General features: G+C 42.8%; 5 non-coding genes and 32 pseudogenes across 5 annotated transcripts in view; 1 reads left to right on the top strand and 36 right to left on the bottom strand.

Annotated features, from left to right (window-relative positions):
• Positions 1 to 33302: 33302 nt before the first annotated feature.
• Positions 33303 to 33421, bottom strand: LOC136746019 (uncharacterized; annotated as a pseudogene).
• Positions 33422 to 33634: 213 nt separating this feature from the next.
• Positions 33635 to 33753, bottom strand: LOC136746030 (uncharacterized; annotated as a pseudogene).
• Positions 33754 to 33969: 216 nt separating this feature from the next.
• Positions 33970 to 34088, bottom strand: LOC136746035 (uncharacterized; annotated as a pseudogene).
• Positions 34089 to 34303: 215 nt separating this feature from the next.
• On the bottom strand, positions 34304 to 34422 carry LOC136745998 (uncharacterized; annotated as a pseudogene).
• Positions 34423 to 34638: 216 nt separating this feature from the next.
• Positions 34639 to 34757, bottom strand: LOC136746018 (uncharacterized; annotated as a pseudogene).
• Positions 34758 to 34970: 213 nt separating this feature from the next.
• Positions 34971 to 35089, bottom strand: LOC136746042 (uncharacterized; annotated as a pseudogene).
• Positions 35090 to 35304: 215 nt separating this feature from the next.
• Positions 35305 to 35423, bottom strand: LOC136746090 (uncharacterized; annotated as a pseudogene).
• Positions 35424 to 35638: 215 nt separating this feature from the next.
• LOC136746021 (uncharacterized) lies at positions 35639 to 35757 on the bottom strand (annotated as a pseudogene).
• Positions 35758 to 36303: 546 nt separating this feature from the next.
• Positions 36304 to 36422, bottom strand: LOC136746096 (uncharacterized; annotated as a pseudogene).
• Positions 36423 to 36639: 217 nt separating this feature from the next.
• Positions 36640 to 36758, bottom strand: LOC136746095 (uncharacterized; annotated as a pseudogene).
• A 219-nt stretch (positions 36759 to 36977) lies between these two features.
• LOC136746091 (5S ribosomal RNA) lies at positions 36978 to 37096 on the bottom strand. The gene has a single exon (XR_010816296.1). It is a non-coding gene; the product is annotated as a 5S ribosomal RNA (ribosomal RNA).
• Positions 37097 to 37313: 217 nt separating this feature from the next.
• LOC136746064 (5S ribosomal RNA) lies at positions 37314 to 37432 on the bottom strand. The gene has a single exon (XR_010816290.1). It is a non-coding gene; the product is annotated as a 5S ribosomal RNA (ribosomal RNA).
• Positions 37433 to 37649: 217 nt separating this feature from the next.
• Positions 37650 to 37768, bottom strand: LOC136746007 (uncharacterized; annotated as a pseudogene).
• A 210-nt stretch (positions 37769 to 37978) lies between these two features.
• LOC136745997 (uncharacterized) lies at positions 37979 to 38097 on the bottom strand (annotated as a pseudogene).
• A 216-nt stretch (positions 38098 to 38313) lies between these two features.
• On the bottom strand, positions 38314 to 38432 carry LOC136746087 (uncharacterized; annotated as a pseudogene).
• Positions 38433 to 38653: 221 nt separating this feature from the next.
• Positions 38654 to 38772, bottom strand: LOC136746054 (5S ribosomal RNA). Its single transcript, XR_010816280.1, has one exon. It is a non-coding gene; the product is annotated as a 5S ribosomal RNA (ribosomal RNA).
• Positions 38773 to 38982: 210 nt separating this feature from the next.
• Positions 38983 to 39101, bottom strand: LOC136746053 (5S ribosomal RNA). Its single transcript, XR_010816279.1, has one exon. It is a non-coding gene; the product is annotated as a 5S ribosomal RNA (ribosomal RNA).
• A 212-nt stretch (positions 39102 to 39313) lies between these two features.
• LOC136746074 (uncharacterized) lies at positions 39314 to 39432 on the bottom strand (annotated as a pseudogene).
• Positions 39433 to 39656: 224 nt separating this feature from the next.
• LOC136745996 (uncharacterized) lies at positions 39657 to 39775 on the bottom strand (annotated as a pseudogene).
• Positions 39776 to 39985: 210 nt separating this feature from the next.
• LOC136745985 (uncharacterized) lies at positions 39986 to 40104 on the bottom strand (annotated as a pseudogene).
• A 224-nt stretch (positions 40105 to 40328) lies between these two features.
• On the bottom strand, positions 40329 to 40447 carry LOC136745995 (uncharacterized; annotated as a pseudogene).
• A 209-nt stretch (positions 40448 to 40656) lies between these two features.
• LOC136746082 (uncharacterized) lies at positions 40657 to 40774 on the bottom strand (annotated as a pseudogene).
• A 220-nt stretch (positions 40775 to 40994) lies between these two features.
• On the bottom strand, positions 40995 to 41113 carry LOC136746086 (uncharacterized; annotated as a pseudogene).
• Positions 41114 to 41333: 220 nt separating this feature from the next.
• Positions 41334 to 41452, bottom strand: LOC136746080 (uncharacterized; annotated as a pseudogene).
• A 215-nt stretch (positions 41453 to 41667) lies between these two features.
• On the bottom strand, positions 41668 to 41786 carry LOC136746026 (uncharacterized; annotated as a pseudogene).
• A 217-nt stretch (positions 41787 to 42003) lies between these two features.
• LOC136746010 (uncharacterized) lies at positions 42004 to 42122 on the bottom strand (annotated as a pseudogene).
• Positions 42123 to 42340: 218 nt separating this feature from the next.
• LOC136745991 (uncharacterized) lies at positions 42341 to 42459 on the bottom strand (annotated as a pseudogene).
• A 224-nt stretch (positions 42460 to 42683) lies between these two features.
• LOC136746031 (uncharacterized) lies at positions 42684 to 42802 on the bottom strand (annotated as a pseudogene).
• A 220-nt stretch (positions 42803 to 43022) lies between these two features.
• LOC136745988 (uncharacterized) lies at positions 43023 to 43141 on the bottom strand (annotated as a pseudogene).
• A 209-nt stretch (positions 43142 to 43350) lies between these two features.
• LOC136746006 (uncharacterized) lies at positions 43351 to 43469 on the bottom strand (annotated as a pseudogene).
• A 206-nt stretch (positions 43470 to 43675) lies between these two features.
• On the bottom strand, positions 43676 to 43794 carry LOC136746022 (uncharacterized; annotated as a pseudogene).
• A 219-nt stretch (positions 43795 to 44013) lies between these two features.
• Positions 44014 to 44132, bottom strand: LOC136746072 (uncharacterized; annotated as a pseudogene).
• Positions 44133 to 44356: 224 nt separating this feature from the next.
• On the bottom strand, positions 44357 to 44475 carry LOC136746076 (uncharacterized; annotated as a pseudogene).
• A 221-nt stretch (positions 44476 to 44696) lies between these two features.
• LOC136746085 (uncharacterized) lies at positions 44697 to 44815 on the bottom strand (annotated as a pseudogene).
• A 209-nt stretch (positions 44816 to 45024) lies between these two features.
• On the bottom strand, positions 45025 to 45143 carry LOC136745986 (uncharacterized; annotated as a pseudogene).
• A 215-nt stretch (positions 45144 to 45358) lies between these two features.
• On the bottom strand, positions 45359 to 45477 carry LOC136746041 (uncharacterized; annotated as a pseudogene).
• Positions 45478 to 70643: 25166 nt separating this feature from the next.
• The window catches only part of LOC136746051 (U5 spliceosomal RNA), a 115-nt gene continuing 43 nt past the window's right edge, over positions 70644 to 70715 (top strand). The window contains exon 1 of the small nuclear RNA XR_010816278.1: positions 70644 to 70715. This exon is cut by the window's right edge and continues 43 nt beyond it. This is a non-coding gene — a small nuclear RNA (U5 spliceosomal RNA).

Genomic DNA, 70715 nt, shown 5'->3' with positions numbered 1-70715 from the left:
ACCATAATGGACCCAAGGTTCAAACAGCTGTCCTTCAATGACAACAGAGCTGTTGATGAGGCACCTCAAAGAGTAACAGCAGCAGCAAGATGCAGCCCCAGCAGCCAGCAGGCTACACCACTAGGAGGCCAAGAGGGAGAAGAGGGAGCAGGGGCACTAGAAGTGGAGCCACAAACGTCTGCTGTTTGGAGGTTCTTTGATGAAAGAGCAACAGGAGACACTGCAAGAAGGAATCCCACAGCAGATGCTATACTGGAAGTAAGATCCTATCTTGAAGAGCCCCTTATCCAAAGAGCCACAGACCCGCTGAGCTGGTGGGAGACCGAGGCTTCAGTCTACCCACGACTGGTCAAGGTGATGGCAGGGAGACTCTGCATCGTAGCAACATCAGTCCCTTCAGAAAGAATCTTCTCCAAAACAGGGCAGATAATAACAGAAACCGGATCAGCCCCTGTAAGCTGAGGCACTTAGACTTTCTTAATGCCAGTCTGCACTAAAGACAAGGTCACTGGTAATATATACATCTAGAACTGTTGGATGCTGCCGTTATGCGCATTGTAATTCATTTTTTATTTGTTATATGGTTCCATTTTGAGTGTGGTTTGCTTGGAATGGTTTGTGTTTTGGATAGTTCAATATAAATAAAACGTTCAATACACGTGTAATAGTGTTTGATGTTTTCACATGATTTACGTTTTTTTTTTAATACAAAACATGTAAATTATGGTATTCTGGAAATTATAAGATTAAGTATAATTACATTGAATAAGTGATGTATGTGCACACATACCAATCATAGGTCCAAACATTGCTAAATTTGCCTGAATTATAAAAGCCAGAAGTGGTACTAAATGAAGAGCCATTTGGGAGCCGAAAGAGCCCGCTCTTATTGCTGAATTGAGCCAAATGGTCTGGCTCACTGAAACCAGCCGGAATTCCCATCACTAGGACAGAAGCAGAGAGAGATGGATTCCTCTGGAGGCTACAGTGAGTGCACCTTTGGTTTCGCTGATTTCCATGGAGTGTGGAAACGTAGAGAAGTTTAAGACGCCAAGCTGCGAGTGATTTCCTGCTGTGCCCACCCCTCTCCCCTCCTTGGATTATAAGCGATCGAGGAAAGACATTGAACATTACAGTGTCTGTTTACATACTGGACCTACTAACCTGGGCGCTGTGTTGCTTGGGTATTCCTCCGTGCAGTGGGCAGGGCAGCTGGAAACCGGCAAACAGGGAAACCGGCAAACAGAGAAAGCGAGAAGAGGGTTAACATTAACGTTAACGAGGCTGACCCGGCAGTCCACTGTCCACATTCCGCCCTGCAGTGAGATGGTGCTGTGGGCACAGGTGCCAGAGTTCCCCCACATAGCGGAATACTGTGTCCTGATCGAGGCTTGGGATGAGGAGCGAGAGCGGCAGGTGGCACGGACCATCACGTGGGTATGCCAGGGTAGGGTCCCGTTGCCAGTGTTAAATCTTTTCCCCTACCCTGTAGATGTGCCCCAGCGCTGCCCACTGGCTAGACTCTCCCGTATAGACCAGCAGGACATTATCACTGAGGATGAGGCGACATTCCAGTTCCGATATCCAGACATGGTAGAAGTGGGGGTCCGTCCGGTCCAGACACAGGGGGTGACAGGGCCCGTGGACTGGACAGGGGGAGCCACCGACTTGTCCAGGGAGCAGTGAGGATGGTTAGGCCCTGTTGCAAAAGTGGTGTTGCGTCTAGTAATGTAACCATTCCTTATATCCCAGGACATTAGTTTATAGACACTGTTGCACCGTTTGTAGTAGAACACTTGCATTTACTCATAAGGCAGTTCCCTAATCTCAATCCCTTACACTGGTTTATTTATGGACTTCCTTCCTAATTGATAGGGTATTACTGTTTGTGAAAGAACTATTTCCATACAGTCAAAGTTTCATGACATTAGACTTTAAACTAACTCATATCTCATTCAATTATTTATTCATTTATTCTACATCAAGTTATATCTTCAGTAACGTCCATATTTTCCCACGTTTCATTCAATCACCATCAGAAGCTCTCTGTGCTAAAAGTGGCAGCACATTTGTCTCACACACATCAAACTCGCCTTTTCCTGCTTCCCAAGCCTTATCAACTTACTCAGACCCTCGTCAACTTACTCAAACCCTCTTCAACTTTGGTCAACATTGCTCTGCATTCTAACAGCTATTCTTTCTCCTATTCTTAATTTCTTACAAGAAATGTATTCAGGTTTTTTTATCAATATGTTTTATTTATATTTATACAGATGTCACTCCATTATTCGTTTATTGAAGTCATATATGTACCTAACAAAATATTAGCCAATAGGCCATTGATCTCAATAATGATTCCCATAATCCTAGGACACCTTCTCTTTTACTCTTCCTTTCCATTCTTCCTTTTCTCCTGTAAAGCATTTTATATTACTTGAGCTTACTTATTCTATAGTTGTAATCTTATACTTCGGCGGGATCTTACCCTTTTCCTACATCACTCATCTTAAAACCATGGTCTACTTTGACTTTCATTTCAGGTATTATATGCTAGGCACCAATAACCAAACATTTTCTGAAAGACTGTAACATGTCACCAGACTGTTTACATTCTCCTGCTTTCACAGGCTGTCAGGGCTGCACCAGGCTCTCTTCTAGCCTTTCGTTTCCTTGAATTTGACTTTTGACAGAGCTTGTCCATAACATGATGTTTAACAAACAAATTCTGGTTCTTCTTGTGGAGACACCATGACTATTCATGTATTACTATTATTATCCATCTGTTTATTCAATGTATATTTTGGATTACTTTTCTTATAATAGTCTTTCTTTCTGATTTCTGATGCTTGAGGCACTCTGTATAGAGCCAAAGATCCTCATGAATATGATAAATCTGTTGTTACATTTTTAAATATAATTCTAAAATGATTGCCAAAACATAGACATTTACCTTATATCACCTTCAAACTATACATATTCATAAACACACAAAGCACATACACATTGATATCTAAAGATAATTCAGATATCCAATCTGTGGCATGTTTTATTGACCCTGCAGTGTCTCAAACAGCCCTTATAACTTATTATTTAAGCTTATGATTATTTAGAATAAAATGTCAAATAATCCCACTCGATTATTTCATTATTTCACTATCTCAGTTTTCTTGATCCATTGTGAAAAAGTTCTGTTATTTCCTCCTCATCTGTAGAGGCTACATTAGCCCACTCCCCGGTCTGATATTCTCGTAGTAACTGTATCCAAATGTTGGGCGGACATTTAGCCTTCACGATGATGTGTACATCGTGCGGGTGAAGGAGGTGAATAACCATCTTTTCATCTAGAATATCCCAAAAAGTTGTGTTACCCTGGTTTGGTTTTAATTTTGGGAGGGACGCCCATATCATTTCTTTTTCTCCTGGGGAGAAGGGGACATGGGTTTTAGTCGTATAGACTATTGATTGACCTTCCTCTTTACTCTGTCTAGTTTTGACTTGCATGGGTGCAGCTGGGACCGTTTTCAGAGCGGTCAGATCTGGATACAATGTATTATTATAACCAAAATCAGTGATTGATTTATATTCCGGATTATATGGGGGAGGAGCGCTAGCAAAACCTCCTTTTTCATATTCCCATGCTTTGCGATCTAAATCATCCCAATCGGGCCTGTCGTCCTCGGAGTGATCTGTGTCGCGACGCGCTCCTAACACGGCAGCACATCGCGCACCTACACCTTCACCTTTTCTGACCACTTTTCTTGCCCTTCTAATTTGCCTTGTAGTTCTATTAATTCTATCGTATTTTTCACAACTTCTTCTCTCAATTCACATTACTGTTTATGATGATCTTCCATTTCTGTTATTTTCTTTTCTTGATTCTCACCAACCTGACACAATATCACAATTCCTTTCTCTGTCTTATCTGGTTGTTGTTGCTTCCACCAGTCCCGGTGCTCCTTCGGAGACCAGTCTTTCTCCCAACTTCCTTCCAACATTTTCTTCTCTACATTCTGTTTTTTTATTTCTCAAAAAACCAATAATGCTGGTGTCACTCACTGTGACGATTTATCTGAAATATTACATTATTATATATTATATTATGTATATATATTATAATAAAAACAAACACTCCAGTAAGGTACGGACACCCGTACATGACACTGGCTAAGGTAAGGGAACCCATAAACAACCATAAGCACCCCCGGACCTAGGACAGACTGTAACTTGCTAACTTGCTAACTGTTTTGTTTGCTTCTCATCGTTTTCTGCTAGTTGCATGCCAAACGAGTTCGTTCTGTCCAAAATATAAGCTTTTTTTCTTCTAATAAACTCAATACAAATACAGTGCACTAGCAACTATTTCCCTTTCAAAAGTTGTAGTCCCGTTTCAGTTAAAACAAAATGTGTGCTTCAAAGAAAGAAAATACTATTTTACTACTATACTTATCACAAAGCTTCTCAACACAATCTCAGGTGCAGGTGCACTCTGCGCTATCCTTTGCCCGAGCTTTGTCCAGGAAAACTCACTGTAGCCATCTTAGTTCAACACGGGCTCTCCTTACCTGCGAGTCACACGGGTCCAGTTCACTTTGCAAGTGAACAGTCTCTTCTCAGAAACAATAAGGAAACTTGGAAAGAAACACAATCCCAGGTCGGTGTTAAAAAAAAGTTCTTTGTTTTCATATTAAAAGAAAACATTTGTATTTTCTCTGCACACTTCACAGCTCCAATTAGCACACTCAACTAATCCCTGCCCCCCTCAGAACCGTCACTAAAGAAAGGTACTCACAGTCATTTTAAATATGACATCCTGTAGTGTTTCATTTCAAAATATGATCTTATTATCACTTGAACCAAATAAATCCTTTGACCCACTAATACCAAATTACAGTTAGGGGGGCCACAGGTGTGATTTGAAAATACGATCTTCCATGTCTTTCTGTTGTGTTTTGACCTGGGGATCTGTAATTGTCCAAGTGGCTACTGCACATGTACTTATTTAATATTAAATGTGTTATTTAATTAGGCTTGGTTCTGGTGAGCATGTACAAGACGTCAGCTTTTTAAATAACTGTGTGTATTGGATCATACACATTTTAGAAATACTCTCTCAAACTTCCCGCATTGGTACCTCACCAGGGAGGTAGAAAACAGCAATAGCATTGAAAAAGTGTGATTGTAGTTCTGCTCTTCTGCAATATATTTCTACAAGATCTTTAACATCTTCTTTAACATTGTTTTAAAGGCTGGGACCAATATGGTGGAATATCTCCAACACACGGACATTGAGAGACTCGACCCCTTTGTGCTGCTGCTCAGAGACCAACTCTCAGTTGTCTCTGAGTAGGCTATGGATCAACTTCCTTTCCTAATATGAAGGAGACAATGGATACAAAACCTATAGGCAACTATGAAAAACAGGTGATTATTGTTATTCTTCTCATTATAAACTACTTAATACATCTCTCGCATAAAGTACAACAGGATAGTGGTGATGTCATTCAGGATTGGATTGCCATTGGTCAAAAGCCCTCTGAGAGAAATTGTGTGGCGACACTCCACACTCTTAGAAGAAATTGTTCTGCACAGAACCATAAAGGGTTCCTCGAGTAATCGCTCTGGTGGATCCCTTTATGGTTCTATGTAGAACCCCTTCAAAGGGGTTACATGAAGAACCCCCAAACATAGCGTTCTACACAGAACCATTCGTTTTAAAATGTTATATATAGAACCCATTCAAAAGGGGGACACGTGCTATACCTGAATTTGTTTTCCAAATACAATCTTTAAAAAATGTATGAGTTCATATATACAAACACACATACACAACGTAGAAATCGCACTACTAGTGAAGTAACTTCATTTACATTATATGCCACAACTCCTCAATTTGGAAAGCAAAAACAAGACATCTGATGTAAAAGTGTAAACTAATTACGAACAGCACTTTTGATTTTTATCTTCAATTCAGGGGCTACTTATTCGAACAGTAAACTGTATTCTCTCTTCAGAGTGACTGGAATGTTTTTGCCTACATTCAACTTAAATATGAAAGTTTCCAAAAACGGCATAGTTTTCTTTAAGGCTATTCAATGCCAAACACAAAATTCTCTCTGCTTTCAGTGCTTGTCCTTCAGCACAATTACACAGGTTCATGATGTTCTCATTTCAATACATTGTTTTCTTATTTAAACTATTTGACTTTGAGCTTACATTGAGAATAAAATCACTTTTGCAAGTAAAACCTGGCCAAGAAAGGAAGCAGCACTACAATAAAACAATACACAGAATACAAAGCAGTTCCTTCAAAAGTGAAAGTGATAAAGAGTGATGTCTGTCAGTAAATTACGTTGAGATACATATTGGTTATTTTGAATTAGGAGTCCAACTTCAATATCTTCTATTAACAAGCCAAAATACAGATCAGAATTACGGGTAATTGAAAATAATATGTAGCGCCTAGGTAAGCTTGGATGTGTTCAGAGAAACACTAAAAACGGATTGGCTTTATTTGTGGAATGCAATCCTGAAGAGTATTTGATATTTTGGGTAATAAGCTGACCGAAAATATTAGGAGAGCCATATGCACAAAATAGTATAGTCTCCTAGTGCACGTCACCGCCCTCTATTGCATAATCTACAACACCTTATACATCAAACCCAATTTACTAATATTATTGTTATGCATTCATTTGTCACATCTGCCTTTGCTGGTAAGGATAACAGTACAGGATCATCAATATGTACTGAAACGAAACCTGTCCTAGTAAGGTCGTGTCCTAACTGGATTTGACAGAGGAGCGTGTAGCTGCCACCACCTTTGGTTTACCGGACGGTCCGGTCGAATAACCCTGGAAGCTAAAATTAGTGATGTTAAAGGGAGAGTGAAAAGCCAAGAGGAAGTATATAACCAAGTCTTTTTAATAACCAATTTAATACGCTGGGTACACAATGTGCAATTTAGGCAAATAGAATAACAATCACAGTATCACTAAACAATCCATAAAAAGTAAATATCCATTAAACAGTTAAGTTAATTTCTCCCTCAAATACATACGACCAATTAATATAATAAAAACGCAATTGACCTTCATTAAAGAAATACTAAAATAAACCATACAATAAACACCAATGTAAGTGAAAAGAAACCACAATATAAACATCAGATAAACCATACAATAAACACACCAATATAAGTTACCACAATTACAACAGCAATTTCAACTATAAAATCAAAATACAAACTCTTCAATGTAAAGCCAAAAAAACACAAAAAACGGGTTAATTGTTGTTTTAGATCAATTGATTGGAATATAGCTAATAGGATCAGCACAATCCAATCAATCAATCACTCACTTGGCCCTGTTACACAGACTGATTAATAGCAGTATGTTTAAGTCTAACCATAAATTCATAAATTAAAGCAAAGAAACTGTTACTATGTTTAAACTTGGTTTTATACAAGTCCTTGCCCAATGAAAACATGTAATCAAATACACATAATCCCACAAACAAACACATATAGATTTAAAATAGAGTCAGAGAGCTCCCGTCAACTGAACAGCTCCCCAGCATTTGGCGCACACTGCACACTGCACACTGCACACTGCACACTGCACACTGCACACTGCACACTGCACACTGCACACTGCACATGTAAAAACAAGCAGCCCCCTATTATCTGCACACAAACCAACACAAGCAATGCTAGCCGTAGAAAGAGTCTCTCTTGTGTCTTCTGAGCACTGCTTATATCCCCATCTGCTCCCGGTATGACATCCCGTGATTGGTCGCAATGCTCAGTCCAATTAGGGTTAATAAGAGCCAATTCAATCAGTGACAGAGCCGACTGGCTCATCACAGTACTACTATATTTACAGCATGACATAACAGCGCGGCGCTGGAGCGGGAAAGTGCGCTTCTTTTTGCACATCGTCTACATGCGCGAAAAGCCTGGACACTTGGGCTAAAAAAAAGACAAACATAGAAAGTGTGAAATATGAACGTTAACATTGTAGCGCAAACATTGGGCTTCGAGCCACGTGTAACAGACAGTGCGATTCAGAACAAAGTCAAAAATAGCTTCTGCACAACAATACAACTCTTAGCTAGTAAATTCATGTGGAAAATGGACGCCCCGTCTACAGGGCTGCGGCAAGTCGTGGCCTATTTGTTGGGGAAGGATGTTGAGCTCGGTTTTCCAAACGAGCCGCTGCATATTGACCTATGTCTATTGTCTAAATGTCTATTTATTTATTGATGTATTCATTTATTTATTTCAACATGTATTGATTCATTGATGATTTTCTCTGTGTATTCATTTTTAATTCTGGCATGGATTATCCTGCATACAAAAGCAAAGGCCCGGGACAGTGCGAGCATGACTTATACAGCGCAGTGCAATCATGGTCGCTGCTTGACATCGTCCTGCAAATAAAAAAACATTGGCTGGATGTCAAGTCACACATTGCCGGGCCAGACCTCGAACCCGGATCCTCCGGATCGTCACCCTGCTGCTCTCCAGCTGAGCTACTCCGGCAACGGAGCATCGGCGCGGAAGGGCGCTATTAAGTGTGCGCTGTTTCTGCCGTCACTCATCTCCTGCAATGCCGTGTTTATGTGAGAGCTGTGACGCGCTGTAGCAGCAACTACATGTTTACTACATCTCATCTCCTCTGGGGTTTCAGTGTTTGTGAGACGGTGACACTAAACGCTGAAGTATAATGTCGGCCAATAAGCGCACTGGACACCGCCCACTGGCTGTGATTGACACAGCGGGCTTGTATGACGTCATTCACTGCTACAATGATCGAGCGCAGAAATACACCGTGGTCGTGCAAAAATGCTTTTTCTACTCTTGCGGTTTTTATTTTACACTACAGGAATAAATAACTAAACCAATATTAAATACATAGATACATGTCCCTGCCGATTCCAATGTTGGCGATTCATTGAACATGTAGCACTATTTGCACATGCATGTATTTATTGTCTCACATTAGAGATGAGATGTAGAAAACATGTAGTTGCTGCTACAGCGCGTCACAGCTCTCACATAAACACGGCATTGCACATGCCTGTAGCCAAAGTCCGTTTTTTTGTCTTCATTAAAATGATCCTTTACAGGAGTATTACATGCGAAGCCAAGGCCGGCCCTATCGGAATAGGCAAATGCTAGGGGCGCCCGAAAGAGTGAACATTTGTACGGAGGTTTGTTGCACTCAGTGCTTGTTATTGTGTGGAACCAAGTCACAGCAATTCCTGGTTATTAGCCAATAGGATGTGAGTGTTAATATGGGATGTCCTGTATAGAGCTGCTGTTAGGGAGTCAGTCAGTGAGTTGACTGCGCGCAGATTCCCTGCTCTCTCTGCACTGGGCAACAGCGGCACTTTGTACTGTCAAAAACAACACAAACACAGCTATTGGGTTTTGCTGATTTCTATACATAAGCAGCTAAAATTGGACATTGTCAACCTCGCCTCTAAAATATAAAAGTGCGCACACGACCGGGGGTCACGGTGCCATAGCTTGTGTTCACCTAGAAACTCGTCCGGCAGCGGCGGACGCAGCGGATTTCAGTGCAGACGCGTTTCAGCAGCGACACGTTTCCATCACACCCACCGGCACCGCGTCCAGTTTGCATATATAATGTTGCTTGATATGGGATTTTCCGCTGCTGATGTGTGGTTGTGAAGCAAAGATATGTTTGAGTCCAAATCTGCCTGATTTCATGGAGATTTTGAGCTGTTTTTTGACTTGTCTCCAGTTGTTAACATCTTCCCCAGAACCCGCACCCTGAATTACTCAATCGTCTTCGCCCTCATTTTTCAACACTAATTTTGTGCAGTGCACAGTGGGACAAAGGGAAATGGTACAGACTTGAATCTAATAAGACACAAAATGCTTGAAAGTTTCTATTATGTTTATCTATATGACTACAATAATCTTTAACAAATTAAAATGTAAGTGGTCTGAAACCGTTTTAATACAAATATATACATTTATTTAACCAGTTGATTTTTGTACTTTGTGAAATGAATGTACTAAATATAAGCAACGGGGTAAATGACTAATTCACAGATTTAGTCCATGTCTGGACCTTGACTATACCTTGACCAAGAAATGTGGACCCTGACACAACATAATTGACTACCCCTGCTGTAGAACATTGCTACATTATGCATGTTGCACTAAGGTGTCTGTAATATCGTTTTTTCGTGCAATACTTTTTTAATACTGTATTTATAATTCATTTTATGTCACTTGTTTCTTTAATACTGTTTTTATACTGTTTGTGTGGGGGTTTTGTTTCTAAAATAAAGAAGATCTCAAAGACATAAAGCTATGCAGTCTGTGAGTGTATGAACACAATGACCCTGCGATGCAGGGGGCACCACTTAAAATCTTGCCTAGGGCACCAAATTGGCCCTGTGCGCAGCAACTGACGTTATGCAAACGACATCAAGCTGGATAGTGAGTATGGGGTGAAAAGAGCAGGAGAGACGGGAGAGAAAGCAGGCAGCAGCGTCATTGTCGCAGAATATTGAACATATGTTCAAAAACACTGCCAAACAGGGTAAGGTTGTTATATTTACTACCTAATCTAACAGTTGAGATAGATAACGCTAACTACGTGCTAGCAAACAGTCGTCAACTCCACGCAGAAGGTAGCTAATGTTTTTACTCGTGTGTGTCTGTGTCTGTCAGATTACACAAAAACTACAAGACCGATTTTCACGAAACTCAGTGTGTGTGTGTGTGTGTGCGCATGTGTCTGTGTGTCTGCGTGCGTGCATGCGTGTGTTTGGACTGAAAAAGGTGGTACATGATCTTGGTAAGCAATTTGACAACATTGTAGTAAATATTTTCGGTGCATCAAAAAGCGTCCTCGTTAAGATACCAGCAGACAAGCTAATCCAGCACAAATTAGTGCATAAAAAGTAACCAAAATGAAGTATTTAAACCTCATAATTGAATACAAAATGAGGGGAAAAACTGCAAAAAGGTCCACTTTTTGAAAAAAAGAACCCCCCTTCCACTAGGCTGGCTACGGGCCTGTTGCAGGAGATGAGTGACAGCAGAAACAGCGCACAGTTAATAGCGCTCTTCCGGGTCTTTCCGGAGTTGCCCGAGTAGCTCAGTCGGGAGCGCGTCAGACTGAAGGTATGAAGCCCCAGGTCCGATCCCTGGCTCTGGCAATGAGCTACACTGTTTCCACTTCCACACTTTTACTCTGCACAACAATCTGACGCAGAGCAACCATGATTTTACAGCAAAGTGAAATCATGGTCACTCTGCTTCAGATTGTTCTGCAAAGTAAAAGCTTTCATTTCATGTTGTGTAAAAAAAGTGCAAAAGTCCAAAAGTGTCTTGACAAGTGTTGAAATTAAAGCTAGACCCACGCTAACGCGATTCTTTAAATCCCAGACGATATTTAAAATGGTGGGCTGCTCACATTTAACGACAGGCAGGATTTCACGGAATTTAGGTCTTTTGCATCATGATGCCCCAAAACAACTATTGTTATTTGAGGTATTTGAATCAATACTTATGAAAGTCAAAATCAAAAACTCAAAATAATGTAACTTGTTTTCGTGGATGTGCTCGACTCTCATTGGCTGCTGCCGGTCTCGGACCCGAGTCGCATCTTTAATATGAATTGTGTTGGATCTACTCGCCTGCCTGGCGAGCTGCAGGTTTGAGCAGAGGGCAGCGGCTCATCGGTTAGGCCCCGACCTGCTGCTTTCTGTTCAACCGGACACTCAATGACTCCATTGAATGAACAACCGGCTTAGATTGTACTTTTCAAATTGTGTAAAAAATAGTTGGTTCTTTAATATGTTATTCATACAATTCTATGCTTAACTTAAACCCTCTACAGTTAAAAATAATGAAAATGCTCTGATTAAGGTTCAATTAAGCAATCGAGAGCTCTGTTGGAACAGATACCACAGGCAGTGCCCATCTTGCCCATCTTGCCAAAGACTATCAACATCAATATTATTAGCATTAGTAATGTAACTATTCTCAATTTCCCAGCTGAGCTCACAGACACTTTCACTGACCCCCCCTCCTTCCTGGGGGGTGAATCCCTTCCTAATTGATAGGGTATTTCTGTTAGTGAAAGGACTATTTCCATACAATATCATGCCTTTAGACTTTAAACTATATCTCATTCAATGATTTATTTATTTTACATTAAGTTATACCTTCAGTAACTTCCTTATTTTCCCTCATATTCCATTCAACCACCTTCACAACTCTCATGCTGAAAGTGGCAGCACATGTCTTTCACACATATCAAACTCCCTTTTTCCAGCTTCCCAAGCCTCATCAACTCTTAAACCCCTCGTCAACTTCCTCAAACCTTCCTCAACATCGCTCAGACCCACTAAATTGCTCTGTATCCTAACAGCTGTTCTTTCTCCTTTTCCTAATTTCTTACAAGAAAATTCAAGTTATATTTATTGACATGTATTATTACTATTTATACACACATTTCACTCCATTATTTTAACTAAAATATTTACTTAACAAAATATCTTTTAGAAAATAAGCCTTTTAATTGATTTCAATAATGATTCCCAGGTACCTCAGGAAAACAAAGTTTCAAAAAATGTGTCCAGTCAATGATTTCCCCAATGAAGAGTTTGCGTGGGCACTAAGACTGTCCACCTGCGCGGCTCATATGTCCTTATTGTGTCAACTTCCTCCTATTGAAGTCCAATCTACACCGGTACATGTTCAGAAGAACTGTTCCCGAAACTAGGTTGAACTGATCAATAGTTAATTTCTTACCTACACATTGTATTTAGGGATCTTATATCTGGGAATTTCAAAAACTCTTCATTGTGGAACTCACAGCTACCAAACGACCCTTTAATTTCCTGGAGTATCTGGTTATCTATTGAAGACTCTGTATAGGAAGTTGAAGAAAGTGTTTTGTGATAATTATATAATGTTTTATATTAATACTAGCATTAGAAGTAGTTTGTATACAGACTGAGCAGATTAGATTTAGCAGCACAAGTAAAGGGTCAACAAGGTTGATTTGTTAGAAACTCCTGTCAGAAATGAAAGATCACCCAGTGCCGAAATAGCCTACAGATGTCTGCTGAGAATTTGTTTATGACTTAATCGTTTCTCCAGATAGGCAGGAATTGTTTCTGTTAACGAGCGATTGACACTAGGTAAATGACGACCGTGGGATCGCATCTTCCTAGTGCACATCAAAGACGGACATCTGCTTTGGATCCATCACCTCTTCACGGGAGGACAGATCATAAAACGGACCCGGACCTGTATCTTCTGATTGGATGAACGGCCATAAGATGTTACGTCATTTTCCTATAAAGCTGCACTCATGTTGGTAAACATTAAGTTCTCACTGAAGGAATTATTCCTGATGTGGGGCTTCCGAGCGGCTCGATTAAAGTTCTATTTGCTTTATCTCCACGATTTGTCCACTGATTTCCGAGACGGTTCTACATCTATGTATTCATATCTTCACCATATTTTACTGTTTCCTCAGATTCCCATTTCAGAAATTAGCTCAAATTCAATTTTCAACATTTTATTTTGTATTTCTGGGTTGTAAAATAGTATTTTATTTTTATTTTCTCCTTTAAATGGTTCAATGTTAATTTAGCTCACTTCTTCAATGCTTGTCATTTTATATTTCTATAGTATCCTTCAAATTCGTACCCTTTGACTACTTCACTCATCTTAAATCCAAGGTCTAATTTATTTCAGGTATTTTATGCTGGCCCCAAACATTTTCTGAAAATAAGACTATAATATATCACTATTCTGTTTACATTCTCCTGCCTGGATTTTACATCAGGCTGTCAGGGCTGCACCAGAGTGCTGCTCCTGTGGATGTCAGCCTTTCATTTCCCTTTAATTTGACTTTATAGAATTTGTCCATAATATGATTTTTAACAAACAAATCCTTGTCCTTCTGGGTCTTAGACGACACCATTACTATTTATTTACTTTATTATTACTTTATTTTTATTATTTAGTGTATATTGTGTATTACTTTAACATTATTCTCATAATAGAATATATAATTTATTTATAATTTGTGATGCCTTATGCACTCTATATGCACTCTATATACAGTTAAATGTTTAGATCCAGCCTGGAGCTGAACCTCTGGAGCCACTGGGGAGCTGTTCAGTTGACGGGAGCTCTCTGACTCTATTTTAAATCTATATGTGTTTGTTTGTGGGATTATGTGTATTTGATTACATGTTTTCATTGTTTAAACTTGGTTTTATACAAGTCCTTGCCAATAGTAACAATGTCTTTGCTTTAATTTATGAATTTATGGTTAGACTTAAACATACTGCTATTAATCAGTCTGTGTAACAGGGCCAAGTGAGTGATTGATTGATTGGATTTTGCTGATCCTATTAGCTATATTCCAATCAATTGATCTAAAACAGCAATTAACCCGTTTTTTTTTTTTTTTTTTTGGCTTGTTGTGAATTTTGGCTTTACATTGAAGAGTTTGTATTGTGTTCTTTTTTTAGTTGAAATTGCTGTTGGAAGATCGTATTTTTTTTTCGCCACACTGCTCGGCCGCACCACTCACACTGACTGAATGTTGTGTTGAGGTGTGTGTGCTGCACCAAACGGGAGCACCGGGACAATGTCATCATACGCAGCACATCAACACAACATTCATACTTTTATTCTGTCTTTTTTTTTTTTTTGGCTTGTTGTGAATTTTGGCTTTACATTGAAGAGTTTGTATTGTGTCCTTTTTTAGTTGAAATTGCTGTTGTAATTGTGGTAACTTATATTGGTGTGTTTATTGTATGGTTTATCTGATGTTTATATTGTGGTTTCTTTTCACTTACATTGGTGTTTATTGTATGGTTTATTTTAGTATTTCTTTAATGAAGGTCAATTGCGGTTTTATTATAATAATTGGTCGTATGTATTTGAGGGAGAAATTAACTTAACTGTTTAATGGATATTGACTTTTTATGGATTGTTTAGTGATACTGTGATTGTTATTCTATTTGCCTAAATTGCACATTGTGTACCCAGCGTATTAAATTGGTTATTAAAAAGACTTGGTTATATACTTCCTCTTGGCTTTTCACTCTCCCTTTACATCACTAATTTTAGCTTCCAGGGTTATTCGACCGGACCGTCCGGTAAACCAAAGGTGGTGGCAGCTACACGCTCCTCTGTCAAATCCAGTTAGGACACGACCTTACTAGGACAGGTTTCGTTTCAGTACATATTGATGATCCTGTACTGTTATCCTAACCAACAAAGGCAGATGTGACAAATTAATGCATAACAATAATATTAGTAAATTGGGTTTGATGTATAAGGTGTTGTAGATTATGCAATAGATCTCAACGTAATTTACTGACAGACATCACTCTTTATCACTTTCACTTTTGAAGGAACTGCTTTGTATTCTGTGTATTGTTTTATTGTAGTGCTGCTTCCTTTCTTGGCCAGGTTTTACTTGCAAACGTGATTTTATTCTCAATGTAAGCTCAAAGTCAAATAGTTTAAATAAGAAAACAATGTATTGAAATGAGAACATCATGAACCTGTGTAATTGTGCTGAAGGACAAGCACTGAAAGCAGAGAGAATTTTGTGTTTGGCATTGAATAGCCTTAAAGAAAACTATGCCGTTTTTGGAAACTTTCATATTTAAGTTGAATGTAGGCAAAAACATTCCAGTCACTCTGAAGAGAGAATACAGTTTACTGTTCGAATAAGTAGCCCCTGAATTGAAGATAAAAATCAAAAGTGCTGTTCGTAATTAGTTTACACTTTTACATCAGATGTCTTGTTTTTGCTTTCCAAATTGAGGAGTTGTGGCATATAATGTAAATGAAGTTACTTCACTAGTAGTGCGATTTCTACGTTGTGTATGTGTGTTTGTATATATGAACTCATACATTTTTTAAAGATTGTATTTGGAAAACAAATTCAGGTATAGCACGTGTCCCCCTTTTGAATGGGTTCTATATATAACATTTTAAAACGAATGGTTCTGTGTAGAACGCTATGTTTGGGGGTTCTTCATGTAACCCCTTTGAAGGGGTTCTACATAGAACCATAAAGGGATCCACCAGAGCGATTACTCGAGGAACCCTTTATGGTTCTGTGCAGAACAATTTCTTCTAAGAGTGTGGAGTGTCGCCACACAATTTCTCTCAGAGGGCTTTTGACCAATGGCAATCCAATCCTGAATGACATCACCACTATCCTGTTGTACTTTATGCGAGAGATGTATTAAGTAGTTTATAATGAGAAGAATAACAATAATCACCTGTTTTTCATAGTTGCCTATAGGTTTTGTATCCATTGTCTCCTTCATATTAGGAAAGGAAGTTGATCCATAGCCTACTCAGAGACAACTGAGAGTTGGTCTCTGAGCAGCAGCACAAAGGGGTCGAGTCTCTCAATGTCCGTGTGTTGGAGATATTCCACCATATTGGTCCCAGCCTTTAAAACAATGTTAATGAAAGGTACTCACAGTCATTTTAAATATTACATCCTGTAATGTTTCCTTTCAAAATATAATCTTATTATGACTTGAACTAAATAAATCCTTTGACCCACTAATACCAAATTACAGTTAGGGGGGCCACAGGTGTGATTTGAAAATACGATCTTCCATGTCTTTCTGTTGTGTTTTGACCTGGGGATCTGTAATTGTCCAAGTGGCTACTGCACATGTACTTATTTAATATTAAATGTGTTATTTAATTAGGCTTGGTTCTGGTGAGCATGTACAAGACGTCAGCTTTTTAAATAACTGTGTGTATTGGATCATACACATTTTAGAAATACTCTCTCAAACTTCCCGCATTGGTACCTCACCAGGGAGGTAGAAAAAAGCAATAGCATTGAAAAAGTGTGATTGTAGTTCTGCTCTTCTGCAATATATTTCTACAAGATCAAGAACGGGCTCTGAAAACACAGAGGGTACAGGACGAGGACAGCGAAGCAATGAGCAACACTTGATACAGGATAAGAGCAACGGATACTTAGAATTTATAGGTGTAGGCCCCGTAGTAAAATATTCCCATCCGTTTTCATGGTACAATACTTTGATAATGACCCCCAATAGTCTTTCAAATGCCTGAATATCTGAAAAACATTTTTTTTTTCTGAATTGAAAACCCTAGCTGGCTATGCATTCGTTTGGCACCATCTAACATTTCGGAATCTGTGCATTCTTTACCCTTCCACAGGCGGTACACACTGGCAGCAAAACATAAATTGTTACCTTGGTTTATGTCTATTATTTTACAAAATAAAATACCTTTTAAGCGCCTCCGCGCACCACCACCACCTTGCATATTTCTAATCACAGTGACCGTTATTCGCAAACTCAAATGTGATAGAATTTTGTTGTGACTTTGTAGTAAATTAGCTATGCTCTCTAAGAAATCTGCAGCGTCCAGCTCCCCCACATTTCGACTCCTCGATTAGAAAGGATTATGTAATGACCCCGAGCTCGGTCTCAGCTGTACAAAATCATTAGGACCCACATTGTGTGATATTTCATTTAGCAATCCTTGCACAGCTCCATGCACAATACGGACAGCATTCATATAAGATTGTACCAGATCCAGGTTCACAAACCTGAATTCTTCATAAAACTCCATACCCCGAAACCTATTAATTTCTCGGTCATAGCGACGAATAATCTCCAAAAACCCCCGAGGAGGGTCCCCGCCAACGCCACCCTCAGCCATTTGTTCATCATTTTCATTATTCATCTCTAACATTGCAGCATCACCACCCCCGATCTGATTATCATTGTTATTAGCTACCGATGCTAGTTCCTTAGATACATCCTGATCTATATATTCCTGAATTTCCAAGTTTACCGGATGGCCTCCCGTCTGGAGAGTGTGCAACAGTGTCTGTGACCGTGCTAATTGTGACACATTTGTTCTAAATTTAAGCCTACGCAGCATTCTTTTCGCAGCATTAATTTTATTTCGCATTACCCCCCTAATTACACAAGCAGACTGACAGATTTTGTGCTTCTCCTTTTTCATTGTTTGTCAATTGTTGTTTTCAGAATTGGTTGTTTTTTGTAACAACCCTTCTCGATCTTGCAGAGACTGATTGATTCACAGTGTGAATTACAGATTCATCAAACTCTCATCAGAAACGGGGCAATTCCCTATTTGTTTTAACAAATTTGTCAAAACATGTATTATGCACTGAGCGGTGTTTAACGCCTCCACAAGCTGACTGCATATCTTGCTAAACACCAGGGCCCTACAATCACCAGGGGTCTGTATGTCAACACAGGGTGATTGATCACATTTCATCTCAGTATCCCCACTAGTGGTGGCTTTAACCGTGCTTTTACCCCGTTTACCTCTTTTTACAGTAGCGGAGCTCGGTCGGTTCACTTTCACACATTGCACCCCCACATCGGTGGTGTCGTGTGCCACCCGGTTTGTCTTACTCAGGGCTTTTCTGGGCGCTGTGTTTCCCCTTTGTGTGACTGGTGGCTGTCTCCCCCGCTGTAGAACGGACCTCCCTTTATCAGCACGATCGGATCTCTTCACCTGTTTTCCACTTGACAAGCCTCTCAAGCAGGGCAATGCAGGCTGTGCCGCATTTTTAGCTATAATAAAACAAACATGTCAATTACACTTTATACAGTGACTTTTCACTACATTTCGAACAAATACAAAATATAATATTATTATTATTATTATTATTATTATTAATAACATTGGTAAAAACGGTGAATGTTACACACCTCCATTCAAAGTTTGCTCTGTGACTTGGGGTGGGTGGGGGAGTGCTTAGTTATGTGGGTTAAACAACTGTCAAATCAAAAAACAAACATTGGTCCCATAAATGTACACAATATAATGTTTTAGAAGATGTAATTAATTTATAATATGTAACAACTTGTTCTATGGCATACCATGAAATCTGAATAAAACTGGCCATTAAACACATTGCTTTGGCCCACCTTCAGAACACGTGTCTCCTGCGGTTTGGAAGGCGCTGTTCGGGACGTAGGCGTTGGGGGTTGCGAGTTCCACTCTCCGTGGTCCCCTGCGGGGTGCTCGGCCCGACAGTCTCGGCTCTGTTATTCTGTGCTGTAATATCTCGGTTCTCTCTCACCTTAAATTATACAAACCATGAACTATGCATGATATACTAACACTTTTAAACCCAACTCTATTACTATAAAAAACATTCTTACCATCAATACATGATAACGCATTTACTAGCTCTTCCTCATCAAATGGACCCCAGTCAGATGCCATTATGAAGAGTGTGTCCCTTCATATATTATATTGGATGTGTAAAATTAACTGCTTGGAGCGGCTTATTTATGGGGGGGCAAAATGGTATTTCATAATTTTTCTAAGAATCACACAAAATTGTATTCCACATAACATACCAGGAAACTGCCAAAAATGTTGTTCTTATTACAGAATTCAGTTGGGGCGGTATGTTGGGGTGTCTATTTCACTCCGATAAAGTTGATCTCCAACAGACATCTGTATCTATGCGTGCTATGGTCATGGTCTCACGTTCAAAACAACGTGTACACACTGGGTGAGGTGACCATTTGGAGAGATAAATTGTTATCACATATTTGTTATGGACACGAGCCTAATGGGTACAAATGACTGTACCCACGTGGCACCCATACACGCACCCAACTCCGCCCACACTCCTCCTCCTCTGTAGAGCCACTGCCCCCCATTTACCCACGTGTCCCCACACACGCCCCCAACCCCACCCACACCACGCCTCCTCTGTAGAGCCGCCGGCCACCATTTACAGTATAAAGAGCATGCTGGTAAACACAGAAAACATGTCACCCGTTCGGGACAGAACAGGTCTGCGGTAACTGGTGGAAACCCCCATAGCGCACTATGGCTACACCAGCTAAGAAGACACCCCCTAGCGACCACGCTGCTGATGAAGATGCGGGGGCACCTAACACAAAATTAAGATGGTCGGAAGACAGGGACCCAAAAGAGGTAACACTTTATTTTACTTTAAAAACGTGTTTAGAATATTATTATTAATTTTAAACGTATGCCGGTGTTTACATGCTGTTAGGCCGTATGTGTGTATATATAAATTTCAATGCAAAGTGAATTTAAATGCATGTTTTCTTCTTTGTATGTTTATCAAAAGAATAGTGTCAGCGCTCCTCCTCCGAGCCCCAGGGATGCTCTCCCAATGTCTGATGAAGACGAAGGTGTCAACACTGGTGATGAGTCTGAAGATGATGACAAGGACCATGAACATGGCAGGGAGGATAAAACCTCAGACACTGATGATGGAGTTGGACCATCAATGGAAAGAGAGGTAAATATAGAGGTCCTACAACTGTGTATAGTTGTGTACTTCTTTACTGACCGACACACATTACAGTTTTAAGTGTTATTTTCTTTTCTCTTCATTAGAATAGTGGAGTACCAGACACCAGTGATATGGATTCCTCTGTCAACTCTTTAAGACCCCGAACAAGATTGAACATTGCATGCTTCTGTTCTTGCCTTGCTAGAACCCACAAGAGTTTTGATTCAGACAGGGAAGTTCCGAGATATAATTGTAAAAACTATGATGATCATGTAACACTAGTGATGACACACACCATAAAGGGCATTATTGCGCTAGTGTTACAACATTGTATTGGCCGTGAATTAGTTGATAAGTGTGAGGCCTGTCTGATAGGTGACCCCAGCCAAGCACAGCATCTCTGTCTAACTTTAGATCACGAGCAAGGGAGTGTCTGGAGTAGTGTCGCTCTTATATGTAACAAAATAAGTGTCACCCACTTTCTAAATGTTGTGTTATGTGTTGCACGTGCCCTATGTGGGCTATGCATCACCAGACAGACTGAGAAAGAAGTGAAATCTCTTTTGCATAGCTTAGAAACATGCACTCTACCTTCGAGATGGTTAAGTGACTTGTTGGAAAGTGTAGATGAGTAAGTGATACAATTAATTGAGAAGGTTATAAATAACAAGCCTTATAAGATGTTTTACAAATTTGTTTTGCAATAAGACATTATATATATTTTTTCCAGAGAAAGAAAACTCCTGCTGCCGTGGGTTTATGTATACGTATGTTTGAGGAATCTCTGCTTGAAGATGCCATCCTCACTCTAATAGCTCACAAGTTTGGTGATTTGTATGACACTAGTAATCCTAATGTGACATTGCTGGTTGAGGATATTGTGAAAACAGTGGATGCCCTCCCCAACATGCTCAAGAGAATGCTGTATAAAGATCCACGTCCTGGTGTACCTGCTTTTACAGCTGTTCAAAAAGTTCTCCAGAGTTCTTTTGGAAACACCATCCCTATCATGACCAAGTCCAATATATATGTGTGTATTTAAAACTTGTATTTTTTAATTTACTAAAACAGTATCATAAGACAATATAACCTTAAAAACACAGTTTATGCTATAAAACATTACACCTCCACACAAGCAGGGTGAGGTACACTCGGACCCTCACCATGATGGATGTCACCCTAGCAAAATGGCTACCATCTTACCAAATGACCTATGACCTTACAAATGGTAACAAAATGGCTCCCATCTTACCAGATGACCTATGACCTTACAAATGGCTGACATCCAATATGGCCGATATCATCCAAGATGGCTGACAAGGGAGGGTAAAAGGGTAACCCTGGGGGTGATGGGAAGGAGAGAGAAGTTCCGGTTCAAAGGTGGGGGTAACCGGAAGGTGAGGTGGGCCTTCCGGTCTATGGTACGTAGGGAGGGCGGGACTTCCGGCTGTCAAAATTGTAAGTGATGCTGCCATCATACCGTTTGACATTGTCTCCAAGGTTCTCATCGTGAATAACAAACAAAATTCAAACTACCTTCTGGCCTGACCTTCTAGCTTGACCTAATCTTTCTTAAGTATACAAGAGAGAAAAACAGGTGTGAGAAAAGAATTTCTAACTTTCCTTCCATACATACATACATACATACATACATACATACATACATACATACGGAAAATAAATAATAGAATTTTGAATCACAATAAGATGTTATCAAGTACAGAAAAAGAAAATGTAATAAAATGTGATCTTAAATACATACAAATAAAGAAAATTGGTTTACTATTTCCAGATTCCTTTTTTGAAATACAATGACATGCATTACAAATGAGTATTTACATTATATTTACAGCCGGTGCTCGTGTGTCACTGTGTCCCTCAGGCTGTGGTAGGCGCTGACATATTGGGCAGCCAGGGTGGCTGTGTGTCCCTCCCCCAGGAGGACTGACCGTTTTTCTTTTTTCTAAGTTTTGTCACAGGTTGGGTGGGCATCCATTATGTTGTTACAGAATGTGTCCCTTATTTTGGGCTAAAGCTTTCCGTGGAGGGGAACGTGGATCAGTTTGTACCATTTTTGGGAAGATCTGCCTTGTTGGGGCGGAGCTGTGATCCAGGTGAACAGCAGATCGGGCATAGGTGGGCATGTGGGCAGAGGAGTAGGAAGGCCGGTCAAGCAAATAAGCTTGCTAAGGTACGCAGCAGCAGCAAGCAGCCCCCCCATCCAGCCAGCCAGCCAGTCTGGCTAGCAGTGACTGAGTGGTTGACAGACGGCAAGCAACGGAATGTACGTGCTCTGTGATGTCATAGCAGTCAGCTGAGAGAGGCTCGTGATGTCATCGCTGAGCTGTCTGTCTGTCTGTCTGTCTCTCTCTCTCTCTCTCTCTCTCTCTCTCTCTCTCTCTCTTCCTCTCAATTCAATTCATTTGTATTGTCAAAGCAATTGGACATACATACATACATACATACATACATATATATATATATATATATATATATATATATATATATATATATATATATATATATATATACATACATACAAACATCCATACATGCTAGAAAGTCATTACTATGTTATCTTAAAGGCTAACTAAGCAGAACATATATCATTATAGAACAGAGTTCATAGGTCAACACATGGTTTTAGGGAACAGGCTCGTAGGTCATACCGTTTGACATTGTCTCCAAGGTTCTCATCGTAAATAACAAACAGAAATCAAACTATCTTCTGGGCTGATCTTCTAGTTTGACCGTATCTTTCTTAAGTATACAAGAGAGAAAAACAGGTGTAAGAAAATAATTTCTAATTTTCCTTCTACACATATATACATACATACATACATATGTAGCGTTATGTTGGGTGTATTTGGATAAGAGCATTTGGGCTCTGAGCTGAAGCACGGATCTAAAGAAGACCTCTCCCCCCCCCAAAGTTATCAGATTTCCTTAGCTCATCAGCTTGGAACTGGTTTGCATCAAAGTGACAGTTTTGGGGAGGATGGCACCGAGAAGAGGCCAAATAGTTTGGAATTCTGCTATGAGATGTCTGGAGAAAGGGGCCTGTAGGTGATAAAAACTCTTTGAAGTGGACGAGAGCCGAAATCCCGACATAGAGCTACGAACCCGGGCCAACCGGCATTTCCAAAAGATGGCATGGATTGACATCAGTCATAAATCAAGCCCCCCTCCAATAGGACACTGGGGGCTGAAACCGAAATCCAATCTCAAGAACTCAGGGACCAATCACCTACTGATCTGACAGACTTTAAGGAACAGCGGACAGTCTTTCTCTCTCTCTTTCTCTCACCTGAACCAGAAACTCGCTGCCACAGCTCAACCTGTAGCTCTGTTGCCAGAACCGGAATCAGAAACCAACCAAGTCTTTGCCGGCAACAGAAGAGTTAAACTGGGAGAAGGAGATTGAGCCGTACGAAGAATTCTTTTAAAGGACTTTATTAAATAAATAACTTTACAGACCCACCTGATCAGTGGAGTTTTACAGCTGGACAATTGACTAAGTCGACTGAATACGAAAGTGTCAGTCACTTAAATAGCTATTTGAGTCTTAAGAAACTTGACCCTTGGAATAAACAGGGCCCTGCTTTCCTCAAAGACTTTGTCTTCAAGTAACTACGGTGGAACCCTGCTTACAAAGAAGATTTTGTGCACAACCTTGGAGCATTCAAACCAGTGGAAAATCTGTTTGGAAAAGACTCTACATTCCCGAAACCCCAACTTACAGGTGCATCGACTGAGTGGAAGTTCTTGGACAAAGCCGAACCGGACTGCCTTTGTTCCAAACCACACGGACCTCGTGCCGAGTGCTGTTATCTGAGCCCGAAGGCAGAGAGGCCTCTCTGCGACGAAGTTCACATAAGTTTAACAGTTTGGAGTTTGTGATTCATGACATTTGAGAAATCAATTAGAAATGTTAATCTGTGATTCATAACTCTAGAATGTGTAATATCATTTAGTTTTCTTAAATATAAATGTGTGTTGCATTAAACTGTTTTGTTGATAATTTTAGAAATAAAATCTGTCAACCCCGAGAAATATCTTCTCATTCCTGTTTAACTGTTTAGTCTGAAATTGACACAAGTTAATAGACATTAGATTATTGGTGGCCCTGCCTATCCTTAATCATTGAATAATAATCAGTTAAGGGAAATTGTGGTAACAAATAGGATCTTTCTCGGCACCTAAACGTAAATGAGACTGATATATATATAACGAGAAGTTACCCGACATAAAAACTAACCTGCGTAGTTATTTAATGTCTGACTAATAATACTAACGAGAGACTCACCTTCGTCTTACTAACCGGTATTGTAGTCAATGTGTTTATAACCTTTTTTGTTTAACGATTTGTTAAACGGAATGTACGTGCTCTGTGCTGTCATAGCAGTAAGCTGAGAGAGGCTCGTCATGTCATCGCTGAGCTGGCTGGCTGGCTGGCTGGCTCTCTGTGTGTGTGTGTGTGTGTGTGTGTGTGTATGTGTGTCTCTCTGTCTGTCTGTCTGTCTCTCTCTCTCTCTCTCTCCCTCTCAATTCAATTCATTTGTATTGTCAAAGCAATTGGACATGCATACATACATACATACATATATATGGAAAATAAACAATATGTGTACATCTCTTTCGGCATTAGTGGTGCCCTCACAGATGTGCAAGTTACATGACAGACAGACAGACAGACACACACACACTTTCACAGACAGACAGACAGACAGACACACGCATATTATGGGTCTTTGTTGGGTAGTGAAATGGGTAGCATCAGTCGCAGTGTGGGTAATGTCAGGGAGCCAATCATAGTCCCCGTTATTTGCATATCGTGGCGCAAAGCATTCTGGGAAAAGCAACTAAACACGTTTAGTCATGTATTTGTCCATAGTTTACACATGAGATGAAAGAGACAGTATGACGTATTGAGCACCTGGGATTCCTCATGTGTATGTGAGGGGCAGAGGAACCGGATCCCAAGTGTGCGTCCCTGGTGCTATAGGTTTCAAAGCATGCAGGGGAATAGGCACCCCACCCTGACACCTACAGAAGACTGGATAGGGAGATATAAATAGCAATGGGGAGACTCTTGTACTTGGTGTGGCTCTATCCATATAGTGGGGCCAGCAGCCACTTAGCAGGTGCAGCAATAGAAGCTCAGCCTGGGGAGACTGGATTTAGCATTTCCTCTCCATTTTGATAACTATCCATAATCATTTCTGCAAAATACTTCTATGATACCTATGTATGTTTTTTACTTGTACTATATTATACTATCAAGTATCAGTGTACACATACAATGTGACCTGTTACATTAATACAGAGGCCACGGAAGGCCAGATCACTAATAGCCACTGTCCCCTGATATTACACTTTTTCACAATCACTTTGGCACTCATTTCAGAACCTTGATGTCATTTTTCAAAACTCTAGACACTAAACTCACACCCGATGATCAAAATGCACATTTTTCAAAACTCTAACACTTTTTTACAATTGCTTGGATACAATACACATCAACCTCAGATCATTTGTTCATTGAACTAAAATGACACAACTTACATCAAAGTATTACCATTTCAAAATGCAATTCACACATTACATCTGAGATCACTGTCTATTCATTTCATTACAGAGATCTAACTATCAATTGATACAGCTGCTCAAAATGATAAGTGACTGTTGCATTACTCTTAATGCATAGTTTTATGGAAACTGACAAACAGTATTCCATGTTTCGATCATGAAAGTTTCAGGATAATGAGATCCATTGACACCAATAACCGAGGAGCATGGTTTCTTAGGGTTACCATAGACTTGACTGTGTCTTCTTGTTTGTGAAGGAACAGGACTGTGTTTTCCTGTCTGGGTTCCCGCAGGCTTAAGTGGGTTTGACCTACTATTAGAAAAAAAAAAAAAAAAATGGAGCGCTAATTAATTGTTCAATATCTGATACGCCGGTGATAATATAAAATAACGTGTTTATAGTTTATAGAAGTTTATAGTGTTTATGGTAAATGAAGAAAAGTCATTAAGTTATATACAAGTTCTATAAATGCAAACATTGAAAAGCATGTTTGTTGTTATTCCTATATAGGATTTAGTATTATTTGTGTTTTCTTGTTTTTTGCTATGTTTTCTCCCCTGTCGTTTATTGTTATTTTGCGGGCTTGCACGCCTTGGTTGTTGTGTACAAAACGATACATAGAAAATGGGAAAACGTGTTACTGTGTGGGAACAGCTCTAGTAAGACGGGCGACCCGCCACTTAAAGGTACACATGTAAGGTACATGTATGATAACTATGGAGTGAAGCGGTGCGTTTGACTGGACAATAGGTGACAGAAAATTAAGGTTTCCAGAAGATGGGACTTTTGATTCAGATAGACTTGATCACCTAAAAACGGTTTTGCAAAATAGGAATACAAAGCATTAAGAAATGAGAAACCAAAGCTAGCTATCTTAAAACATTTGTTAGAGAAAAGAAAGAAAAGACAACAGGCATAATTCAATCTGAATGCCCCGAAGACAAATTAAAAATATATATATATATATGTTTTTCAGTATAAATGACAGTCCTCAAGATACTGAAGGAAAATTACTAGATAAGTAATAAATAAGGGTAGTTTGAGACACTGCAGGTCAATATGACATGCCAACCAAAACCATGGTATCTGAATTTACTATGGATATAAATTAATATGTGTCTCTTTGTATGTTTGTACGTTTTCAGTTTGCGCAAGGTAAATGTCCATATTTTGACTTTTTCATGTACTGTATAGTCCAGAATATGACTAAGAGAGTCATAAGTCACAAATAGTTACAGAATGATAGCTAAAAAACGCCAGTTAAATATGTTGTAATAACAGACCTACAAGAAAGTCAGCATTTAACTGTACACAGAATGCTATTGCAAACAGAAATAATAATACAAAATTAAGTTATTTAAATAGGTCTTACGAATACAGAAGTTAAAAGTAACATGTTAGAAATGGAATTAGAGCCAAATTTAGAAATAGGAATCCGAGGCAACCACAAACATTCGGTGAAGGTTTCTTACATATTGATAAATAGATAACCAGATACTCCAGGAAATTAACGATGTGCTCATTTGGAAGCTATGAGTTCCACAATGAAGAGTTTTTAAATCCCTAGTAATAGATCCCTAAATACAATGTGTAGGTAAGAAATTAACTATTGATCAGTTCAATCTGGATTCGGGAACAGTTCTTCTGAACCTGTACTGGTGTAGATTGGACTTCAATAGGAGGAAGTGACACAATAAAGACATGAGCCGCGCAGGAGGACAGTCTTAGTGCCCACGCAGGTTCTTAGTTGGGGAAATCATTGACTGGACACATTTTTTGAAAATGTGCTTTCCTGAAGTACCTGGACATCATTATTGAGATCAATGAAAAGGCTTATTTTCCAAAGATTAAATACATTCATTAACTACAATAATGTAGTGAAATGTATATAAATAGTAATAATACAAATCGATCAAATATAACTTGCATTTTCTTGTAAGAAATTAGGAATAGGAGAAAGAACAGCTGTTGGGATGCAGTGCGATGTTATCCAAAATTGAAAGCGGTTGAGAAAGGAGAGTTTGTTCTGTGTGAGACAAATGTACTGCCACGAGAGACTCTGATGGTGATTGACTGGAATATGAGGGAAAATAATGAAGTTACTACAGGTATAACTAAAGGTGTAACATAACTAATTTAATGAAACATAGTCATGGCAAGTTATAAAACTGTTTGGAAATAGTCCTTTCACAAACAGAAATACCCTATCAATTAGGAAGAGGGGGGCAGGGGGCAAGGGCCGTATGTGCTCCTCTGCTCCCCCTGTTCGCCTGAGCAGACAAGCAGCCTGAGATGAGAGAGAGAGAGAGAGAGAGAGAGAGAGAGAAGTCAGAGACAAGGCAGAGACTGTAAGTACGTGTAAGGGTTCATAACTTATTACAAACAGAGCAAGAGTGTAATGAATGGTAATTTACACTGCTTGTATTAATAATGATAATAATATTGATGTTGATACAGACGAATACATCACATACTAGATGACAACCGCATAAAACTAATAATAATGAAAATAGGAATAATAGGAGTATGGAAATAATTTCAAATTATGGTTTATTGGTAAAAAATGAATTGAGAAACAAAGATTAATAACTGCCATCATTTACCCAACTACTATTAACTATGGTGTTGAAGGAGCTGCTGTAATAGTTATTGTAATGTTCTCAGGTATTTAAGTTAGATAAAAGGACAAAGATAAGCACATTGTTTTGAAACTTTGACAACTCCACACAAAAAGAGTATCTACACTAGGAAGTAAAGCTGATTCAATAAACACAGGAGATATGATGCTGCTGACGACAGCTGAGTGCTGTACTGAAATAATTTGATAAATGAGATAAATTGGAATCAAGATTATTATTATTTTGAATTGTCCCTTTACTAGAAACCTTATAGATTGTGCGAATGTCAACTAATGTGATAGAGATGCCTTTTATAAGGACGATCTCTGATGTTGTGTGAACCACACATTGTGTCTTCAGACTGATTTATTCCACATGGCAGATATGCATATTATGAATCGTGTCCTGAAGGAACCGATGTCTGACCCATATGGAGAAGATGCTGGTGTTCTTGTTGAGACACAGTAGGCCGAGGGCGCGGCTTTAAAGACAGCCTCACAGCAACTTGAACAGACCAATGCTGAGGTCCACTACGCTGAAGTGATGCTTGACTCAGTGGAGAAATAAGTTAAAATACTATAATTAAAGGTTTTCCAGATTATAGGAATCTACAATATATTGTGAAACTGCTCAGATGACGTCCGCAGTAGCACATATTCTTCTATTGATAGTTTAATTTATAATGTACTATTAGTGGAGATGTCACATTATTCAAATGAATAGAATGACAGCCATGAAGTCAGAATCAGTCCATTGCCCTTCACTTAAGATTTGTACAATGTATAATGTTTATAAATCAAAACGCAACAAATATATGTACAATACAGTTTACAAACTGAATTTGTAAAAAAGAATGTTTTGCTGACTTTTGTATTCTCTTTGAAGCAACAAAATGTATGTGTTATGTATGTCGTAACTAGGGTTTGACTTTTATGACCTGGGGCTGGATGAAATTTAATTTGAGATGCACTGTAAAAGCTCCAGGAAATTGCAACTGGCCACTGCACCTTCCATAAGAGAGCTCAAACATTTGCTAATGCATTGGTTGCCTCACAGGCACTCTTTCCCTGGTTTGCCCATGTGGCGCATGGTGTTGGCCACACGGGCAAAGGGGGGATGTGTGCATCAGTCTTTTAAATTGGTTTGCCCCAGGTTTTATAGTAACAGCTTAGCAATATTGTAGAACTTGCCACATTTGTCAAGCTCATAATCCTGCAATATGCAAATAGATTGTGTTCAAAAGCTTAAATGTTGTGGATATGAATATATACTTGTAATAATATATAGGTGTTCTAAATGGGTTGAAGCCTATCCCGTAGGAAGGCTGAAGTAGTAAAAGTAGCAAAAATACAGTTAAGGGATGTTATATGTAGATTTCGCATTCCAGGGAAATTTCCAGTGATAGGAACACTCACTTCACTGGGACAATAGTGCAGGAACTATGCAAAGCCCTGCGAGGTAAACAACATTTTCACTGCCCCATCAGGCTCAGTCAGCTGGAGCAGTGGAGAAACAAAATGGGATATTAAAGAATAAGCTGTCTAATATATGCAAACAAACAGGACTCAAACGTCCAGATCCCCTTCCTATAGTCCTAATGACAATGAAATCGTCAGCAAATTGAGAAAAACAGGTCTTTCTCCGTGTGAGATTATTATGGGATGACTTATGAGACTCTCCATCACTCCTCCATTGTCTGTAAGGGAAATGGACATCCACTTGATGGATGATGCTATGTTGTCTTTTTGTATGGGACTAACACGTGCTTTCGAAGCTGTCCATTCACAGATGAAAGCCGCCCAGACTGAACCATCCCAGCAGGTTTACCACCCCTTCCAGCAAGATGACTGTGTATATCAAAGCACACAAGAGAAAGTCCTCCCAACAGCCCAGGTGGACAGGGCCCTACCAGGTGCTCCTGACCACCCACACAGCTGTGAAGTGCCTAGGAACGACGACATGGATCCACTCCTCACACTGCAAACTTGCCAATCGAGGCGATCAGCACAACCCTGGTGGAGAACAGAGGGATAAAGGAATTGTTCTTCCACATCAGATTTGACATTACTGTATGTATGCAGGCCCTTGTAATTGCTTTTCCAATACTGCCAACTGGTTATTGATGATTGATTTCACATTGTGGTACGAGTATCGAGTGAAATGCGTGCTATCCACCTCAACAACACAGCGATAACATGGAGCCGGCAGGTGATCCAGGTCACAATAGAGGTCAAGCAGTGGGAGGAGGAAGACGTGGTGGTCAAAGGTGTAGCGTAAGGTACACTTATAAAATTCAATTAAAGAAGTGAATTTATAGTATCACCTTATCACGAATCCTGGAATCTTGTAGAACTCTTTTCTGTAATAATTGGATGCAGACACCAATTCCAAAGATATAAATTGTCAAATTTATTCAAAAACAAAGACTAAATGTAGCACTACACTAATTATACAAAAGGGAAAAACTAATTAAAATTCAACTCTAGATCAACAAATCAAAGACAAATCACTTCCGTGACCAAATCAAAGACCATGGGATCGCATATGATAACACACAAATCATTAAACAAAAAAGGTTATAAACACATTGACTACAATACCGGTTAGTAAGACGAAGGTGAGTCTCTCATTAGTATTGTTAGTCAGACATTCAATAACTACGCAGGTTAGTATTTATGTCAGGTAACTTCTCGTTATATATATATCAGTCTCATTAACGTTTAGGTGGAGAGAAAGATCCTATCATTACTTGTTACCACAATTTCCCTTAACTGATTATTATTCAATGATTAAGGATAGGCAGGGCCACCTATAATCTGGTGTCTATTAACTTGTGTCAATTTCAGACTAAACAGTTAAACAGGAATGAGAAGATATTTCTCGGCGTTGTCAGATTTTATTTCTAAAATTATCAACAAAACAGTTGAATGCAACACACATTTATATTTAAGAAAACTAAATGATATTACACATTCTAGAGTTATGAATCACAGATTAACATTTCTAATTGATTTCTCAAATGTCATGAATCATGAACTCCAAACTGTTAAACTTATGTGAACTTCGTCGCAGAGAGGCCTCTCTGGCTTCGGGCTCAGATAACAGCACACGGCACGAGGTCCGTGTGGTTTGGAACAAAGGCAGTCCGGTTCGGCTTTGTCCAAGAACTTCCACTCAGTCGATGCACCTGGAAGTTGGGGTTTCGCGAATGTAGAGTCTTTTCCAAACAGATTTTCCACTGGTTTGAAGGCTCCAAGGTAGTGCACAAAATCTTCTTTGTAAGCAGGGTTCCACCGTAGTTACTTGAAGACAAAGTCTTTGAGGAAAGCAGGGCCCTGTTTATTCCAAGGGTCAAGTTTCTTAAGACTCAAATAGCTATTTAAGTGACTGACACTTTTGTATTCAGTCGACTTAGTCAATTGTCCAGCTGTAAAACTCCACTGATCAGGTGGGTCTGTGAAGTTATTTATTTAATAAAGTCCTTTAAAATAATTCTTCGCTCAATCTCCTTCTCCCAGTTTAACTCTTCTGTTGCCGGCAAAGACTTGGTTGGTTTCTGATTCCGGTTCTGGCAACAGAGCTACAGGTTGAGCTGTGGCAGCGAGATTCTGGTTCAGGTGAGAGAGAGAGAGAGAGAAAGACTGTCCGCTGTTCCTTATAGTCTGTCAGATCAGTAGGTGATTGGTCCCTGAGTTCTTGAGATTCGATTTCGGTTTCAGCCCCAAGTGTCCTATTGGAGGGAGGCTTTATTTATGACTGATGTCAATCCATGCCATCTTTTGGAAATGCCGGTTGGCCTGGGTTCGTAGCTCTATGTCGGGATTTCGGCTCTCATCCACTTCAAAGAGTTTTTATCACCTACAGGCCCCTTTCTCCAGACATCTCATAGCAGAATTCCAAACTATTTGGCCTCTTCTCGGTGCCATCCTCCCCAAAACTGTCACTTTGATGCAAACCAGTTCCAAGCTGATGAGCTAAGGAAATCTGATAACTTTGGGGGGGGAGAGGTCTTCTTTAGATCAGTGCTTCAGCTCAGAGCCCAAATGCTCTTATCAAAATACACCCAACATAACGCTACATATGTATGTATGTATGTATATATGTGTAGAAGGAAAATTAGAAATTATTTTCTTACACCTGTTTTTCTCTCTTGTATACTTAAGAAAGATACGGTCAAGCTAGAAGGTCAGCCCAGAAGATAGTTTGATTTCTGTTTGTTATTTACGATGAGAACCTTGGAGACATTGTCAAACGGTATGACCTACGTGCCTGTTCCCTAAAACCATGTGTTGACCTATGAACTCTGTTCTATAATGATATATGTTCTGCTTAGTTAGCCTTTAAGATAACATTGTAATGACTTTCTAGCATGTATAGATGTATATATGTATGTATATATATATATATATATATATATATATATGTATGTATGTATGTCCAATTGCTTTGACAATACAAATGAATTGAATTGAGAGGAAGAGAGAGAGAGAGAGAGAGAGAGAAAGAGAGAGAGAGAGACAGACAGACAGACAGACAGACAGCTCAGCGATGACATCACGAGCCTCTCTCAGCTGACTGCTATGACATCACAGAGCACGTACATTCCGATGCTTGTCGTCTGTCAACCACTCAGTCACTGCTAGCCAGACTGTCCCTAAGACAAAGTGTACAATACTTCAATTATATCTCCTCCAGACTGAAAGAGAGTATTACGAGCTACGATGAAGTTACCCAAGAGACGTATAAAGCTTGCAGCACCTGGTATTTCCAGGAGGTCACCCATCCAAGTACTGACCAGGACCTGCCCCGTTCAGCTTACGCGATCTGACGAGATCGAGCGCGTTCAGGACGGTGTGGACACAAGCCGAGAGGCCTGGCTGCATGATGTCTCTTAATGGTTGGCGGGTATTGACGGAACTTCCAGCAAAAAAAAAAAAAAAGAAAAACGGAGGGAAAAATATCAGTGCAGCAAAGGATGTTGAAAGTAGCCAGGTACGTGTACAATACTTCAATTATATCTCCTCCAGACAGAAAGAGAGTATTAAGAGCTACGATATAGTTACCCAGGAGACGTAAAAAGCTTGCAGCACCAGGTTTTTCTAGGAGGTCTCACATTCAAGTACTGACCAGGTCCTGCCCCGTTTAGCTTCCGAGATCTGATGAGATCGGGCGCATTCAGGACAATGTGTCCGCATGCCAAGAGGCCTGGCTACATGATGTCTCTTAAAGGCTGGAGGATATTGACGGAACTTCCAGCAAAATAATGAAGAAAAAAGAAAAATGGAGGGAAAAATATCAGTGCAGCAAAGGGTGTTGAAAGTAACCGGGTACGTGTACAATATTTCAATTATATCTCCTCCAGACTGAAAGAGAGTATTAAGAGCTACGATAAAGTTACCCAGCAGACGTAAAAAGCTGGCAGCACCTGGTATTTCCAGGAGATCTCCCATCCAAGTACTGACCAGGTCCTGCCCCGTTTCGTTTCCGAGATCTGACGAGATCGGGCGCGTTCAGGTCTGTGTGTCCGCAAGCCGAGATGCCTGGTTGCATGATGTCTCTTAAAGGCTGGCGGATATTGATGGAACTTCCAGAAAAAAGAAAAAATAAAAAGAAAAATGGCGGGAAAAATATCAGTGCAGCAAAGGGTGTTGAAAGTAGCCGGGTACGTGTACAATTCTTCAATTATATCTCCTCCAGACAGAAATAGAGTATTAAAAGCTACGATGAAGTTACCCAGGAGACGAAAAAGCTTGCAGCACCTGGTATTTCCAGGAGGTCAGCCATCCAAGTACTGACGAGGCCCTGCACCGTTTAGCTTCCGAGATCTGATGAGATCGACCGCGTTCAGGACGGTGTGGCCGCAAGCCAAGCAGCCTGGCTACATGATGTCTCTTAAAGGCTGGAGGGTATTGACGGAACTTCCGGCAAAAAAAAAAAGAAAAAAGAAAAATGGAGGAAAAAATATCAGTGCAGCAAAGGGTGTTGAAAGTAGCCGGGTATGTGTACAATTCTTCAATTATATCTCCTCCAGACTGAAAGAGAGTATTACGAGCTACGATGAAGTTACCCAAGAGACGTATAAAGCTTGCAGCACCTGGTATTTCCAGGAGGTCACCCATCCAAGTACTGACCAGGACCTGCCCCGTTCAGCTTACGCGATCTGACGAGATCGAGCGCGTTCAGGACGGTGTGGACACAAGCCGAGAGGCCTGGTTGCATGATGTCTCTTAATGGTTGGCGGGTATTGACGGAACTTCCAGCAAAAAAAAAAAAAAAGAAAAACGGAGGGAAAAATATCAGTGCAGCAAAGGATGTTGAAAGTAGCCAGGTACGTGTACAATACTTCAATTATATCTCCTCCAGACAGAAAGAGAGTATTAAGAGCTACGATATAGTTACCCAGGAGACGTAAAAAGCTTGCAGAACCAGGTATTTCCAGGAGGTCCCACATTCAAGTAATGACCAGGCCCTGCCCCGTTTAGCTTCCGAGATCTGACGAGATGGGGCGCGTTCAGGACGGTGTGGTTGCAAGCCAAGAGGCCTGGCTGTATGATGTCTCTTAAAGGCTGGAGGGTATTGATGGAACTTCCAGCAAAAAAAAAAAAAAAAAGAAAAACGGAGGGAAAAATATCAGTGCAGCAAAGGGTGTTGAAAGTAGCCGGGTACGTGTACAATTCTTCAATTATATCTCCTCCAGACTGAAAGAGAGTATTAAGAGCTACGATGAAGTTACACAGGATACGTAAAAAGCTTGCATCACCTGGTATTTCCAGGAGGTCACCCATCCAAGTACTAACCAGGCCCTGGCCCGTTTAGTTTCCAAGGTCTGACGAGATCGGGCGCGTTCAGGACGGTGTGGCCGCAAGCCAAGAGGCCTGGCTGCATGATTTCTCTAAATGGCTGGAGGATATTGACAGAACTTCCAGCAAAAAAAAATGAAAAAAGAAAAATGGAGGGAAAAATATCAGTGCAGCAAAGGGTGTTAAAAGTAGCCGGGTACGTGTACAATACTTTAATTATATCTCCTCCAGACAGAAAGAGAGTATTACGAGCTACGATGAAGTTACCCAAGAGACGTATAAAGCTTGTAGCACCTGGTATTTCCAGGAGGTCACCCATCCAAGTACTGACCAGGACCTGCCCCGTTCAGCTTACGCGATCTGACGAGATCGAGCGCGTTCAGGACGGTGTGGACACAAGCCGAGAGGCCTGGTTGCATGATGTCTCTTAATGGTTGGCGGGTATTGACGGAACTTCCAGCAAAAAAAAAAAAAAAGGAAAACGGAGGGAAAAATATCAGTGCAGCAAAGGATGTTGAAAGTAGCCAGGTACGTGTACAATACTTCAATTATATCTCCTCCAGACAGAAAGAGAGTATAAAGAGCTACGATGAAGTTACCCAGGAGACGTAAAAGCTTGTAGCACCAGGTTTTTCTAGGAGGTCTCACATTCAAGTACTGACCAGGTCCTGCCCCGTTTCGTTTCCGAGATCTGATGAGATCGGGCGCGTTCAGGTCTGTGTGTCCGCAAGCCGAGATGCCTGGTTGCATGATGTCTCTTAAAGGCTGGCGGATATTGATGGAACTTCCAGAAAAAATAAAAAATAAAAAGAAAAATGGCGGGAAAAATATCAGTGCAGCAAAGGGTGTTGAAAGTAGCCGGGTACGTGTACAATTCTTCAATTATATCTCCTCCAGACAGAAATAGAGTATTAAAAGCTACGATGAAGTTACCCAGGAGACGAAAAAGCTTGCAGCACCTGGTATTTCCAGGAGGTCACCCATCCAAGTACTGACGAGGCCCTGCACCGTTTAGCTTCCGAGATCTGATGAGATCGACCGCGTTCAGGACGGTGTGGCCGCAAGCCAAGCAGCCTGGCTGCATGATGTCTCTTAAAGGCTGGAGGGTATTGACTGAACTTCCAGCAAAAAAAAAAAAGAAAATAAAAAAATGGAGGGAAAAATATCTGTGCAGTAAAGGGTGTTGAAAGTAGCCGGGTACGTGTACAATTCTTCAATTAAATCTCCTCCAGACAGAAAGAGAGTATTAAAAGCTACGACGAAGTTCCCCAGGTGACGTAAAAAGCTTGCAGCACCTGGTACTTCCAGGAGGTCTCCCATCCAAGTACTGACCAGGTCCTGCCCCGTTTAGTTTCTGAGATCTGACGAGATCGGGCGCGTTCAGGACGGTGTGGCCACAAGCCGAGACGCCTGGCTGCATGATGTCTCTTAAAGGCTGGCGGGTATTGACGGAATTTCCAGCATAAAAAAAAAAAAAAAAATAGAAAAATGGAGGGCAAAATATCAGTGCAGGAAAGGGTGTTGAAAGTAGCCGGGTACGTGTACAATTCTTCAATTATATCTCCTCCAGACAGAAAGAGAGTATTAAGAGCTACGATAAAGTTACCCAGGAGAAGTAAAAAGCTTACAGCACCTGGTATTTCCAGGAGGTCACCCATCCAAGTACTGACCAGGCCCTGCCCCGTTTAGCTTCCGAGATCTGACGAGATCGGGCGCATTCAGGACGGTGTGGCCACAAGCCGAGACGCCTGGCTGCATGATGTCTCTTAAAGGTTGGCGGGTATTGACGGAACTTCCAGCAAAAAAAAAAAAGAAAAAAGAAAAATGGTGGGAAACATATCAGTGCAGCAAAGTGTGTTGAAAGTAGCCGGGTACGTGTACAATTCTTTAATTATATCTCCTCCAGACTGAAAGAGAGTATTAAGAGCTACGATGAAGTTACCCAGGGGACGTAAAAAGCTTGCAGCACCAGGTATTTCCAGGAGGTCACCCATCCAAGTACTGTCTAGGCCCTGCCCCATTTAGCTTCCGAGATCTGATGAGATCAGGCGCGTTCAGGACGGTGTGGCCGCAAGCCAAGAGGCCTGGCTGCATGATGTCTCTTAAAGGCTGGCGGGTATTGACGGAACTTCCAGCAAAAAAAAAAAAAAAAAATAGAAAAAGGGAGGGAAAAATATCAGTGCAGCAAAGGGTGTTGAAAGTAGCCGGGTACATGTACAATTCTTCAATTATATCTCCTCCAGACAGATAGAGAGTATTAAGAGCTACGATAAAGTTACCCAGGAGACGTAAAAGCTTGCAGCACTAGGTATTTCCAGGCGGTCTCACATTCATGTACTAACCAGGTCCTGCCCCGTTTAGCTTCCGAGATCTGACGAGATCGGGCGCGTTCAGTATGGTGTGGCCGCAAGCCGAGATGCCTGGCTGCATGATGTCTCTTAAAGGATGGCGGGTATTGACGGAATTTCCAGCAAAAAAAAAAAAGAAAAATAGAGGGAAAAATATCAGTGCAGCAAAGGGTGTTGAAAGTAGCCGGGTACGTGTACAATTCTTCAATTATATCTCCTCCAGACAGAAAAAGAGAATTAAGAGCTACGATGCAGTTACCCAGGAGACGTAAAAAGCTTGCAGCACCTGGTATTTCCAGGAGGTCACACATCCATGTACTGACCAGGCCCTGCCCCGTTTAGCTTCCGAAATCTGATATGATCGGGCGCATTCAGGACGGTGTGACTACAAGCCAAGAGGCCTGGCTGCATGATGTCTCTTAAAGGCTGGCGGATATTGACGGAACTTCAAGCAAAAAAATAAAATAAAAAGAAAAATGGAGGGAAAAATATCAGTGCAGCAAAGGGTGTTGAAAGTAGCCTAGTACGTGTACAATTCTTCAATTATATCTCCTGGAGACAGAAAGAGAGTATTAAGAGCTACGATGAAGTTACCCAGGAGACGTAAAAGGCTTGCAGCACCTGGTATTTCTAGGAGGTCTCCCATCCAAGTACTGACCAGGCCCTGCCCCGTTTAGATTCCGAGATCTGACGAGATTGGGCGCATTCAGGACGGTGTGGCCGCAAGCCGAGAGACCTGGCTGAATGATGACTCTTAAAGGTTGGCGGGTATTGACGGAATTTCCAGCAAAAAAAAAAAAAAAAAAAAATAGAAAAATGGAGGGAAAAATATCAGTGCAGGAAAGGGTGTTGAAAGTAGCTGGGTACGTGTACAATTCTTCAATTATATCTCCTGCAGACAGAAAGAGAGTATTAAGAGCTACGATGAAGTTACCCAGGAGACGTAAACAGCTTGCAGCACCTGGTATTTCTAGGAGGTCTCCCATCCAAGTACTGACCAGGCCCTGCCCCGTTTAGCTTCCGAGATCTGACGAGATCGGGCGCATTCAGGACGGTGTGGCCACAAGCCGAAAGGCCTGGCTGCATGATGTCTCTTAAAGGCTGGCGGGTATTGACGGAACTTCCAGCAAAAAAAAAAAAGAAAAATAGAGGGAAATATACCAGTGCAGCAAAGGGTGTTGAAAGTAGCCGGGTACGTGTACAATTCTTCAATTATATCTCCTGGAGACAGAAAGAGAGTATTAAGAGCTACGATGAAGTCACCCAGGAGACGTAAAAAGCTTGCAGCACCTGGTATTTCTAGGAGGTCTCCCATCCAAGTACTGACCAGGCCCTGCCCCGTTTAGCTTCCGAGATCTGACGAGATCGGGCGCATTCAGGACGGTGTGGCCACAAGCCGAAAGACCTGGCTGCATGATGTCTCTTAAAGGTTGGCGGGTATTGACGGAACTTCCAGCAAAAAAAAAAAAAAAGAAAAATGGATGGAAAAATATCAGTGCAGCAAAGGGTGTTGACAGTAGCTGGGTACGTGTACAATTCTTCAATTAAATCTCCTGCAGACAGAAAGAGAGAATTAAGAGCTACGATAAAGTTACCCAGGACACGTAAAAGCTTACAGCACCTGGTATTTCTAGGAGGTCTACCATCCAAGTACTGACCAGGCCCTGCCCCGTTTAGCTTCCGAGATCTGACGAGATCGGGCGCATTCAGGACGGTGTGGCCACAAGCCGAAAGGCCTGGCTGCATGATGTCTCTTAAAGGTTGGCGGGTATTGACGGAACTTCAAGCAAAAAAGAAAAAGAAAAAAAGAAAAAAGAAAAATGGATGGAAAAATATCAGTGCAGCAAAGGGTGTTGACAGTAGCTGGATACGTGTACAATACTTCAATTATATCTCCTCCAGACAGAGAGAGAGTATTAAGAGCTACGATAAAGTTACCCAGGAGACGTAAAAGCTTGCAGCACTAGGTATTTCCAGGAGGTCTCACATTCATGTACTGACCAGGTCCTGCCCCGTTTAGCTTCCGAGATCTGACGAGATCGGGCGCGTTCAGGATGGTGTGGCCGCAAGCCGAGATGCCTGGCTGCATGATGTCTCTTAAAGGCTGGCGGGTATTGACGGAACTTCCAGCAAAAAAAAAAAAGAAAAATAGAGGGAAATATACCAGTGCAGCAAAGGGTGTTGAAAGTAGCCGGGTACGTGTACAATTCTTCAATTATATCTCCTGGAGACAGAAAGAGAGTATTAAGAGCTACGATGAAGTTTCCCAGGAGACGTAAAAAGCTTGCAGCACCTGGTATTTCTAGGAGGTCTCCCATCCAAGTACTGACCAGACCCTGCCCCGTTCAGCTTCCGAGATCTTACGCGATCGGGCGCATTCAGGACGGTGTGGCCACAAGCCGAAAGGCCTGGCTGCATGATGTCTCTTAAAGGTTGGCGGGTATTGACGGAACTTCCAGCAAAAAATAAAAATAAAAAAAGAAAAAAGAAAAATGGATGGAAAAATATCAGTGCAGCAAAGGGTGTTGACAGTAGCTGGATACGTGTACAATACTTCAATTATATCTCCTCCAGACAGAGAGAGAGTATTAAGAGCTACGATAAAGTTACCCAGGAGACGTAAAAGCTTGCAGCACTAGGTATTTCCAGGAGGTCTCACATTCATGTACTGACCAGGTCCTGCCCCGTTTAGCTTCCGAGATCTGACGAGATCGGGCGCGTTCAGGATGGTGTGGCCGCAAGCCGAGATGCCTGGCTACATGATGTCTCTTAAAGGCTGGCGGGTATTGACGGAACTGCCAGCAAAAAAAAAAAGAAAAATACAGGGAAATATACCAGTGCAGCAAAGGGTGTTGAAAGTAGCCGGGTACGTGTACAATTCTTCAATTATATCTCCTGGAGACAGAAAGAGAGTATTAAGAGCTACGATGAAGTTACCCAGGAGACGTAAAAAGCTTGCAGCACTGGTATTTCTAGGAGGTCTCCCATCCAAGTACTGAACAGGCCCTGCCCCGTTTAGCTTCCGAGATCTGACGAGATCGGGCGCATTCAGGACGGTGTGGCCACAAGCCGAAAGGCCTGGCTGCATGATGTCTCTTAAAGGTTGGCGGGTATTGACGGAACTTCCAGCAAAAGAAAAAAAAAAAAAAAATAGAAAAATGGAGGGAAAAATATCAGTGCAGGAAAGGGTGTTGAAAGTAGCCGGGTACGTGTACAATTCTTCAATTATATCTCCTCCAGACAGATAGAGAGTATTAAGAGCTACGATAAAGTTACCCAGGAGACGTAAAAGCTTGCAGCACCAGGTATTTCCAGGAGGTCTCACATTCAAGTACTGACCAGGTCCTGCCCCGTTTAGCTTCCGAGATCTGACGAGATCGGGCGCGTTCAGGACGGTGTGGCCACAAGCCGAGATGTCTGGCTGCATGATGTCTCTTAAAGGCTGGCGGGTATTGACGGAATTTCCAGCAAAAAAAAAAAAAAAAAAAATAGAAAAATGGAGGGAAAAATATCAGTGCAGGAAAGGGTGTTGAAAGTAGCCGGGTACGTGTACAATTCTTCAATTATATCTCCTGGAGACAGAAAGAGAGTATTAAGAGCTACAATGAAGTTACCCAGGAGACGTAAAAGGCTTGCAGCACCTGGTATTTCTAGGAGGTCTCCCATCCAAGTACTGACCAGGCCCTGCCCCGTTTAGCTTCCGAAATCTGACGAGATTGGGCGCATTCAGGACGGTGTGGCCGCAAGCCAAGAGGCCTGGCTGCATGATGTCTCTTAAAGGTTGGCGGGTATTGACGGAACTTCCAGCAAAAAAAAAAAAAAAAAAGAAAAATGGATGGAAAAATATCAGTGCAGCAAAGGGTGTTGACAGTAGCTGGGTACGTGTACAATACTTCAATTATATCTCCTCCAGACAGATAGAGAGTATTAAGAGCTACGATAAAGTTACCCAGGAGACGTAAAAGCTTGCAGCACCAGGTATTTCCAGGAGGTCTCACATTCATGTACTGACCAGGTCCTGCCCCGTTTAGCTTCCAAGATCTGACAAGATCGGGCGAGTTCAGGATGGTGTGGCCGCAAGCCGAGATGCCTGGCTGCATGATGTCTCTTTAAGGTTGGCGGGTATTGACGGAACTTCCAGCAAAAAAAAAATATAAAAAAAGAAAAATGGATGGAAAAATATCAGTGCAGCAAAGGGTGTTGACAGTAACTGGATACGTGTACAATACTTCAATTATATCTCCTCCAGATAGAGAGAGAGTATTAAGAGCTACGATAAAGTTACCCAGGAGACGTAAAAGCTTGCAGCACTAGGTATTTCCAGGAGGTCTCACATTCATGTACTGACCAGGTCCTGCCCCGTTTAGCTTCCGAGATCTCACGAGATCGGGCGCGTTCAGGATGGTGTGGCCGCAAGCCGAGATGCCTGGCTGCATGATGTCTCTTTAAGGCTGGCGGGTATTGACGGAACTTCCAGCAAAAAAAAAATATAAAAAAAGAAAAATAGAGGGAAATATACCAGTGCAGCAAAGGGTGTTGAAAGTAGCCGGGTACGTGTACAATTCTTCAATTATATCTCCTGGAGACAGAATGAGAGTATTAAGAGCTACGATGAAGTTACCCAGGAGACGTAAAAAGCTTGCAGCACCTGGTATTTCTAGGAGGTCTCCCATCCAAGTACTGACGAGGCCCTGTCTCGTTTAGCTTGCGAGATCTGACGAGATCGGGCGCATTCAGGACGGTGTGGCCACAAGCCGAAAGGCCTGGCTGCATGATGTCTCTTTAAGGCTGGCGGGTATTGACGGAACTTCCAGCAAAAAAAAAAAATAAAAAAAGAAAAAAGAAAAATGGATGGAAAAATATCAGTGCAGCAATGGGTGTTGACAGTAGCTGGATACGTGTACAATACTTCAATTATATCTCCTCCAGACAGAGAGAGAGTATTAAGAGCTACGATAAAGTTACCCAGGAGACGTAAAAGCTTGCAGCACTAGGTATTTCCAGGAGGTCTCACTTTCATGTACTGACCAGGTCCTGCCCCGTTTAGCTTCCGAAATCTGACGAGATCGGGCGCGTTCAGGATGGTGTGGCCGCAAGCCGAGATGCCTGGCTGCATGATGTCTCTTAAAGGCTGGCGGGTATTGACGGAACTTCCAGCAAGAAAAAAAAAAAAAAAAAATGGAAAATGGAGGGAAAAATATCAGTGCAGCAAAGGCTGTTGAAAGTAGCCGGGTACGTGTACAATACTTCAATTATATCTCCTCCAGACAGATAGAGAGTATTAAGAGCTACGATGAAGTTTCCCAGGAGACGTAAAAAGCTTGCAGCACCAGGTATTTCCAGGACGTCTCCCATCCAAGTACTGACGAGGCCCTGCCCCGTTTAGCTTCAGAGATCTGACGAGATCGGGCGCGTTCAGGATGGTGTGGCCGCAAGCCGAGATGCCTGGCTGCATGATGTCTCTTAAAGGTTGGCGGGTATTGACGGAACTCCCAGCAAAAAAAAAAAGAAAAATAGAGGGAAATATACCAGTGCAGCAAAGGGTGTTGAAAGTAGCCGGGTACGTGTACAATTCTTCAATTATATCTCCTGGAGACAGAAAGAGAGTATTAAGAGCTACGATGAAGTTACCCAGGAGACGTAAAAAGCTTGCAGCACCTGGTATTTCCAGGAGGTCACACATCCAAGTACTGACCAGGCCCTGCCCCGTTAAGCTTCCGAAATCTGATATGATCGGGCGCGTTCAGGACGGTGTGACTACAAGCCAAGAGGCCTGGCTGCATGATGTCTCTTAAAGGCTGGCGGATATTGACGGAACTTCCAGCAAAAAAAAAAAAAAATGGATGGAAAAATATCAGTGCAGCAAAGGGTGTTGACAGTAGCTGGGTACGTGTACAATACTTCAATTATATCTCCTCCAGACAGATAGAGAGCATTAAGAGCTACGATAAAGTTACCCAGGAGACGTAAAAGCTTGCAGCACGAGGTATTTCCAGGAGGTCTCACATTCATGTACTGACCAGGTCCTGCCCCGTTTAGCTTCCGAGATCTGACAAGATCGGGCGCGTTCAGGACGGTGTGGCCGCAAGCCGAGATGTCTGGCTGCATGATGTCTCTTAAAGGCTGGCGGGTATTGACGGAATTTCCAGCAAAAAAAAAAAAAAAAAAAAAGAAAAATGGAGGGAAAAATATCAGTGCAGGAAAGGGTGTTGAAAGTAGCCGGGTACGTGTACAATTCTTCAATTATATCTCCTGGAGACAGAAAGAGAGTATTAAGAGCTACGATGAAGTTACCCAGGAGACGTAAAAAGCTTGCAGGACCTGGTATTTCCAGGAGGTCTCCCATCAAAGTACTGACCAGGCCCTGCCCCGTTTAGCTTCCGAGATCTGATGAGATCGGGCGCGTTCAGGACGGAGTGGCCACAAGCCGAAAGGCCTGGCTGCATGATGTCTCTTAAAGGTTGGCGGGTATTGACGGAACTTCCAGCAAAAAAAAAAATTAAAAAAAGAAAAAAGAAAAATAAATGGAAAAATATCAGTGCAGCAAAGGGTGTTGACAGTAGCTGGATACGTGTACAATACTTCAATTATATCTCCTCCAGACAGAGAGAGAGTATTAAGAGCTACGATAAAGTTACCCAGGAGACGTAAAAGCTTGCAGCACTAGGTATTTCCAGGAGGTCTCCCATCCAAGTACTGACCAGGCCCTGCCCCGTTTAGCTTCCGAGATCTGACGAGATCGGGCGCATTAAGGACGGTGTTGCCACAAGCCGAAAGGCCTGGCTGCATGATGTCTCTTAAAGGTTGGCGGGTATTGACGGAACTTCCAGCAAAAAAAAAAAAAAAAAAAAATAGAAAAATGGAGGGAAATATACCAGTGCAGCAAAGGGTGTTGAAAGTAGCCGGGTACGTGTACAATTCTTCAATTATGTCTTCTCCAGACAGAAAGAGAGTATTAAGAGCTACGATGAAGTTCCCCAGGAGACGTAAAAAGCTGGCAGCACCTGGTATTTCCAGGAGATCTCCCATCGAAGTACTGACCAGGCCCTGCCCCGTTTAGTTTCCGAGATCTGACGAGATCGGGCGCGTTCAGGATGGTGTGGCCGCAAGCCGAGATGCCTGGCTGCATGATGTCTCTTAAAGGTTGGCGGGTATTGACGGAACTTCCAGCAAAAAAAAAAAGAAAAATAGAGGGAAATATACCAGTGCAGCAAAGGGTGTTGAAAGTAGCCGGGTACGTGTACAATTCTTCAATTATATCTCCTGGAGACAGAAAGAGAGTATTAAGAGCTACGATGAAGTTACCCAGGAGACGTAAAAAGCTTGCAGCACCTGGTATTTCTAGGAGGTCTCCCATCCAAGTACTGACAAGGCCCTGCCCCGTTTAGCTTCCGAGATCTGACGAGATCGGGCGCGTTCAGGCCGGTGTGGCCTCAAGCCAAGAGGCCTGGCTGCATGATGTCTCTTAAAGGCTGGAGGTTATTGACGGAACTTCCAGCAAAATAAAAAAGAAAAAAGAAAAATGGAGGGAAAAATATCAGTGCAGCAAAGGGTGTTGAAAGTAGCCGGGTATGTGTACAATTCTTCAATTATATCTCCTCCAGACAGAAAGAGAGTATTTAGAGCTACGATAAAGTTACCCAGGAGACGAAATAACTTGCAGCACCTGATATCTCCAGGAGGTCACCCATCCAAGTACTGACGAACCCTTGCCCCGTTTAGCTTCCGAGATCTGATGAGATTGGGCGCGTTCAGGACGGTGTGGCCGCAAGCCAAGAGGCCTGGCTGCATGATGTCTCTTAAAGGCTGACGGGTATTGACGGAACTTCCAGCAAAAAAAAAATGGATAAAGAAAAATGGAGGGAAAAATATCAGTGCAGCAATGGGTGTTGAAAGTAGCCGGGTACGTGTACAATACTTCAATTATATCTCCTCCAGACAGAAAGAGAGTATTAAGAGCTACGATGAACTCACCTAAAGGATTATTAGGAACACCATACTAATACTGTGTTTGACCCTCTTTCGCCTTCAGAACTGCTTTAATTCTACATGGCATTGATTCAACAAGGTGCTGAAAGCATTCTTTAGAAATGTTGGCCCATATTGATAGGATAGCATCTTGCAGTTGATGGAGATTTGTGGGATGCACATCCAGGGCACGAAGCTCCCGTTCCACCACATCCCAAAGATGCTCTATTGGGTTGAGATCTGGTGACTGTGGGGGCCAGTTTAGTACAGTGAACTCATTGTCATGTTCAAGAAACCAATTTGAAATGATTCGACCTTTGTGACATGGTGCATTATCCTGCTGGAAGTAGCCATCAGAGGATGGGTACATGGTGGTCAAAAAGGGATGGACATGGTCAGAAACAATGCTCAGGTAGGCCGTAGCATTTAAACGATGCCCAATTGGCACTAAGGGGCCTAAAGTGTGCCAAGAAGACATCCCCCACACCATTACACCACCACCACTAGCCTGCACAGTGGTAACAAGACATGATGGATCCATGTTCTCATTCTGTTTACGCCAAATTCTGACTCTACCATCTGAATGTCTCACCTCTTTTTCCTATTTGTAGTGGAGATGAGTGGTACCCGGTGGGGTCTTCTGCTGTTGTAGCCCATCCGCCTCAAGGTTGTACGTGTTGTGGCTTCACAAATGCTTTGCTGCATACCTCGGTTGTAGCGAGTGGTTATTTCAGTCAAAGTTGCTCTTCTATCAGCTTGAATCAGTCGGCCCATTCTCCTCTGACCTCTAGCATCAACAAGGCATTTTCGCCCACAGGACTGCCGCATACTGGATGTTTTTCCCTTTTCACACCATTCTTTGTAAACCCTAGAAATGGTTGTGCGTGAAAATCCCAGTAACTGAGCAGATTGTGAAATACTCAGACCGGCCCGTCTGGCACCAACAACCATGCCACGCTCAAAATTGCTTAAATCACCTTTCATTCCCATTCAGACATTCAGTTTGGAGTTCAGGAGATTGTCTTGACCAGGACCACACCCCTAAATGCATTGAAGCAACTGCCATGTGATTGGTTGATTAGATAATTGCATTAATGAGAAATTGAACAGGTGTTCCTAATAATCCTTTAGGTGAGTGTATATGTATGTATGTTTATGTATGTCCAATTGCTTTGACAATACAAATGAAATTAATTGAGAGAGAGAGAGAGAGAGAGAGAGGAATATGAGCTCCTAAAAAACATTTGTTTTTATACATAAGCGGATTTAATTTGTGATTTACAAATGAATATATAGCACTATAAACATACACAGAAGACATGGAATAGAAATTCAGAAGAAAAAGTATTCAAAAAATAATAATTTTAAGAGAAACACAAAAAGAAGAAAGCAGAGAGACAGTTCAGGAAGAAAAGTCAGAAAAGAAAAGCTGAAGACAAGAATTGGAGGTAAGAGACAAATAATTAAACAAAAAAATATGTATTAATAAAATAAATAAGCATTCTCAGTAGTTGACTCAGCCAATGAAAATGCAGAGCTCCGATTTGAATAGAGTGACAGTAGGAGAGAGCCCAACTGCCACTGAGACTGATAGAAATCTATCGAACAGCAGTCTGACTGCAGAGCTGCCTTTTGAAATCTGATACCCTGAAGACATTCGCTCTGCACAGGCTAAGAAGGACTACAAACAAGCTGTGATGAGAGCATCTCCTGAGACCCTCATCCTAGACTACACCGGTAAAGGAGAAAACAGGGTCAAGAACAATCTACTGTTCTACACCACCTTTCACAAAACCCTGTGCCAGACATACCCCAATAACAACAAGAGGGGCATTAGCAGAGGCAGGCAGATCTCAGTGCTGGTAGAGAAAGACACAGACAGTGTGATGCTCACTTTTAATGTATACCACAACGGGACCATCATGGTGCAGGGCAGCGAGAGCAGCCTGGACCAATTAGCTCTCGGCTTCCACACCTCAAAGCAGCAGACTGAGGTAGAGAAACAAGAGCCAGAGCCGGCCACCCTGCAGTCTGCCCCCAGCCACACGGAGCCAGACAGTGCCCCATCTCCCACAGACTGCCCCCCTGTCTCCCCAAAACTCTCCAGCAAAATTAAAACACTAAAGGAATGCCTATCAGTGCTGGAGCTGGAGTTTGCGGAGTTCAGGGAGCAGACCTTGAGCACCCTGGCCCAGACCTCCTTGTGCGATCAGCTCCGGGATGAGATGCACAGACTAAAGATGCAGCACAAGGCTGAGATCCATGAGCTGAGAGCAGCAGTGAGAGACCTGGAGGAGCAGAGCCAAACCCTGAGGACGGAGCTGCGCAGAGCGAGGGAGGAGCTGACCAGGACACCCCAGCACAGCCAGCTAAGGAGCCTGCAGAGCCAGCTGGAGGAGCTAAGAGAGGAGCTACACATCACTGGAGCACAGAGACTGCACTGCACTGACCCCACAACACCTCCAACCCCTGACGCACCCACTGATCCACCCACACTCCCCACCACTCCTGACACACCCACTATCACCAGACCTGCCACTAATACACAACCCCCTGAAACGCCACTCCCCCAAAACACACCCGCTGCCCCCACCACTCCCGACGCAAACCCGGAGTGGCAGGTCAACGCAGAGGTGGTCATTCTGAGCGAATCCAATGGGAAGTTCCTGGTTGAGAGGCGCCTCTTCCCTGGGCGAAAAGTGAAAAAGCTTTGGTGCTCCACAGCACAGAGAGCCCTGGAGCTGCTCTCCAAGAGGAGGCTTTGCCAAGTCAAACACATCCTCATCCACACCGGCACTAACGACCTGAGTGCCCGCAGGGGCGATGTGGCCTCAGCCCTGAGACAGGTAGCAACGAAAGCCACAGAGGAATTCCCAACTGCCAAAATTTCCATCTCCACACTGCTGCCCCGCACAGACGTGCCCCTGCACATCATCCAGGCCATCAACGCAGAAGTGTCCCGAAGATGTGCCCTCCTCCCCAACGTCCACCTGGCACACCACTGAGACATCCAGCCACATCACCTGTATGACCACGTCCACCTCAACAAGACGGGTGTGAGGATCATCTCAAAGGTCCTCAAGGACACAACCCTGGGCCGAAACCCCACACACCCCCACCTCGAGACCAGGAGCAAACCCCCCAGCCCCCGGCCACATCCCCAGCCACCGGCTCCACCCCAGCCCCAGCCCCTGAGACCCCGCGGCCCCATTCCCCACCCCCCCATCCCCAGAGGGCCCGTCCAGCACAGCAGAGCGGACAGCCGGGGACCAGCACAGCCACACAGCCACGCAGCAGCGGCTTCCAGAGCCTGGAGGCCCGATGCTGCCCAGCTGGCCCAGATAAGGCAACTCCTCAGTGTCATCTGTACCACACTGCTGAGTTAACTGAGCCTCAACACACATATATATGGTTGTGGAGATGGAGAGTAAGAAAAAATGTGATTTAATTATTCTGATATTTTGATGCAAAGATAAAATCTTTGTGTGATTATTATGTATATCCATATATAATTATTAATAGTAATATAATATCAGTTGTAGACCACAAATTAAACTTTCTTATGTAGAAGAGACAAGTATAATAAAATATATTAACATGTCCTTTAAAATAAGCAGTTGGAATATGCAGGGTTTACGCTCCTCAACTTTTGGAATGAAGAGCACAGGCCCTGAACTGATCAACACTGTAAATAGTTCAGATGTTTTCATTCTTGTAGAGACTTGGTGCTGTGCAGATATGTCTATACACTGGATGGATACAATGGATACAGGGAGCTGATTGTGCCCTCCTATAAAAAACCCAAAGTCAGGTGTGGCAGGGCCTCGTGGGGGATTATCGTGTGGTACAGGGAGGAGCTCCGAGCAGCCCTATGCCCAGTACAGAGAGGAGACACACACCTGTGGATGAAAATCAGAAAAGACACCCTACAAAATAACACAGATATATACCTATGTGCAATTTATATGCCACCCGCAGACTCCCCCTACTATAATGAGGAAGGCTTTCATGAGCTTCAAAACGAAATCTGCCACTTCCAGACCCTGGGCTCTGTACTGCTGTGTGGCGATCTCAATGCCAGGACTGGCAGAGAGATGGACTACATCAATACAGAGGGGAACACACACCTGTTCGGAGACTCCCCGCTGTGCCACACACACACCTCCACACTGACACAGCCACGACAGCGTGGTAAACAAGAGCAGGAAGCAGGTAGTGCGCCTATGTAAAAGCCTGGGTCTATATATCATCAATGGCAGGACCAGGGGGTACTCTCTGGGGAGATTCACATACTGCTCGGCTCTGGGCAGCAGTGTGGTGGACTACGCCATAACTGACCTGGACCCACAAGCCAACAATGCGTTTGTAGTCAGACAACAATCTCCACTATCAGACCACAGCCAAATAACACTTTACCTAAAAAGATCAGCGCAGCCACAAGTCAGAGCCAAACTTCCCACAAAACTGGTCTCCCTGCCACCCAGTTAGAGATGGTCAGAGCCCAGCACAGAGAACTACACAAGAGCCCTGAATAGTGATGAGATTGAAAACATGTTAGACAGATATCAATCCTCACACTATCAAATAAACCAAAACGGAATAAACTCAGCCACCAAAACACTGAATGAAATATTTGAGAGACTGGCTTTAAAATCAAACATTAAAACAATTAAAAACCAAAATATGAAATCGTCTAAAAGAAAAAAAGAACAGTGGTGTGACCAGGAGTGTGAAACTTCTAGGAAACACCTGAGACATCTCTCCAACACTAAACACAGAGAGCCCGACAACCAGGAGGCTCGCCTCAGCTACTGCCAGGCCCTGCGGCACTACAAGCAACTCCTCAGTAAGAAAAAAGACCACTATATGGGCAGAATAAATACCCCAAAAACAAAAAATGAAATACCAATTCAAAATGGAGAAATCTGGAAAACACACTTTGAAAAACTTTACCAAAATGTTGAAAACAATCCAAAGCCAGAACAGGTTAAAATATTAAAAAACCTAAATAAATTGTAAGAAATCATTAAGAATAACCAAAATCCCTTAGATAACCCATTTACAATACAGGAACTAAAACATCAACTCAAAATCCTCAAACCCAGGAAAGTCAGCGGCCCCGACAGCATCAGCCCTGAGATGCTGAAGCACAGCAGCCCGCAGCTGCAGGAGGCTCTGCTCAAACTCTTTAACCTGGTGCTGAGAGCCGGGTGTTTCCCTGAGGTCGGGAATCAAGGATTGATCACCCCGATTTTTAAAAGTGGAGACAAATTAGACCCCAATAACTACTGGGGCAGCTGTGTGAGCAGTAACCTGGGGAAGGTGTTCTGCAGTATCATCAACGCCCAGATACTGGCCTTCCTTACCAAGCACAGTGTCCTGAATAAGAGTCAGATTGGCTTCCTACCAAAACACCGCACAACCGATCATATTTACACTCTACACACCCTCATAAATAAATATACCCAAAACAATAAAGGAAAAATATTTGCCTGTTTTGTAGACTTTAGAAAGGCATTTGACTCAATCTGGCACAAGGGATTATTTTATAAACTTCTACAGAGTGGTGTAGGGGGTAAAGTTTATGACATCATTAAATCAATGTATTCTGAAAACAAATGCGGAGTTCAAATTGGCAACTCAAGAACAGAGTTCTTCACTCAGGGGCGGGGAGTGAGACAGGGCTGCAGTCTGAGTCCAACACTGTTCAACATCTACATCATCGAGTTGGCCACAGTGTTGGAGCAGTCTGACGCCCGCAGCCTAACTCTCCATGACACAGAGATCAAGTTCCTGCTCTACGCAGACGACCTGGTGCTGCTGTCGCCCACAGAGCAGGGGCTTCAGCAGAACCTGGCGCTGCTAGAGCAGTACTGTCAGAAATGGGCCCTGGCAGTCAATCTGGACAAGACCAGAGTTATGGTTTTCCAGAAAAAAGCCCCATCTCAGGGAAACAGGTACCGCTTCACTCTGGGCAGCACTGGATTAGAGCACTGCACCAGATACAACTACCTTGGCCTGACCATCAGTGCGTCAGGGAGCTTCAGCCTGGCTATAAACGCATTAAAAGACAAGGCACGCCGGGCATTTTATGCCATAAAGACACAATTTGGGAAAACAACAATACCAATAACTATTTGGATTAAAATATTGAACTCCATCATCCAACCAATCCTGCTATATGGGAGCGAAGTGTGGGGTCCCCTCATGAACCTCAATAACAGCAATTGGGACAAAAGCCCCATGGAAATATTCCACCTAGAATTTAATAAAAACATCTTACACGTACACAGAAACGCCCCCACGGCTCTGAGGCTCACAGAGCCCGAACACACAATGACCAAAACAACTACAATTGGGAAAATTGACATGTACCTGAAAAGCAAATACACAAAAGATTAGAGACACGAATTAGAATTACAAAACAAATTGGAATGCTACCGGGCCCTGAATAGAAACATTACATTGGCTGAATACTTAAAAATCCAAAATATAAAAGAGAGACAAAATCTAACTAAATACAGGCTCAGTGACCACAGCCTCGCCATTGAAAAAGGCCGCTACAGAAAATTCTGGGTTGCCAGAGAAGAGCGGCTGTGCAGCCAGTGTGACCTAGGGGAGGTCGAAACACAGGCGCATTTCCTGCTGTCCTGCCCTAAATACACAAAAATCAGGGAGACATACTTTAAAATATTAAAAATGCATATCCCTGAGTTCAGCATGATCCCCGATTGCTGCAAACTCCCCGTCCTGCTGGGAGAGGAGGAGCGCACTGCCTTCTTAGCAGCGCAATATGTATCCACCTGCCACAGCCTGCGAGACAGTGTGTAGACACCAGCCTGTGGCACTCCATTTGCAAAACAAAATAAAAACAGTGATTTTTCTGATGTCATGACACAAATTTTGATACAAACAACAAATATGGTTTATATCCTACTTAATTTTATTTCAATGTGTACTATATTTGTTCCACTGAATCTTGTATTGCAATGTTTTGTCTTGATTGATAGAACATTTGTATCTGCTTTGGCAATATTGTGATAGATCATGCCAATAAAGCACCTTTGAATTGAATTGAAATGAATTGACAGACAGACAGACACACGCACACACACACACACACACACACACACAGAGCCAGCCAGCCAGACAGCCAGCCAGCTCAGCCATGACATCACGAGCCTCTCTCAGCTGACTGCTATGACATCACAGAGCACGTACATTCCGTTGCTTGCCGTCTGTCAACCACTCAGTCACTGCCAGCCAGACTGGCTGGCTGGCTGGATGGGGGGGCTGCTTGCTGCTGCTGCGTATCTTAGCAAGCTAATTTGCCTGACCGGCCTTCCTACTCCTATGCCCAAATGCCCACCTAAGCCTCGTTTGTAATGCATGTCATTGTATTTCAAAAAGGAATCTGGAAATAGTAAACCTATTTTCTTTATTTGAATGTATTAAAGATCACATTTTATTACATTTTCTTTTTCTGTACTTCATTACATTATATTGAGATTCATAATTCTATTATTTATTTTCCGTATGTATGTATGTATGTATTATTGTATGGAAGGAAAGTTAGAAATGATTTTCTCAAACCTGTTTTTCTCTCTTGTATACTTAAGAAAGATAAGGTCAAGCTAGAAGGTCAGGAAGCCATAAGGTAGTTTGATTTCTGTTTGTTATTTACGATGAGAACCTTGGAGACAATGTCAAACGGTATGACCTACGTGCCTGTTCCTTAAAACCATGTGTAGATCTATGAACTCTGTTCTATAATGAAATATGTTCTGCTTAGTTAGCCTTTAAGATAACATAGTAATGATTTTCTAGCATGTATGTATGTATGTATGTATGTCCAATTGCTTTGACAATACAAATGAATTGAATTGAGAGGGAGAGAGAGAGAGAGAGAGAGAGAGAGAGAGAGAGACAGAGAGAGAGACAGACAGACAGACAGACTGACAAACACAAACAGACACACACACACACACACACACACAGACACACACACAGCCAGCCAGCCAGCCAGCCAGCCAGCTCAGCGATGACATCACAAGCCTCTCTCAGCTGACTGCTATGACATCACAGAGCATGAACATTCCGTTGCTTGCCGTCTGTCAACCACTCAGTCACTGCTAGCCAGACTGGCTGGCTGGCTGGATGTGGGGGCTGCTTGCTGCTGCTGTGTACCTTAGCAAGCTTATTTGCTTGACCGGCCTTCCTACTCCTCTGCCCACATGCCCACCTATGCCCGATCTGCTGTTCACCTGGATCACAGCTCTGCCCCAACAAGGCAGATCCTCCCAAAAATGGTACAAAATGATCCACGTTCCCCTCCACAGAAAGCTTTAGCCCAAAATAAGGGACACATTCTGCCCAATATGTCAGCGCCAACCACAGCCTGAGGGACACAGTGACACACGAGCACCGGCTGTAAATATAATGTAAATACTCGTTTGTAATGCATGTCATTGTATTTCAAAAAAGGAATCTGGAAATGGTATACCTATTTTCTTTATTTGTATGTATTAAAGATCACATTTTATTACATTTTCTTTTTCTGTACTTCATTACATCTTATTGTGATTCATAATTCTATTATTTATTTTCCGTGTATATGTATGTATGTATGTATTGTGACAAACCAAGGGGCAGGGTCATACATGGCAGATATGTCAGGCCAGGTCTGCTGCAAGGTGTGTGAGTTAGGTTTTGTTTTCAGATTTGTTTTGTTTGAAGTAAACATACAGGCACAGCCCTGTATTTGCAACCTCCTCCCTGGGTCATGACTGGTTTTTACTCCTAAGAAGATCACAGAGAAGACCCGCACATGTGTACAGCCAAGGCGTTTTGTCACATTTGGTGTAGAATGCGGGCAGCACCTCATGAAACCCAGACTGGCTGAGTGAATTTTTTTATCCAAAAAAAAAAAAACTACAGGCTGTAATAGCCCAACAGGAAGCGACCAGGGTGCAGCAGGTGGCTCACCAGGATGCTATGCGGATGCATCAGGAAGCACTGCAGGTCCAGCATGATACAAATAAAATGTTTAGAGAAGAGCAGGAAAAGGTGACTAAAGAGCTGAAAGAGAGTGTTGAAGCACTTGCAACCAGGATTGGGCCACAGGGGGCTGCAACCCATTCCACTCCCCGCACCAATCACTTTCTGCAGAAAATGACAAAACAGGACGATGTTGAGGCCTTCCTTATGACCTTTGAGAGGACAGCAGAGAGAGGGATGGCCAAAAGATTCCTGGGCAGGGCTTGTGGCACCTTATCTGGCAGGGGATGCACAGAAAGCGTACTTTGATCTGGAGCTGAAGGACGCCCAGGACTATGATAAATTGAAAGCGGAGATAATGACCCGATTGGGCGTGACCACCGCAGTGAGGGCACATCGGTTTCAGCAGTGGGCCTACCAACCAGGACAACCAATCCGAACGCAGATGTTTGATCTGATCCATCTGGCCAGGAAATGGCTACAGCCAGAGGTCCATTCATCAGCCGAGGTGGTGGAGGCCATAGTCCTTGACAACTACCAACGCTGTTTGCCCAAGGACGTTCGACGCTGGGTTGGCCAGAATGAGGTGCTGTCCGCTGACACCTTGGTGGCCATTGTAGAGCGGTTCTATACAGCCGGAGCAGCAGAGCATGTACCGGAGGTTAAAAACTCGTTCCCCAGGCCATGACGAACCAGCGGACCGGGTAAGATGGTTCCAAAGTACTCTGGGAAACATGACGCGCTGGACTGGAAGAAAAGAGCAAGACTGGGGGGGGCAAAGGTGGGGCCTAAAGCCGAGACTAAGGGTTATAGGGGGTCACCATCACAACCAATTGTCTGCTACAATTGTGACAAAGTAGGACATATTGCGGCCCACTGCCCAGGTAGAGAGGAACCAATGCAATGTAATGTGTGTGATATGGGGAAAGAGAAACCGGTATTTTATGCCTGCCCTGTTGGGACGGATGTTTTCATAGGCGGAGTACCTAATCCAAAACACATGTGTACAGTGATAGTCGATGAGAAAGAAGTGGCTGCTCTACTCGACTCTGGCAGTATGGTTACACTGGTCACAGAAAAATTAGTAGCGACCAACAAGCTGGATAGACATCAGGAGCTCAGTATCACATGCACACATGGTGACACACGCCCCTATCCCACAGCCCTTGTAAACATACAGACAGAGGCCGGGAAACTAGATTACGAAGTCGGTGTGGTACCCAACATGCCATATGATGTGATACTGGGACGATATTTTCCTAATTTTGGAAAACTAGATAGAAAACATAGTAAATTGGAAATGCACACTGAAAACTGTAAGCCAGAAGTTGCCTCGATCCCACAACTAGAGCTAAAAGTAGACCTGGTTCCAGTTGAGTCGACAGTGAAGGTTTTGGTTGGGGAAAATTAAACTGAAAACATAGGGGTGGAATGTAGTGACGTAGATGACCCTATGGAGGGTGAGGAACCCAGCACTAGCAGGGTGGGTGAGAATCCATTCATAGAGACCCCTGAAGCTGACAATGTAGAAGTGTCAGTGTTAGAGGGACTCCCCACTGATTTTGGCAGCGCACAGGTGCGAGATCTCACTCTACACTATGCTAAAGAAAATGTGAAGGTAGTAAATGGGACCCCTATGACTACTGCAGACCCGCCAACAGCTTATCCTTATTTTATGGTAAAAAATGACCTATTGTACCGTGTAAATAAGATAGGGGTGGACATTGTGGAGCAATTGCTAGTTCCCACCCCATTCAGACGAACAGTTCTCAGTCTGGCACATGGGCATATCCTGGGGGGACATCTGGGGATGGACAAAACCAAGGATAGACTCCTGAGGAGGTTTTACTGGCCAGGCGTACATGCAGACGTGACAGAACATTGTAGCTCATGTCCTGAATGTCAACTACATGCTCCTAAACCAGCCTTCAGAAGCCCACTGGTCCCTTTGCCCATCATAGAGACCCCCTTTGCTAGGATAGCTATGGATGTGGTGGGACCTCTCCCAAAATCAGCCAGAGGGCATCAGTATATACTGGTTATTTTGGATTATGCCACCAGGTACCCAGAAGCCATTCCACTGCGGACCATGGCTTCAAAAGGTATTGCAAAAGAGCTAATGTTGATGTGTAGTAGGGTGGGGATACCGAGGGAGATATTAACAGATCAGGGCACACCCTTTATGTCTAAGGTTATGACCGATCTGTGTAAATTGTTGCAGGTTAAGCAGTTGAGAACATCAGTCTACCACCCACAAACAGATGGGTTGGTTGAGAGATTTAATAGGACCCTGAAGTCCATGCTAAGAAAGGTAATCGATAAGGATGGGAAAAATTGGGAATTCATGCTGCCCTACTTGATGTCTGCCATTAGGGAAGTCCCACAGGCTTCCCTGGGCTTTTCGCCTTTTGAACTGTTATATGGGAGGCACCCCAGGGGGATATTAGACATAGCCCGTGAAACGTGGGAACACGAGTCCACTCCTTTCCGGAGTGTAGTCGAGCACATCAATGCTATGCAAGAGAGAATAGCCACAGTCACTCCCATTGTGAGAGAGCACCTAAGGCAGGCACAGGAACACCAACAATTCGCCTATAATCGTCAGGCTACACTGAGGGTGTTCCAGCCTGGTGATAGGGTGTTGGTGTTGGTTCCCACTGTAGAATGTAAATTTCTGGCTACGTGGATGGGACCTTATGAGATTATAGAGCGAATACGGGAAGTGAACTATAAGGTTCAGCAACCCGGCCGCCGACCCCCAGAACAAATATATCATGTCAACTTAATAAAAGCCTGGAAGGACAGGGAAGTGTTGATGTTGACTTACCCCCCTCAGCCACTAGGGACACCGAAGGTGAATATTGCAGCTGCCTTGTCACCTGACCAGTTGAAGGAGGTGAACGACTTGATAATACGTAATAGGGAAGTTTTCTCAGGCATACCGGGGCGTACCCATTTAGTCTCTCACAACATTGTGTCTCTCCCAGGAAAGAAGGTAAATATGAGGCCTTACAGGGTACCAGAAGCTCGCAGGAACACTATTAGAAATGAGGTTAAGGAAATGCTGGAGGCAGGGGTTATTGAAGAATCCCACAGTGAGTGGTCCAGCCCTATAGTCATGGTTTCCAAACCTGATGGCTCCTGGAGATTCTGTAATGATTTTAGAAAGGTTAATGAAATTTCAAAGTTTGATGCATACCCAATGCCCCGAGTAGATGAATTGTTAGAGAATATTGGGAATGCTCGCTATATTTCAACTATTGACTTAGCCAAGGGCTACTGGCAGATTCCCTTGACCCCGGGTGCCAAAGAAAAAACAGCCTTTGCAACCCCAGATGGTCTGTTTCACTACACAGTGATGCCCTTTGGCCTGCATGGTGCTCCTGCCACCTTTCAAAGGTTGATGGACCACATACTTAGACCACACAGGACGTATGCGGCAGCATATTTAGATGATGTGGTCATTCACAGTCCAGATTGGGAATCACATTTGTCTCAGCTCCAAGCGGTATTGGATTCAATACATGCAGCAGGCCTGATGGCTAATCCAACCAAATGCAATTTGGGGTTGGAAGAGGCCAAATACTTGGGCTATACAGTAGGGAGGGGTATGGTGAAACCCCAAATATCCAAGGTTGAAGCCATAAACTCTTGGCCTAGGCCTGTCAATAAAAAGCAGGTTAGGGCATTTTTAGGGTTAACTGGGTATTACCGGAGGTTTATTCCCAACTATGCTACCTTAGCGGCCCCTCTGACTGATATGACTAAGGCTACAGAACCCAATATGGTTAGATGGGGTGATACAGCAAACCGGGCTTTCCGGAGCCTACAGGAGGCGCTCTGCCGCAACCCCGTTTTAATGGTACCTGACTTTCAGAAAGAATTTATAGTCCAGACGGACGCCTCTGAGGTGGGGATCGGAGTGGTTTTGTCCCAAAGAATGGGTGATCACGAACACCCGGTGTTGTTCCTTAGCAGAAAGTTGGAATCCAATTAAATAAATTATTTGGTAGTTGAAGAAGAATGTTTGGCAGTGAAGTGGGCTTTGGACAGTCTTCGATACTATTTGTTGGGCAGGCACTTCACCCTGATCACTGACCATGCCCCCCTCACTTGGATGCATCGTTCAAAAGACAGGAATGCCCGTGTGATGAGGTGGTTTTTGAGTCTCCAACATTTTCATTTCACCCTGCAGCACAGGCCAGGGAAGGCCATGGGGAATGTTGATGGGCTGTCCCGGGTGCATGCTTTTTTGCGGCTGTCGCTCGACCTATGGGGTCGCAGCTGGGGGGGAGGATGTGGGACAAACCAAGGGGCAGGGTCATACATGGCAGACATGTCAGGCCAGGTCTGCTGCAAGGTCTGCACTCTAGGGAAGAAAACCGACCCTAGACAACTACACTCCCCAGAAACCCTCAGGCAGCCTAATGTGGTCACTTGGTGCTACTTCCTCAATTATTCACCAAGTATATAAGGCGGAAAGATAGAGTCAAGCTAGAAGGTCAGGCCAGAAGCTAGTTTGATTTCTGTTTGTTATTTACGATGAGAACCTTGGAAACAATGTCAAACGGTATGACCTACGTGCCTGTTCCCTAAAACCATGTGTAGACCTATGGACTCTGTTCTATAATGATATATGTTCTGCTTAGTTAGCCTTTAAGACAACATAGTAATGACTTTCTAGCATGTATGCATGTATGTATGTATATATATATATATATATATATATATATATATATATATATATATATATATGTATGTATGAATGTATGTATGTCCAATTGCTTTGACAATACAAATGAATTGAATTGAGAGGGAGAGAGAGAGAGAGAGAGAGAGAGAGAGAGAGAGACAGACAGACTGAAAAACAGACAAACAGACACACACACACACACACAGACATACACACACACACACAGAGCCAGCCAGCCAGCCAGCTCAGCGATGACATCACGAGCCTCTCTCAGCTGACTGCTATGACATCACAGAGCACGTACATTCCGTTGCTTGCCGTCTGACAACCACTCAGTCACTGCCAGCCAGACTGGCTGGCTGGCTGGATGTGGGGGATGCTTGCTGCTGCTGCGTACCTTAGCAAGCTTATTTGCTTGACCGGCCTTCCAACTCCTCTGCCCACATGCCCACCTATGCCCGATCTGCTGTTCACCTGGTCACAGCTCCGCCCCAACAAGGCAGATTCTCCCAAAAATGGTACAAACTGATCCACGTTCCCCTCCACGGAAAGCTTTAGCCCAAAATAAGGGACAAATTCTGTAACAACATAAAGGATGCCCACCCAACCTGTGACAAAACTGAGAAAAAAGAAAAACACCAGTCCTCCTGGGGGAGGGACACACAGCCACCCTGGCTGCCCAATATGTCAGCGCCTACCACAGCCTGAGGGACACAGTGACACACGAGCACCGGCTGTAAATATAATGTAAATACTTGTTTGTTATGCATGTCATTGTATTTCAAAAAAGGAATCTGGAAATTTTTTTACATTTTCATTTTCTGTACTTCATTACATCTTATTGTGATTCATAATTCTATTATTTATTTTCCGTGTAGATGTATGTATGTATGTATATATGTATGTATGTATATGTATGTATGTCCAATTGCTTTGACAATACAAATTAATTGAATTGAGAGGGAGAGAGAGAAAGAGAGAGAGAGAGAGAGAGAGAGAGAGGAATATGAGCTCCTAAAAAACATTTGTTTTTATACATAAGCGGATTTAATTTGTGATTTACAAATGAATATATAGCACTATAAACATACACAGAAGACATGGAATAGAAATTCAGAAGAAAAAGTATTCAAAAAATAATAATTTTAAGAGAAACACAAAAAGAAGAAAGCAGAGAGACAGTTCAGGAAGAAAAGTCAGAAAAGAAAAGCTGAAGACAAGAATTGGAGGTAAGAGACAAATAATTAAACAAAAAAATATGTATTAATAAAATAAATAAGCATTCTCAGTAGTTGACTCAGCCAATGAAAATGCAGAGCTCCGATTTGAATAGAGTGACAGTAGGAGAGAGCCCAATTGCCACTGAGACTGATAGAAATCTATCGAACAGCAGTCTGACTGCAGAGCTGCCTTTTGAAATCCGATACCCTGAAGACATTCGCTCTGCACAGGCTAAGAAGGACTACAAACAAGCTGTGATGAGAGCATCTCCTGAGACCCTCATCCTAGACTACACCGGTAAAGGAGAAAACAGGGTCAAGAACAATCTACTGTTCTACACCGCCTTTCACAAAACCCTGTGCCAGACATACCCCAATAACAACAAGAGGGGCATTAGCAGAGGCAGGCAGATCTCAGTGCTGGTAGAGAAAGACACAGACAGTGTGATGCTCACTTTTAATGTATACCACAACGGGACCATCATGGTGCAGGGCAGCAAGAGCAGCCTGGACCAATTAGCTCTCGGCTTCCACACCTCAAAGCAGCAGACTGAGGTAGAGAAACAAGAGCCAGAGCCGGCCACCCTGCAGTCTGCCCCCAGCCACACGGAGCCAGACAGTGCCCCATCTCCCACAGACTGCCCCCCTGTCTCCCCAAAACTCTCCAGCAACATTAAAACACTAAAGGAATGCCTATCAGTGCTGGAGCTGGAGTTTGCGGAGTTCAGGGAGCAGACCTTGAGCACCCTGGCCCAGACCTCCTTGTGCGATCAGCTCCGGGATGAGATGCACAGACTAAAGATGCAGCACAAGGCTGAGATCCATGAGCTGAGAGCAGCAGTGAGAGACCTGGAGGAGCAGAGCCAAACCCTGAGGACGGAGCTGCGCAGAGCGAGGGAGGAGCTGACCAGGACACCCCAGCACAGCCAGCTAAGGAGCCTGCAGAGCCAGCTGGAGGAGCTAAGAGAGGAGCTACACATCACTGGAGCACAGAGACTGCACTGCACTGACCCCACAACACCTCCAACCCCTGACGCACCCACTGATCCACCCACACTCCCCACCACTCCTGACACACCCACTATCACCAGACCTGCCACTAATACACAACCCCCTGAAACGCCACTCCCCCAAAACACACCCGCTGCCCCCACCACTCCCGACGCAAACCCGGAGTGGCAGGTCAACGCAGAGGTGGTCATTCTGAGCGAATCCAATGGGAAGTTCCTGGTTGAGAGGCGCCTCTTCCCTGGGCGAAAAGTGAAAAAGCTTTGGTGCTCCACAGCACAGAGAGCCCTGGAGCTGCTCTCCAAGAGGAGGCTTTGCCAAGTCAAACACATCCTCATCCACACCGGCACTAACGACCTGAGTGCCCGCAGGGGCGATGTGGCCTCAGCCCTGAGACAGGTAGCAACGAAAGCCACAGAGGAATTCCCAACTGCCAAAATTTCCATCTCCACACTGCTGCCCCGCACAGACGTGCCCCTGCACATCATCCAGGCCATCAACGCAGAAGTGTCCCGAAGATGTGCCCTCCTCCCCAACGTCCACCTGGCACACCACTGAGACATCCAGCCACATCACCTGTATGACCACGTCCACCTCAACAAGACGGGTGTGAGGATCATCTCAAAGGTCCTCAAGGACACAACCCTGGGCCGAAACCCCACACACCCCCACCTCGAGACCAGGAGCAAACCCCCCAGCCCCCGGCCACATCCCCAGCCACCGGCTCCACCCCAGCCCCAGCCCCTGAGACCCCGCGGCCCCATTCCCCACCCCCCCATCCCCAGAGGGCCCGTCCAGCACAGCAGAGCGGACAGCCGGGGACCAGCACAGCCACACAGCCACGCAGCAGCGGCTTCCAGAGCCTGGAGGCCCGATGCTGCCCAGCTGGCCCAGATAAGGCAACTCCTCAGTGTCATCTGTACCACACTGCTGAGTTAACTGAGCCTCAACACACATATATATGGTTGTGGAGATGGAGAGTAAGAAAAAATGTGATTTAATTATTCTGATATTTTGATGCAAAGATAAAATCTTTGAGTGATTATTATGTATATCCATATATAATTATTAATAGTAATATAATATCAGTTGTAGACCACAAATTAAACTTTCTTATGTAGAAGAGACAAGTATAATAAAATATATTAACATGTCCTTTAAAATAAGCAGTTGGAATATGCAGGGTTTACGCTCCTCAACTTTTGGAATGAAGAGCACAGGCCCTGAACTGATCAACACTGTAAATAGTTCAGATGTTTTCATTCTTGTAGAGACTTGGTGCTGTGCAGATATGTCTATACACTGGATGGATACAATGGATACAGGGAGCTGATTGTGCCCTCCTATAAAAAACCCAAAGTCAGGTGTGGCAGGGCCTCGTGGGGGATTATCGTGTGGTACAGGGAGGAGCTCCGAGCAGCCCTATGCCCAGTACAGAGAGGAGACACACACCTGTGGATGAAAATCAGAAAAGACACCCTACAAAATAACACAGATATATACCTATGTGCAATTTATATGCCACCCGCAGACTCCCCCTACTATAATGAGGAAGGCTTTCATGAGCTTCAAAACGAAATCTGCCACTTCCAGACCCTGGGCTCTGTACTGCTGTGTGGCGATCTCAATGCCAGGACTGGCAGAGAGATGGACTACATCAATACAGAGGGGAACACACACCTGTTCGGAGACTCCCCGCTGTGCCACACACACACCTCCACACTGACACAGCCACGACAGCGTGGTAAACAAGAGCAGGAAGCAGGTAGTGCGCCTATGTAAAAGCCTGGGTCTATATATCATCAATGGCAGGACCAGGGGGTACTCTCTGGGGAGATTCACATACTGCTCGGCTCTGGGCAGCAGTGTGGTGGACTACGCCATAACTGACCTGGACCCACAAGCCAACAATGCGTTTATAGTCAGACAACAATCTCCACTATCAGACCACAGCCAAATAACACTTTACCTAAAAAGATCAGCGCAGCCACAAGTCAGAGCCAAACTTCCCACAAAACTGGTCTCCCTGCCACCCAGTTAGAGATGGTCAGAGCCCAGCACAGAGAACTACACAAGAGCCCTGAATAGTGATGAGATTGAAAACATGTTAGACAGATATCAATCCTCACACTATCAAATAAACCAAAACGGAATAAACTCAGCCACCAAAACACTGAATGAAATATTTGAGACTGGCTTTAAAATCAAACATTAAAACAATTAAAAACCAAAATATGAAATCGTCTAAAAGAAAAAAAGAACAGTGGTGTGACCAGGAGTGTGAAACTTCTAGGAAACACCTGAGACATCTCTCCAACACTAAACACATAGAGCCCGACAACCAGGAGGCTCGCCTCAGCTACTGCCAGGCCCTGCGGCACTACAAGCAACTCCTCAGTAAGAAAAAAGACCACTATATGGGCAGAATAAATACCCCAAAAACAAAAAATGAAATACCAATTCAAAATGGAGAAATCTGGAAAACACACTTTGAAAAACTTTACCAAAATGTTGAAAACAATCCAAAGCCAGAACAGGTTAAAATATTAAAAAACCTAAATAAATTGGAAGAAATCATTAAGAATAACCAAAATCCCTTAGATAACCCATTTACAATACAGGAACTAAAACATCAACTCAAAATCCTCAAACCCAGGAAAGCCAGCGGCCCCGACAGCATCAGCCCTGAGATGCTGAAGCACAGCAGCCCGCAGCTGCAGGAGGCTCTGCTCAAACTCTTTAACCTGGTGCTGAGAGCCGGGTGTTTCCCTGAGGTCGGGAATCAAGGATTGATCACCCCGATTTTTAAAAGTGGAGACAAATTAGACCCCAATAACTACTGGGGCAGCTGTGTGAGCAGTAACCTGGGGAAGGTGTTCTGCAGTATCATCAACGCCCAGATACTGGCCTTCCTTACCAAGCACAGTGTCCTGAATAAGAGTCAGATTGGCTTCCTACCAAAACACCGCACAACCGATCATATTTACACTCTACACACCCTCATAAATAAATATACCCAAAACAATAAAGGAAAAATATTTGCCTGTTTTGTAGACTTTAGAAAGGCATTTGACTCAATCTGGCACAAGGGATTATTTTATAAACTTCTACAGAGTGGTGTAGGGGGTAAAGTTTATGACATCATTAAATCAATGTATTCTGAAAACAAATGCGGAGTTCAAATTGGCAACTCAAGAACAGAGTTCTTCACTCAGGGGCGGGGAGTGAGACAGGGCTGCAGTCTGAGTCCAACACTGTTCAACATCTACATCATCGAGTTGGCCACAGTGTTGGAGCAGTCTGACGCCCGCAGCCTAACTCTCCATGACACAGAGATCAAGTTCCTGCTCTACGCAGACGACCTGGTGCTGCTGTCGCCCACAGAGCAGGGGCTTCAGCAGAACCTGGCGCTGCTAGAGCAGTACTGTCAGAAATGGGCCCTGGCAGTCAATCTGGACAAGACCAGAGTTATGGTTTTCCAGAAAAAAGCCCCATCTCAGGGAAACAGGTACCGCTTCACTCTGGGCAGCACTGGATTAGAGCACTGCACCAGATACAACTACCTTGGCCTGACCATCAGTGCGTCAGGGAGCTTCAGCCTGGCTATAAACGCATTAAAAGACAAGGCACGCCGGGCATTTTATGCCATAAAGACACAATTTGGGAAAACAACAATACCAATAACTATTTGGATTAAAATATTAAACTCCATCATCCAACCAATCCTGCTATATGGGAGCGAAGTGTGGGGTCCCCTCATGAACCTCAATAACAGCAATTGGGACAAAAGCCCCATGGAAATATTCCACCTAGAATTTAATAAAAACATCTTACACGTACACAGAAACGCCCCCACGGCTCTGAGGCTCACAGAGCCCGAACACACAATGACCAAAACAACTACAATTGGGAAAATTGACATGTACCTGAAAAGCAAATACACAAAAGATTAGAGACACGAATTAGAATTACAAAACAAATTGGAATGCTACCGGGCCCTGAATAGAAACATTACATTGGCTGAATACTTAAAAATCCAAAATATAAAAGAGAGACAAAATCTAACTAAATACAGGCTCAGTGACCACAGCCTCGCCATTGAAAAAGGCCGCTACAGAAAATTCTGGGTTGCCAGAGAAGAGCGGCTGTGCAGCCAGTGTGACCTAGGGGAGGTCGAAACACAGGCGCATTTCCTGCTGTCCTGCCCTAAATACACAAAAATCAGGGAGACATACTTTAAAATATTAAAAATGCATATCCCTGAGTTCAGCATGATCCCCGATTGCTGCAAACTCCCCGTCCTGCTGGGAGAGGAGGAGCGCACTGCCTTCTTAGCAGCGCAATATGTATCCACCTGCCACAGCCTGCGAGACAGTGTGTAGACACCAGCCTGTGGCACTCCATTTGCAAAACAAAATAAAAACAGTGATTTTTCTGATGTCATGACACAAATTTTGATACAAACAACAAATATGGTTTATATCCTACTTAATTTTATTTCAATGTGTACTATATTTGTTCCACTGAATCTTGTATTGCAATGTTTTGTCTTGATTGATAGAACATTTGTATCTGCTTTGGCAATATTGTGATAGATCATGCCAATAAAGCACCTTTGAATTGAATTGAAATGAATTGACAGACAGACAGACACACGCACACACACACACACACACACACAGAGCCAGCCAGCCAGACAGCCAGCCAGCTCAGCCATGACATCACGAGCCTCTCTCAGCTGACTGCTATGACATCACAGAGCACGTACATTCCGTTGCTTGCCGTCTGTCAACCACTCAGTCACTGCCAGCCAGACTGGCTGGCTGGCTGGATGGGGGGGCTGCTTGCTGCTGCTGCGTATCTTAGCAAGCTAATTTGCCTGACCGGCCTTCCTACTCCTATGCCCAAATGCCCACCTAAGCCTCGTTTGTAATGCATGTCATTGTATTTCAAAAAGGAATCTGGAAATAGTAAACCTATTTTCTTTATTTGAATGTATTAAAGATCACATTTTATTACATTTTCTTTTTCTGTACTTCATTACATTATATTGAGATTCATAATTCTATTATTTATTTTCCGTATGTATGTATGTATGTATTATTGTATGGAAGGAAAGTTAGAAATGATTTTCTCAAACCTGTTTTTCTCTCTTGTATACTTAAGAAAGATAAGGTCAAGCTAGAAGGTCAGGCCAGAAGGTAGTTTGATTTCTGCTTGTTATTTACGATGAGAATCTTGGAGACAATGTCAAACAGTATGATTGAAGTGCCTGCTCCCTAATCCATGTGTTGATCTATGAACTCTGTCCTATAATGATATAAATTCTGCTTAGCTAACTTTTAAGATAACATAGTAATGACTTTCTGATTATAACCAGCTCTTTGATTTTTGTGTATAAAAGCTCTGACTGTTAAAATGAAGGCAGAGCGACTTTGGGATCTTCTTGAGTCACTGTTCCTCTCCACGCTGCATGTATTAAAGGCATTGCAACTAACGCTCCAACCTGGTTGAAGATGATTGTTCTTCCACATCAGATTTGACATTACTGTATGTATGCAGGCCCTTGTAATTGCTTTTCCAATACTGCCAACTGGTTATTGATGATTGATTTCACATTGTGGTACGAGTATCGAGTGAAATGAGTGCTATCCACCCGAGCAACACAGTGATAACATGGAGCCGGCAGGTCATCCAGGTCACAATAGAGGTCAAGCAGTGGGAGGAGGAAGACGTGGTGGTCAAAGGAATGGAAGGGGACATGCACCCCTTCTGAGAGGTGGTCGTGGGCCTCGTCATAGAGGAGGGCTTAGGCCTCACCAGAGAGGCAGCCATGGGCCTCATTTGAGAGGTGTTGGGGGAACGTGGTAGAGGACAAGGCCACGGACCAGACAGCGGCAGCAACAGCAAATAGTGTCCAGTGAAATCCGAGAAATAGTTGTAGAACATGTTGTAAATCATGGCATGACCATGACTGAGGCAGCTACAATGATTCAATCAAATCTGTAGTATTCTCTCTACTAGTCCTTTTACAGTGATGTATTTATGTGTAGTACCATAATGAAACATGTATCACATATTTTGTACTACAATATTTAATGATTGTACGAACAACTACACAGTGAAACTATCGGTATCTTCTGTGTTACTATGTTACTATGGTATTTCATGATAAATGAGTTATTTGAACCAACAAGTCTGCAAGTGCTAGGTTTCTTTAAAGATATGAATGCACAATGCAATGTTTTGAACATTGGACAGCCTGTGTTACAAGTGATGACCGTTTTGAGTTTTGTGTCTAGAGTTTTGAAAAATGACATCAAGGTTCTGAAATTAGTGACAAAGTGATTGTAAAAAACTGTATATTCATCCTATTTAATGTGCTCTTTTAAAATGTACTTTTCTTTTTTATGTTGCCATTTCTGTTCTACCAATGTTTCAGTTGTTAGCCAAAGATTGACAGAGTACATCTCATACACACAGGCCAGACAGCAAAGATTTCTTTTTGAAATTCAATTACAAATGCTGCATGAACTCATCAATACGATTAGAGCTCCTGAAAGCAATATAACTAACTCACTCTACAGCATCTCATTAGCAGTGAAAAGAAACCAAGAAAGTTGGGACAGTCGACTGTTTACCACTATGTAACATCACCTTTTCTTTTAATAACACTTATTAAGCACTTGGGCACTGAAGACACCACTTGGTTAAGTTTAGCAAGCGGGATTTTCCCCCATTCATCCATTATGCATTTCCTCAGCTGCGCAACTGCACAGGGCCTTCGTTGTCTTAATTTGCACTTCATAGTGCGCCACACATTCTCAATTCGGAGACAGGTCAGGACTGCAGGCAGGCCATGCTAGCACCCGCACTCTCTGCCTATGCAACCATGCGCTTGAAATCTGGGCAGAATGTGGTTTGGCGTTATCCTGCTGAAAAATGCAGGTACGTCCCTGGAAAAGACGATGTCTGGATGGCAGCATATGTTGCTCCAAAATGTGTACATCTCTTTCTGCAAAAATGGTGCCCTCACAGATGTGCGAGTTACATGACAGACACTCATACACACTGTCACACCCATACACACACAAACACACACTTTCACAGACAGACACACGCACACACACACACACACACACTTTCACAGACAGACAGACAGACACACACACTTTCACACACAATCACTTTCACAGACAGACACACACACACACTTTCACACAGAGACAGACACACACACACTTACATACATACATACATACATACATACAGTGAGGGAAAAAAGTATTTGATCCCCTGCTGATTTTGTACGTTTTCCCACTGACAAAGGAATGATCAGTCTATAATTTTAATGGTAGGTGTATTTTAGCAGTGAGAGACAGAATAACAACAAGAAAATCCAGAAAAACGCATTTCAAAAAAGTTATAAATTGATTTGCATGTTAATGAGGGAAATAAGTATTTGATCCCCTATCAATCAGCAAGATTTCTGGCTCCCAGGTGTCTTTCATACAGGTAACGAGCTGAGATTAGGAGCACTCTCTTAAAGGGAGTGCTCCTAATCACAGCTCGTTACCTGTATAAAAGACACTTGTCCACAGAAGCAATCAATCAATCAGATTCCAAACTCTCCACCATGGCCAAAGAGCTGTCCAAGGATGTCAGGGACAAGATTGTAGACCTACACAAGGCTGGAATGGGCTACAAGACCATCACCAAGCAGCTTGGTGAGAAGGTGACAACAGTTGGTGCGATTATTCGCAAATGGAAGAAACACAAAATAACTGTCAGTCTCCCTCAGTCTGGGGCTCCATGCAAGATCTCACCTCGTGGAGTTTCAATGATCATGAGAACGGTGAGGAATCAGCCCAGAACTACATGGGAGGATCTTGTTAATGATCTCAAGGTAGCTGGGACCATAGTCACCAAGAAAACAATTGGTAACACACTATGCCGTGAAGGACTGAAATCCTGCAGCGCCCGCAAGGTCCCCCTGCTCAAGAAAGCACATGTACAGACCCGTCTGAAGTTTGCCAATGAACATCTGAATGATTCAGAGGAGAACTGGGTGAAAGTGGTCTCAGATGAGACCAAAATCAAGCTCTTTGCCATCAACTCAACTCGCCGTGTTTGGAGGAGGAGGAATGACCCCAAGAACACCATTCCCACCATCAAACATGGAGGTGGAAACATTATGCTTTGGGGCTGTTTTTCTGCTAAGGGGACCGGACAACTGCACCGCATCAAAGGGACGATGGACGGGGCCATGTACTGTCAAATCATGGGTGAGAACCCTAAGCCAGGGCATTGAAAATGGGTCAAATACTTATTTCCCTCATTAACATGCAAATCAATTTATAACTTTTTTGAAATGCATTTTTCTGGATTTTCTTGTTGTTATTCTGTCTCTCACTGCTAAAATACACCTACCATTAAAATTATAGACTGATAATTTCTTTGTCAGTGGGCAAACGTACAAAATCAGCAGGGGATCAATTACTTTTTTCCCCCACTGTACATACATATATATGGAAAAGAAACATTACAAGTATAAATCACAATAAGATGTAATAAAGTACAGATAAACAAAGTGTAATAAAATGTGATCTGTTTGAAAATGCAGGGACGTCACTGGAAAAGATGATGTCTGGATGGCAGCATATGTTGCTCCAAAATGTGTACATCTCTTCTGCAAAAATGGTGCCCTCACAGATGTGCGAGTTACATGACAGACAGACAGACAGACACTCACACACACTGTCACACCCACACACACACTTTCACAGAGAGACATATACACACACACACACACACACACACACACTTTCACAGAGAGACATATACACACACACACACACACACAGACACACACACTTTCACACAGAGACAGGCACACACACACACACACACACACACACATACATACATACATATGGAAAAGAAACAATACTTTTATAAATCACAATAAGATGTAATAAAGTACAGAAAAACTAAATGTAAGAAAATGTGATCTTTAATACACACAAATATGTATGGCTGGTCGGATGCGTCTTGGACTCGGGTTCCTCTTCATTACGTATAACGCTTTTGCCTTTTGCTAAAGCTTTCCGTGGAGGGGAACGTGG

This window comes from Amia ocellicauda, unplaced genomic scaffold (assembly GCF_036373705.1).
Source record: "Amia ocellicauda isolate fAmiCal2 unplaced genomic scaffold, fAmiCal2.hap1 HAP1_SCAFFOLD_95, whole genome shotgun sequence".
NCBI lineage: Eukaryota > Metazoa > Chordata > Actinopteri > Amiiformes > Amiidae > Amia > Amia ocellicauda.
Note: the sequence above shows the minus strand (reverse complement) of the source record. Positions and strands in the feature narration are given on the sequence as shown.